Source organism: Procambarus clarkii, chromosome 5, assembly GCF_040958095.1.
Source record: "Procambarus clarkii isolate CNS0578487 chromosome 5, FALCON_Pclarkii_2.0, whole genome shotgun sequence".
Taxonomy (NCBI): Eukaryota; Metazoa; Arthropoda; class Malacostraca; order Decapoda; family Cambaridae; genus Procambarus; species Procambarus clarkii.
In genome coordinates, this window is record NC_091154.1 from 23,255,207 (window position 1) to 23,327,295 (window position 72,089).

Below are 72,089 nucleotides of genomic sequence, written 5' to 3' on the forward strand. Positions count from 1 at the left end.
CTTCACAGGACCCGGTACTTCAAAGGACCCGGTACTTCACAGGACCCGGTACTTCACAGGACCCGGTACTTCACAGGACCGGGTACTTAACAGGACCCGGTACTTCACAGGACCGGGTACTTCACAGGACCCGGTACTTCACAGGATCCGGTACATCACAGGACCCGGTACTTCACTTGACCCGGTACTTCACAGGCCCGGGTACTTCACAGGACCCAGTACTTCACAGGACCGGGTACTTCACAGGACCCGGTACTTCACAGGACCGGGTACTTTACAGGACCCGGTACTCCATAGGATCGGGTACTTCACAGGACCCAGTACTTCACAGGACCCGGTACTTCACAGGACTGGGTACATAACAGGACTCGGTACTTCACAGGACCCGGCACTTCACAGGACCGGGTACTTCACAGGACCGGGTACTTCACAGGACCCGGTACTTCACAGGACCGGGTACTTCACAAGACCCGGTACTCCATAGGACCCGGTACTTCACAGGACCGGGTACTCCACAGGACCCGGTACTACACAGGACCCGGTACTTCACAGGATCCGGTACTCCACAGGACCCGGTACTTCACAGGACCGGGTACATCACAGGACCCGGTACTTCACAAGACCGGGTACTTCACAGTACCCGGTACTCCACAGGACCCGGTACTTCACAGGACCGGGTACTTCACAGGACCCGGTACTTCACAGGACCCGGTACTTTACAGGACCGGGTACTTCACAGGACCGGGTACTTCACAGGACCCGGTACTTCACAGGACCGGGTACTTCACAGGACCCGGTACTTCACAGGACCGGGTACTTCACAGGACCGGGTACTTCACAGGACCCGGTACTTCACAGGACCGGGTACTTCACAGGACCAGGTACTTCACAGGACCCGGTACTTTACAGGACCGGGTACTTCACAGGACCGGGTACTTCACAGGACCCGGTACTTCACAGGACCGGGTACTTCACAGGACCCGGTACTTCACAGGACCGGGTACTTCACAGGACCGGGTACTTCACAGGACCCGGTACTTCACAGGACCGGGTACTTCACAAGACCCGGTACTTCACAGGACCAGGTACTTCACAGGACCCGGTACTTCACAGGACCCGGTACTCCACAGGACCCGGTACTTCACAGGACCCGGTACTTCACAGAGAGGTGTATTTTATAGAGGGAGAGACGCACGTAATAGGGAAGGTATTTGCTTAATTGGCGAGGGGGATCCCTTTAATGGCTCCCAGAAATTGTTTGCTGGAGTGAGGCTCGTATTGCTGACGATTAGCATTTCTGAACAGGTAAAGATCCGACCTGATGGAGGATTGTTCATTTAAATAGAAATGGTATCTATCTATCTATCTATCTATCTATCTATCTATCTATCTATCTATCTATCTATCTATCTATCTATCTATCTATCTATCTATCTATCTATCTATCTATCTATCTATCTATCTATCTATATATATATATATATATGTATATATATATATATATATATATATATATATATATATATATATATATATATATATATATATATATATATATATATATATATATATATATATATATATATATATATATATATATATATATATATTTTGGTAGCAGTCTTTCCTGTAGACATATATTATTAAATATGACCGAAAAAGTAAGATTAATAATTCTAACACGAATTTTCTCAATCTTTCGTACATTTCTTTTCACTGTTGGAGGTAATTCAAAAATCAATTCTCCAAAATTCATTTTTATTTCTAGTCTGACGCGACACTTGAGCGCGTTTCGTAAAACTTATTACATTTTCAAAGACTTTAGTTAACATATACACAACTGAATAGAACTTACTGAATAGAATAGAACATCTCCGATTTTGTTTATATCTACATTTGAGTGAGGTGGATGGGGTGAGGTGGTATTTAATAAGGTATTAATTTCATCAACACAAGCCAGAACATGAAACAATGGGTATTGAATAGAAGTGATTGTAGAAAGCCTATTGGTCCATATTTCTTGATGCTTCTATATTGGAGCGGAGTCTTGAGGTGGGTAGAATATATTTGTGCATTAATTGGCTGTTGATTGCTGGTGTTGACTTCTTGATGTGTAATGCCTCGCAAACGTCAAGCCGCCTGCTATCGCTGTATCTATCGATGATTTCTGTGTTGTTTACTAGGATTTCTCTGGCGATGGTTTGGTTGTGGGAAGAGATTATATGTTCCTTAATGGAGCCCTGTTGCTTATGCATCGTTAAACGCCTAGAAAGAGATGTTGTTGTCTTGCCTATATACTGGGTTTTTTGGAGCTTACAGTCCCCAAGAGGGTATTTGAAGGCATAGACGACGTTAGTCTCTTTTAAAGCGTTCTGTTTTGTGTCTGGAGAGTTTCTCATGAGTAGGCTGGCCGTTTTTCTGGTTTTATAGTAAATAGTCAGTTGTATCCTCTGATTTTTGTCTGTAGGGATAACGTTTCTATTAACAATATCTTTCAGGACCCTTTCCTCCGTTTTATGAGCTGTGGAAAAGAAGTTCCTGTAAAATAGTCTAATAGGGGGTATAGGTGTTGTGTTGGTTGTCTCTTCAGAGGTTGCATGGCGTTTCACTTTCCTTCTTATGATGTCTTCGACGAAACCATTGGAGAAGCCGTTGTTGACTAGGACCTGCCTTACCCTACAGAGTTCTTCGTCGACTTGCTTCCATTCTGAGCTGTGGCTGAGAGCACGGTCGACATATGCGTTAACAACACTCCTCTTGTACCTATCTGGGCAGTCGCTTTTGGCATTTAGGCACATTTCTAAGTTCGTTTCCTTAGTGTAGACTGCAGTGTGGAAACCTCCGCTCTTTTCCATGACTGTTACATCTAGAAAGGGCAGCTTCCCATCCTTTTCCATCTCGTAAGTGAAACGCAGCACTATATATATATATATATATATATATATATATATATATATATATATATATATATATATATATATATATATATATATATATATATATATATATATATATATATATATATATATATAAAACTGAAAACTCAACACCCCAGAAGTGACTCGACCTCAGACAGCCAAGAGCACTATGCAACTGGCGTACATGGTACCTTAACCACTTGACCAACCATGACCGTACAAAAAACGTTGGAAGCCGATGTTATATCTCCACCGTCCCGACGGCACTTGGTGGTAAACTTTGGCATAGTTATTTCATCGAATCACCTCGAATTTGAACAGTGTTCGAATTGAACACTGGTTCATTGCCTCATTTAATCACTAGTGAGTGTGATTATTGGGGTGTTCTTCACTATGTCTCGACGAGTCCGGATGGTGTTATCAGTGTGTGTTCGTGGCATGTCTAATACAGCATACATCTGGAGCGCTCAGTCTCCAGAACTGCACTTGTGTTGACACACTACATTAGTGCACCTCAGTGTGTCAGAGGAGGCGGCGATGGTGTTGTACTTAGGATGTTATTGTTATGGAAGTTGTACGAGAGTTCCAGAGTTGTTATAATAAATAATTGGACGAAGTCTTGCGTTTTCACTGTATTGTTTTCACTGTCAGTGATATCTTGAATCGCCTTTTCATCCTTCTTGTATCTCTCAGAAAATATATTTTTTATAATCCACTGTAATGTCTTTCGTTGGGGGCCATTTATCCTCCCCTAGGGGGGGGCCCGAATTATCTGCAGTCAAATGCGATTTAGCCAATAGCTGTATTCGTTATTCACAATAATTTGGCTAATTCGTTGAAGTTCGTGTACGTATTACACGATCTACATAAGCACTGACACGTGAGAAACACAAATGCGAACAAGCCTGAATGGTCCCCAGGCATACATGCAACTGAAAACTCACACCCCCCCAGAAGTGACTCGAACCCATACTGCCAGGAGTACTATGCAACTGGTGTACAGGGCACCTTATCCACTCGACCATCACGACTGGACAAAAGCTGATGGTAGCCGAGGCTATTTGCCCATCAGCCCGCCAGCACTGCGGGCTGATGTCCGGTCGTGATGGTCGAGTGTTACACCAGATGCATAGTGCTCCTGGCAGTATGGGTTCGAGTCACTTCTGGGGTGTGAGTTTTCAGTTGCATGTATGCCTGGGGACCATTCAGGCTTGTTCCCACATATATGAAAATCTGTCGAATTCAAGATGTGGATGGAGGTGGCTTTCACAACTTTATCTTTTAGTGCCTTCACCTTGTTGGCCACGTGTGCTGGGTCGAGTAGTTCCCGACACTCCTGGCGGGCCGCTTGGCTTTCCAGGTGACACCTGTGTCCTTGTATCCTAATTTCTCTTAGTTTGAAGCCTTAATCGCAGCTTCTATCCCTGTCCGCCTTAGCTGTTCCCTTCAGTATCTTGTGTGTTGTGATCATATCTCCTCTGTCTCTAGCGTTATGAGATTTAGTTCTATTAACCTATTCCTGTACTATAACCCTCTTAGCGCTGGCACCAGTCTTGTTACAAACCATTGAACATTTTAAATTTTGGTTTTTGCACTTCACAAGTGCAAAAATGACGAATTCCGACCTCCCACTGTTGCTATACCTTCCACTGTTGTTGTACCTCCCACTGTTGCTATACCTTCCACTGTTGTTGTACCTCCCACTGTTGCTATACCTTCTACTGTTGTTGTACCTCCCACTGTTGCTATACCTTCCACTGTTGTTGTACCTCCCACTGTTGCTATACCTTCCACTGTTGTTGTACCTCCCACTGTTGCTATACCTTCCACTGTTGTTGTACCTCCCACTGTTGCTATACCTTCCACTGTTGTTGTACCTCCCACTGTTGCTATACCTTCCACTGTTGTTGTACCTCCCACTGTTGCTATACCTTCTACTGTTCCTATACCTCCCACTGTTGCTACGCCTCCCACTGTTGTTATACCTCATACTGTTGCTTTGGCTCCCACTGTTGCTATACCTCCCACTGTTACAATACCTCCCACTGTTGTTATACCTCCCACTGTTATAATAGCCCCTACTGTTGCTATACCTCCCACTGTTGCTATACCTCCCACTGTTGCTATGGGTCCCACTGCTACTATACCTTCCTCTGTTGATATACCTCCCACTATTTTTATGGCTCCCACTGTTGCTGTAGCTCCCACTGTTGCTATACCTCCCACTGTTGCTGTAGCTCCCACTGTTGCTATACCTCCCACTGTTGCTATGGCTCCCACGGTTGTTATGGCTCCAACTGTTGCTATACCTCCCACTGTTGCTATACCTCCCACTGTTGCTATGGGTCCCACTGTTGCTATACCTCCCACTGTTGGTATACTTCCTACTGCTGCTATGGCTCATAGTGTTGCTATACCTCCAACTGTTGCTATACCTCCCACTGTATTTTATTACTTTTTCAATGGTAATGATGTTGTTTGTTGTGGTGGTGGTGGTTGTGATGGTGGTGGTGGTGGTTGTGTTGGTTGTGGTGGTGGTGGTGGTGGTGATTGCGATGGTGGTGGTGGTGGTTGTGTTGGTTGTGGTGGTGATTGTGTTGGTTGTGGTGGTTGTGGTGGTGGTGATTGCGATGGTGGTGGTGGTGGTTGTGTTGGTTGTGGTGGTGATTGTGTTGGTATTGGTGATGGTGGTGGTGGTGGTGATTGTGATGGTGGTGGTGGTTGTGGTGGTGGTGGTGGTGGTGGTGGTGTTGGTTGTGGTGGTGGTGGTGATTGTGATGGTGGTGGTGGTGGTGGTTGTGTTCGTTGTGTTGGTTGTGGTGGTGGTGGTGGTGGTGGTGATTGTGATGGTGGTGGTTGTGGTGGTGGTTGTGGTGGTAGTTGTGGTGGTGGTTGTGGTGGTAGTTGTGGTGGTAGTTGTGGTGGTGGTTGTGGTGGTAGTTGTGGTGGTTGTGGTGGTGGTGGTTGTGTTGGTGGTTGTGGTGGTGGTGGTTGTGGTGGTGGTTGTGGTGGTGGTTGTGGTGGTGGTGATTGTGATGGTGGTGGTTGTGGTGGTGGTTGTGGTGGTGGTGGTTGTGGTGGTGGTTGTGGTGGTGGTTGTGGTGGTGGTTGTGGTGGTGGTTGTGGTGGTTGTGGTGGTGGTGGTTGTGGTGGTGGTGGTGATTGTGATGGTGGTGGTGATTGTGATGGTGGTGGTGTTGGTGGTTGTGTTGGTGGTGGTGGTGGTGGTTGTTGTGTTAGTGGTTGTGGTGGTGGTTGTTGTGGTGGTGATTGTGATGGTGGTGGTTGTGGTGGTGGTTGTGGTGGTGGTGGTTGTGGTGGTGGTTGTGGTGGTGGTTGTGGTGGTGGTTGTGGTGGTGGTGGTGATTGTGATGGTGGTGGTGTTGGTGGTTGTGTTGGTGGTGGTGGTGGTGGTGGTTGTGGTGGTGGTTGTGGTGGTGGTTGTGGTGGTGGTTGTGGTGGTTGTGGTGGTGGTGGTTGTGGTGGTGGTGGTGGTGGTTGTGTTGGTGGTGGTGGTTGTGGTGGTGGTTGTTGTGGTGGTGGTGGTGGTTGTGTTGGTGGTTGTGGTGGTGGTGGTGGTGGTTGTGGTGGTGGTTGTGGTGGTGGTGGTGGTTGTGGTGGTTGTGGTGGTGGTTGTGGTGGTGGTGGTGGTGGTTGTGTTGGTGGTTGTGGTGGTGGTTGTTGTGGTGGTGGTTGTGGCGGTGGTTGTGGCGGTGGTTGTGGTGGTGGTTGTGGTGGTTGTGGTGGTGGTGGTGGTTGTGTTGGTGGTTGTGGTGGTTGTGGTGGTTGTGGTGGTGGTGGTGGTTGTGTTGGTGGTTGTGGTGGTTGTGGTGGTTGTGGTGGTTGTGGTTGTGGTGGAGGTGGTGCTGGTGCTGGTAATAGTAGTGGTGATGGTGGTGCTGGTGATGATAGTGGTGGTGTTAATGGTGGTAGATGTGGTGATTGTAGGGCGTTGATGGTGGTGGTGGTGGTGATAATGATGATGCTAATGAAGGTGATGGTGGTGTTCTGCAATGAAGAAATCATGAATTTAACGCAAGATGAACAAAACAGTGTATATCACAGTAGTAACAAACCAGGAAGAACACCCCATGATAAGTACCCCATGAAGAACACATAAGTACCCCATGAAGAACACATAAATACCCGATGAAGAACACATAAGTACCCCATGAAGAACACATAAATACCCGATGAAGAACACATAAGTACCCCATGAAGAACACATAAGTACCCCATGAAGAACACATAAGAACCCCATGAAGAACACGTAGAGAACCCCATGAAGAACACATAAGTACCTCATGAAGAACACATAAGTACCCCATGAAGAACACATAAATACCCGATGAAGAACACATAAGTACCCCATGAAGAACACATAAGTACCCCATGAAGAACACATAAGAACCCCATGAAGAACACGTAGAGAACCCCATGAAGAACACATAAGTACCCCATGAAGAACACATAAGAACCCCATGAAGAACATATAAGTACCCCATGAAGAACACATAAGTTCCCCATGTAGAACACATAAGTACCTCATGAAGAACACCTTAGTACCCCAGGAAGAACACATAAGTACCTCATGAAGAACACATAAGTACCTCATGAAGAACACATAAGTACCTCATGAAGAACACATAAGTACCTCATGAAGAACACATAAGTACCTCATGAAGAACACCTTAGTACCCCAGGAAGAACACCTTAGTACCCCAGGAAGAACACCTTAGTACCCCAGGAAGAACACCTTAGTACCCCAGGAAGAAAACCTTAGTACCCCATGAAGAACCTAACACGTCTCCCAGGAGAGAAGAAGCAGTACTAACTACACAAAGATACTCTAAGATACTCTAAGACACTCTAAGATACTCAAAGATACTCTAAGAAAGGCGGGCGAGAAACATCATGTACATTAAGGAAAGGAACGGGGCGCTGGAGTGAATTTAAGCAGTGTTCAGGCAAGCCAAAATAGCCCTGGGCGGGGCCTGGGGAACTCTTCCTTTGTCGAGCAGCGAGGATTGTTGGTGAGGGCGTGGAGCTGATGGAGGGAGGGAGAGGGAGAGGGAGAGGGAGAGAGAAAGGGAGAGGGAGAGGGAGAGGGAGAGGGAGAGAGAAAGGGAGAGGGAGAGGGAGAGGGAGAGGGAGAGAGAAAGGGAGAGGGAGAGGGAGAGGGAGAGGGAGAGAGAAAGGGAGAGGGAGAGGGAGAGGGAGAGGGAGAGGGAGAGGGAGAGAGTGTCAGAGACAGAGACAGAGAGCGTGAGGACGACAAACACTGAACAAACACACCATCCATGCAGAGACACTAAGACAAAGAAACAGAGACACACACACCATGAAGAGATCATCCACAAATATGGACCAAAGAGCCAGAGCTCAACCCCCCTACAAGCACAACTAGATGAATACACACACACACACACACACACACACATGGTTCCGTGGTTTAATAGGGAATGTATGAAAGCAAAGGAGCTGAACAAAAGGGCACGGAGGAACTTCCGTAATAACAGAACACCAGAAAGTAGAGAGAGATACCAGAGAACCAGGAACGAGTCCAATCGAAAACTTTGTTAATGTCTGTTTGTAGTTTTTTAATGTCTTCAGCAGAGGTAATTTTCATGCTGAATTTTGTATCATCTGCAAAGGATGACACGAAGCTGTGACTGGTATTTTTGTCTATATCAGATATGAGAATAAGGAACAGCAGTGGTGCAAGGACTGTACCTTGAGGTACAGAGCTTTTAACTGCGCTCGGAGTCTATTTTACTTGATTGACTGTTACTCTTTGTGTTCTGTTCGACAGGAAATTGAGTATCCAGAGTCCTACTTTACCAGTTATTCCCATTGACCTCATTTTGTGTGCAACCACTCCATGGTCACATTTGTCGAATGCCTATGCAAAGTCTGTATATACTACATCTGCATTCTGTTTTTCTTCTAATGCCTCAGTGATTTTGTCATAATGGTCAAGTAGCTGTAAGAGGCATGATCTTCCTGCTCTAAATCCATGTTGGCCTGGATTGTGGAGGTCATTGGTTTCCATGAATCTAGTGACCTGACTCTTGATCACTATCTTAAATACTTTTATGTGGGACGTTAATGCAACTGGTCAATAATTCTTTGCCAATGCTTGTATAGCCCCTCCCCTGTATAGAGGGGCTATGTCTGCTGCTTTAAGCACATCTGGTTTCTCCCCCGTGTCCAAGCTCTGCCTCCACACTATACTGAGTACCTGTGCTATTGGCACTTTGCATTTCTTTATAAATATTGAATTCGATGAGTCTGTACCCGGGGCTGAGTGCATGGGCATATTGTCAATTCCTCTTTCAAAATCTGCTTCGCTCGTCTTGATATCAATTATATTTACAGGTGTTTGGATATCACCCATAAAGAAATTGTCCGAATCTTCCTCTTTCATATCGGAGTGCTAAACATGTCCTCATACTGCATTTTTAGGATTTCACTAATTTCTTTGTCATCCTCAGTGTATGAATCTTCACTAATACGAATAGGTCCAATACTGGTAGTGGTTTTTGCTTTTGATTTAGCATATGTGAAGAAATATTTTGAGTTTTTCTTTATTTCTTGAATTGCTTTCTGTTCTAGTTGCCTTTCTTCAATCTGATAGGAATGTTTCAGTCTCTCTTCGATTTCTTCACTCTCCAAGTTTAAATTATTTCTTCTTTGTATGGAGAGTCGTGTCTGCTTCAGCATTTCCGTTAATTTCTTCCTTCTTTTATAATGTCGTCTGTGCTATCTTTCTACATTGGACCTCTTTCTGGCTTTCCTCAAAGGAACATGTTTCAGACAGACTTCATATGCTTAAGAAGTCAGTTTTTTCTATTCCTTGTGTAGGATTTTTATTTCTTAAACCATTTTCCCATTGAATGTTTGTAAGTTCCCTGTTTATTTTCTCCCAGTCTATCCTTTTATTATTAAAATTTAAGTCAGTAAATAACCCTTCTCGCTTGTTGTTTCTCTTGAGCCTACTACCATTATTAAGGTTAATTTGCACTTCAATGAGCTTGTGGTCCGAGTACATAGTGTCTGAGACAGGAATGTCTCTGATTAGTTCATCATTGATCGTGAATATCAGGTCCAGCGTATTTTCGTTCCTAGTCGGTTCTGTAATCTGCTGACTGAGTGAGAATTTGTCACAGAATCTCAGAAGTTCTCTGACCTGTGGTTGGTTATTTAGTAAGTAAGGCTACATTATTTAGTAAGAGGCTACAAGATGACCTAAACCAACTGAAGGAATGGTCCAACAAATGGCTACTAAAGTTCAACTCAAGTAAATGTAAGGTAATGAAACTAGGCAGAGGAAACAGGAGGCCAGACACAGGATTTAGAATGGGAGATGAAGTTCTTTCTGAAACGGACAGAGAGAAAGATCTAGAAGTTGATGTCACATCGTATGACGGACCTCGACGCCATCTATGAGCCAAGTGCCGGATCAACTATAGCAGTTGACCTTTGCATTAATCGTAGTTTCCAATCTTCTAGTCTGCTGTGCTGATTGGTGGCGAGTAACCAGGGACCGGCGATGGTAGTCAGTGAAGCTGGGGGAGTGGAAGAGTAGTAGGTTCCACCTGAAGGTACTAGCCAAGTGGGCTAGTTGAGCGCTGTGGACTTTACTATTGGAAGGTGCTAGCCAGTGGGGCTAGTTGAGCATTACTAACTTTGCTGATAGAGCGTACCAGTGAGTGCGCTACGGAGGGGGGAGCGCTTGTAGGCCTCTCCATGACAGCTGCTAGCGTGAGTGCTAGTGGCACGTTGAAGACCTCGTCTGAGGCGTATAGTGTCCGTCATCCGTCATGATGCTAGTGTGAGGGCTAGTGACACAGCTCTGGATGACCTCACATAGAAACTTGTACATATTAATGTTGAAGGGGTAATAATATCGGGTTATTTTGTGTTATTTTTTTTATTTACATTAAATATTACACTATATTTCCACCAAGCTTAGGGTCCTCTGAACTAGAGTAGGATCATAGAGTTTAAAGAGAACCCGGTTACGAAGCTTTCGTTACACACTAAACCTGTCTCCTGAAGCCCACATAATAAGAATAACATCTGCGGCGTATGCGAGGCTGACTAACATCAGAACTGCCTTCAGGAACCTGTGTAAGGAATCATTCAGAACCATGTATACCACATATGTGAGACCAATCCTGGAGTATGCGGCCCCAACATGGAGCCCGTACCTTGTCACGCACAAGACGAAGCTTGAAAAAGTTCAAAGGTATGCTACTAGACTAGTCCCAGAGTTAAGAGGCATGAGTTACGAGAAAAGGCTGCGGGGAATGCAACTTACGAAAGTAGAAGACAGGAGAGTAAGGGAGACATGATCAAAGAGACACACAACACAGCCCCACCAACCATGCACCCAGAGACACACAACACAGCCCCACCAACCATGCACCCAGAGACACTCAACACAGCCCCACCAACCATGCACCCAGAGACACACAACACAGCCCCACCAACCATGCACCCAGAGACACACAACACAGCCCCACCAACCATGCACCCAGAGACACACAACACAGCCCCACCAACCATGCACCCAGAGACACACAACACAGCCCCACCAACCATGCACACTGAGACACACAACACAGCCCCACCAACCATGCCCACTGAGACACACAACACAGCCCCACCAACCATGCACCCAGAGACACACAACACAGCCCCACCAACCATGCACACTGAGACACACAACACAGCCCCACCAACCATGCACCCAGAGACACTCAACACAGCCCCACCAACCATGCACCCAGAGACACTCAACACAGCCCCACCAACCATGCACACAGAGACACACAACACAGCCCCACCAACCATGCACCCAGAGACACACAACACAGCCCCACCAACCATGCACCCAGAGACACACAACACAGCCACACTAACCATGCACCCAGAGACACACAACACAGCCCCACCAACCATGCACCCAGAGACACACAACACAGCCCCACCAACCATGCACCCAGAGACACACAACACAGCCCCACCAACCATGCACACAGAGACACACAACACAGCCCCACCAACCATGCACACTGAGACACACAACACAGCCCCACCAACCATGCACACTGAGACACAACACAGCCCCACCAACCATGCACACAGAGACACACAACACAGCCCCACCAACCATGCACACAGAGACACACAACACAGCCCCACCAACCATGCACACAGAGACACACAACACAGCCCCACCAACCATGCACACAGAGACACACAACACAGCCCCACCAACCATGCACACTGAGACACAACACAGCCCCACCAACCATGCACACAGAGACACACAACACAGCCCCACCAACCATGCACACAGAGACACACAACACAGCCCCACCAACCATGCACACAGAGACACACAACACAGCCCCACCAACCATGCACACAGAGACACACAACACAGCCCCACCAACCATGCACACTGAGACACAACACAGCCCCACCAACCATGCACACAGAGACACACAACACAGCCCCACCAACCATGCACACAGAGACACACAACACAGCCCCACCAACCATGCACACAGAGACACACAACACAGCCCCACCAACCATGCACACCGAGACACACAACACAGCCCCACCAACCATGCACACAGAGACACACAACACAGCCCCACCAACCATGCACACAGAGACACACAACACAGCCCCACCAACCATGCACATAGAGACACACAACACAGCCCCACCAACCATGCACACAGAGACACACAACACAGCCCCACCAACCATGCACACAGAGACACACAACACAGCCACACTAACCATGCACACAGAGACACACAACACAGCCCCACCAACCATGCACACAGAGACACACAACACAGCCACACTAACCATGCACACAGAGACACACAACACAGCCCCACCAACCATGCACACAGAGACACTCAACACAGCCCCACCAACCATGCACACAGAGACACACAACACAGCCCCACCAACCATGCACACAGAGACACACAACACAGCCCCACCAACCATGCAGAACATGATGCTCCCAACTTTACCTATTATTACCCAACTTTGCCCCTCACAAGTGTAGAAGAGCCCGGGAAGATATCCCAGCAAACAACTTAGATACTTTTTTCACAAGTCCACCTCATTTGCCACAGAAAACGAGCTCCACATTCAATAACAAAAAACTAAAAAAAAACCATTGTTACTCCTGGCGAAGAAGTTCAGGATTAAATACAAAAATGGGTATATGCGAAGCTCGTATGTAAAGTATTAATCATACTGCTGCTATTGTTAGGATTTTGTTTGTATTCATTCATGTATTCCTTCGGATGCATGGGAGTGGTATAAATTCTAGAGGGTATAGTGTTCGCCCTCATACAGGAGTGTATATATATATATACACTTTGGGGTGTATCCTACTCCTCAGTGTATATTAAGTTTAGTCCTTTACAATGTTTTGAACTTAAGTATACTTACTGGTTGATCAGTAAGCTGCTGTGATGGTCTTAACAACCCTCCAGAATTGGTTGGTCAGTATACTGACCAGTATACTGGTCCATGGTCAGTATACTGGTCCATGATCAGTATACTGTTGGTTAGTATACTGACCATCCTGACTCCTGGTAGCAGGCGGAGAGCTTTACCTTCCCATAGCACATGGTAAACCTTACCCCACTAGTTTACCCTGGAGCACGACCCATCGTCCGGTTTACCACCAGGTCTGTGCTACAGTATCAGGAGGAGGGTGAGGTAGGAGGAGAGAACCTCCCGCGTAATGCTAAGTCACACAAGTATAAGTAATGTTGTTGAAGGCAGACATTGTGGACTATCTTAGGCACTGGTGATTATTATTATAATGGAATAGCAAGAGTAGTAGTAGTAATAGTAGTAGTAGTAGTAGTAGTAGTAGTAGTAGTAGTAGTTGTTGTAGTAGTTGTAGTAGCAGTTGCAGTAGTATTAGTAGTAGTAGTAGTACTAGTAATTGTAGCACCATACGTGGAAGTAGCCATAGAAGTAACATAACCTGCAGAAGTAGTACTAACAATCCCATAACAATCACCATACCATCACAATCACCATCAACACACTCCTCCACCATTAAACAATAATTAACAATACCTCCTCCCATTCGTCTAGCACTCCGGAGGATATCCCGCTCTCCGCATCATCCAAATAAGTTACACATTTTTATCTCGTTAAAACGACCCAGGTTTCCTGTTGGTTATTTAATTCAAGATTTTAGCATTTATATTACATGGAGAGAAGAGAGCAATTTATATAGAGAGCATTTAAATGTTTTCAGTTTTATCAGTGAAGGTTTTTTGGCATTTTCTTGCTGCGTTAAATGTTTTCTGGGGCAACTGCGAGATTTTGTGTGTTTGTTTGTATTGACTGTTTGTTTGTGTCTGAAGAATCTTGTTTTTTTTAGCTCTTGGGCCCCAGTCTTTCTAGCCGTCGGTTGTCGAATGTATTGATTCCCTGAACTATTTTGTACTATCATATCAACAACAGATATCACACACACACGCACACACACACACACACACACACACACACACACACACACACACACACACACACACACACACACACACACACACACACACACACACACACACACTACGGGAATTAAACCTCACTTCGCTGGAAGACAGAAGAGTTAGGGGGGACATGATCACCACATTCAAGATTCTGAAGGGGATTGATAGGGTAGATAAAGACAGTCTATTTAACACAAGGGGAATCACAACACCACCAATCACAGCCAAACACCACCACCAATCACAGCCAAACATCACCAATCACCACCAAACACCACCAATCACAGCCAAACACCACCAATCACCGCCAAACACCACCAATCACCGCCAAACACCACCAATCACCGCCAAACACTACCAATCACAGCCAAACACCACCAATCACCGCCAAACACCACCAATCACCGCCAAACACCACCAATCACCGCCAAATACCACCAATCACCGCCAAACACCACCAATCACCGCCAAACACCACCAAACACCTCCAAACACCACCAATCACCGCCAAACACCACCAATCACCGCCAAACACCACCAATCACCGCCAAATACCACCAATCACCGCCAAACACCACCAATCACCGCCAAACACCACCAATCACCCCCAAATACCACCAATCACCGCCAAACACCACCAATCCCGCCAAACACCACCAATCACCGCCAAACACCGCCAAACACCACCAATCACCGCCAAACACCGCCAAACACCACCAATCACCCCCAAATACCACCAAACACCGCCAAACACCACCAATCACCGCCAAACTCCACCAATCACCGCCAAACACCACCAATCACCGCCAAACACCACCAATCACCCCCAAATACCACCAATCACCGCCAAACACCACCAATCACCGCCAAACACCACCAATCCTCGCCAAACACCACCAATCACCGCCAAACACCACCAATCACCGCCAAACTCCACCAATCACCGCCAAACACCACCAATCACCGCCAAACACCACCAAACACCTCCAAACACCACCAATCACCGCCAAACACCACCAATCACCGCCAAACACCACCACACATCTAAGCTACTCCCCCAGAAACTTCCAAATAATTCAGTTTGGTCTCGTGGTAGACCCGGTTTGGCTTTGCGAAAATTTGCATACAATTTACATGCTCACAGCACCTCTCAGGTCGCTCTGAGAGGCTCCAACTTCTCTAAGTAAGATGCAAACATTTTTCGCTGTGTTTTGTTTATGCACAAACTTTGCATTCCATGTTGCTTGTGTGGTTATTTTGATAATAGTATGCAGTGAAAGATCATTTTAGTTTACCCTCTCGACGTTCTCTCTTTTGTTTGCTGAGTTTCCCGTTTTTTGTTGTCCTGGGTTTAGGGGTTTCTCTTTTGTAAGTGTTTAATGTGTTTTATTTCTATGTTTAGGTTTTTATTTGTGTGTTTTTATGGCTATGGTTTGTGTGTTATTTTAATATTGTTCTCTCAAGGGTCTAAGATCTTGTTTATATTGTTTAGCGGCTGTTTAAGGTAATGTTTATTATGTTATTGTTTGTGTCAGTATATATGATGTTCTGTGTTTCTGTCTCTCTCCTTCCCTCTATCATCTGTCTTTCCCTATACCTCCATTCCGTCCCATTTCCTCCTCTCTTCCCCCTCTCCATCTTCCTCTTATATCACCCCTCTCTCTCCTCTCTCATCTTGTCTCCCCTTCTCCTACTCCCTCTCTTCGGACATCAGGATACATCACGCTACTGTGATTTCCTTGTGTGTTTGGTGGAGTACACCATTACCGGTACCTTGAGGGTGATGTGTGTGAAGATTTGGTGGTCTGGCTACCTGTTCGCTGCCTCCAGACTCCTGGTGGACTCAGGCGGATCCCAGGTTCGACTACTTATTTGCATATCGTGGTTGCATTGGTTAAGGCGCGCGCGGGTGGGGGTGATCCACTAAGCTGCTGGTTCGATCCCCACCTTCTCCTGCCCTGTCTACTGACATCACCCCCTCTCTACTTCCTTCTATGACTGTCTCTCTCTGTATATCTGTCTCAGCGTGTTAATGTCTCCTTGCCCTAGTCCACCCCGTCTCTCTGCAGGTCTCTGTCCGAGTTGTCTCTTTCAATATCAGTGTGAATGTCAGTCTCTGTCTTTTTGGTGACTTATCTCTCTCTCTTGAATTAAAATTATATAATATTTCCCATTGGCGTGGGGATGGTCCACTGGTGAGAAGAGCCAGGCTGTGTGATATATTTAACAATATAATAGTTTCCCTTTGGCTTTAAAAATGGGTGAGTGTTGGGGGGGGGGGGCGGGTTTGAAAATGCCTTTGAAACAGTTGGAGGAGGAAGTTCAAGAGGAAACAGTGTGCTACGGTCATACACTAAGCCCAACGACTAAGTTTTGCACTGGCCACCAAATGTTCCTTGCTATATATTTTATATAGCAAGCCTAATGTTTTTTTTATAATAATAATATACAAAATTATTCACTGATCTCGGGAAATTAATCTCCGTCTCTCTTATCCTCCCACCTGCGGGAGAATTGTCTGTTTTACACTACAACAAGCAAAGTATCAGGATTAGAATTTTTGTATTAATTTCCCGAGATCAGTGAATAATTTTGTATATAATTATTATAAAAAAATTATTTTGAAATTCAAATATGTCAGATATATAGCAAGGTACATCTGGTGTCCAGCGCCAAAATTAGTGGTGGGGCTTAGTGTATGACCGGAGCACACTGTTTCCTCTTGAACTCTCACGACCCCGATCAACCTATGACCATACCGCTCATCAGACCATTCCCCCTGCAACATTTTTGAAGGCTATCTTCAGGCTTTTGGCTTTCAACCTTGGACAGAAGAATAGATATTGCCCCTTGTAGACAGTGATAGATGTAAACCTCATCCAATCGTTGTGGTTTATTTTGGCAAAATGTTACAGAAAATGCCCGAGTGTTTAAAGCCGGAGGGCAGATGCTTAGAGCTAGGCTCACCCAAATTGGCAGGGGGACTGGTCTGGGGAATGGGTCGGTAAAAGGATCAATTCATCCTTCTACCACCATATGATGTGGTTAGAATGATGTATTGATCCTTCTGGAGATGTATTGATAAATATGAAAGTACTTAAGGACATTTTTGTCTTCTTAATCTTTTCTTCCTGGTCTGATGTCTGATATTGTGATATTGTCATTCATATATATATATATATATATATATATATATATATATATATATATATATATATATATATATATATATATATATATATATATATATATATATATATATATATATATATTAGTATATTTTGGTAGCAGTCTTTCCTGTAGACATATATTATTAAATATGACCGAAAAAGTAAGATTAATAATTCTAACACGAATTTCCTCAATCTTTCGTACATTTCGTTTCACTGTTGGAGGTAAATCAAAAATCAATTCTCCAAAATTCATTTTTATTTCTAGTCTGACGCGACACGAGCGCGTTTCGTAAAACTTATTACATTTTCAAAGACTTTAGTTCACAAATACACAAGTGAATAGAACTTACGCATCTCCGATTTTATATCTACATTTGAGTGAGGTGGAAGGGGTGATGTGGCATTAACACAAGACAGAACAAGATGTGGTATTAATAGGGTATTAATTTCATCAACACAAGACAGAACAAGAGTATTAATAGGGTATTAATTTCATCAACACAAGACAGAACACGAAACAATGGATATTGAATAGAAGTGTTTGTAGAAAGCCTATTGGTCCATATTTCTTGATGCTTCTATATTGGAGCGGAGTCTTGAGGTGGGTAGAATATAGTTGTGCAATAATTGGCTGTTGATTGCTGGTGTTGACTTCTTGATGTGTAGTGCCTCGCAAACGTCAAGCCGCCAGCTATCGCTGTATCTATTGATGATTTCTGTGTTGTTTACTAGGATTTCTCTGGCGATGGTTTGGTTGTGGGAAGAGATCTCTTCCCACAACCAAACCTTTGGTCTCTTCCCACTGCAGGCAGGTATGACCAGGCAGTGCTTTACACACTGCCTGGTCATACTAGTGTGTGTGTGGTACACACTGCCTGGTCATACTAGTGTGTATTTTTGGTACACACTGCCTGGTCATACTAGTGTGTGTGTGTGGTACACACTGCCTGGTCATACTAGTCTGTGTGTGTGGTACACACTGCCTGGTCATACTTGTGTGTGTGTGGTACACACTGCCTGGTCATACTAGTGTGTATGTGTGGTACACACTGCCTGGTCATACTAGTGTGTGTGTGTGGTACACACTGCCTGGTCATACAAGTGTGTGTGTGTGGTACACACTGCCTGGTCATACTAGTGTGTGTGTGGTACACACTGCCTGGTCATATTAGTGTGTGTGTGGTACACACTGCCTGGTCATACTAGTGTGTATGTGTGGTACACACTGCCTGGTCATACTAGTGTGTGTGTGTGGTACACACTGCCTGGTCATACTAGTCTGTGTGTGTGGTACACATTGCCTGGTCATACTAGTGTGTGTGTGGTACACAATGCCTGGTCATACTAGTGTGTATGTGTGGTACACACTGCCTGGTCATACTAGTGTTTATGTGTGGTACACACTGCCTGGTCATACTAGTGTGTATGTGTGGTACACACTGCCTGGTCATACTAGTGTGTATGTGTGGTACACACTGCCTGGTCATACTAGTGTGTATGTGTGGTACACACTGCCTGGTCATACTAGTGTTTATGTGTGGTACACACTGCCTGGTCATACTAGTGTGTATGTGTGGTACACACTGCCTGGTCATACTAGTGTGTGTGTGTGGTACACACTTCCTGGTCATACTAGTGTGTGTGTGTGGTACACACTGCCAGGTCATACTAGTGTGTGTGTGCTACACACTGCCTGGTCATACTAGTGTGTGTGTGGTACACACTGCCTGGTCATACTAGTCTGTGTGTGTGTGGTACACACTGCCTGGTCATACTAGTGTGTGTGTGTGGTACACACTGCCTGGTCATACTAGTGTGTGTGTGTGGTACACACTGCCTGGTCATACTAGTGTGTGTGTGTGGTACACACTGCCTGGTCATACTAGTGTGTGTGTGGTACACACTGCCTGGTCATACTAGTGTTTATGTGTGGTACACACTGCCTGGTCATACTAGTGTGTGTGTGTTTGCATGCCAACAGTCCAGAAGCAAAATATATTTTTTTTGTCAGAGTCAAACATGAAAATGTGTGTGTGTCTGCGTGTTTTGTGTCCACGTCTGTGTGTGTGCGTGTGTTCTGTTTGTTCCCGGTATGAGTAGGTATTTCTTGTTCTGAACTGTGTACTAACCTAGTTGAGTTCCGGCTCTTTAGTCCCGCCTCTCTCATATCTACATTTGAAACCGAGTTTGGAGTCAGCCTCCACTACATCACTGCCTAATACATTCCATCTGTTAACTATCCTGACACTGACAAAGTTCTTCCTGACGTCCCTGTGGGTCATTTGGGTAGTAACTTTCCACCTGTGTCCCCTTGTTCGCGTACCACCCGTGTTAAATAAACTGTCTTTTTCTACGCTCTCATTTTATCTGAGAATCTTGTATGTGGTGGTCATTTCCACCTTAACTCTTCTGTCTTCCTGCGATGGGAGGTATAATTCCTGTAGTCTCTCCCCATGGCTCATTACCTTCATTTCGGCTATTATTCTGGTGGCAAACCTCTGAACCTTCTCCAATTTGGTCCTATGCTTGGTGAGATATGGACTGGAGCTGCATACTCCAGGATTGGTCTGACTTACGTTGTGTACAAGGTTCTGAATGATTCCTTACACAAGTTTATAAAGGCCGTTCTTATGTTGTCAAACCTAGCATATGCCGCTGATGGTATCCTCTTGATGTGAGCTTCAGGGGACAGGTCTGGCGTGATATCAACCCCCAGGTGTTTCTCTCTCTCTGATTCTTGAAGAATTTTATCTCCCAAATGATACCTTGTATCTGGCCTCCTGCTCCCTTCATCTATCTTCATTACATTACATTTGCTTGGGTTAAACTCTAACAGCCATTTGTTCGACCATTCCTGCAGCTTGTCCAGGTCTTATTGAAGCCTCAAACTGTCCTCCTCTGTCTTAATCCTTCTCATAATTTTGGCGTCGTCAGCAAACATTGAGAGAAATGAATCGAGACCCTCCGGGAGATCATTTACATATATCAGAAACAAGATAGGTCCGAGTACAGAGCCCTGTGGGACTCCACTGGTGACTTCACGCCAATCCGAGGTCTCACCCCTCACCGTAACTCTCTGCTTCCTATTGCTTAGGTACTCCCTTATCCACTGGAGCACCTTACCAGCTACACCTGCCTGTCTCTCCAGCTTATGTACCAGCCCCTTATGCGGTACTGTGTCAAAGGCTTTCCATGTGTGTGTGTGTGTGTGTGTGTGTGTGTGTGTGTGTGTGTGTGTGTGTGTGTGTGTGTGTGTGTGTGTGTACTCACCTAGTTGTACTCACCTAGTTGTGTTTGCGGGGGTTGAGCTCTGGCTCTTTGGTCCCGCCTCTCAACCGTCAATCAACAGGTGTACAGATTCATGAGCCTATCGGGCTCTGTCATATCTACACTTGAAACTGTGTATGGAGTTAGCCTCCACCACATCACTTCCTAATGCATTCCATTTGTCAACCACTCTGACACTAAAAAAGTTCTTTCTAATATCTCTGTGGCTCATTTGGGCACTCAGTTTCCACCTGTGTCCCCTTGTGCGTGTTCCCCTTGTGTTAAATAGACTGTCTTTATCTACCCTATCAATCCCCTTCAGAATCTTGAATGTGGTGATCATGTTCCCCCTAACTCTTCTGTCTTCCAGCGAAGTGAGGTTTAATTCCCGTAGTCTCCTCGTAGCTCATACCTCTCAGCTCGGGTACTAGTCTGGTGGCAAACCTTTGAACCTTTTCCAGTTTAGTCTTATCCTTGACTAGATATGGACTCCATGCTGGGGCTGCATACTCCAGGATTGGCCTGACATATGTGGTATACAAAGTTCTGAATGATTCTTTACACAAGTTTCTGAATGCCGTTCGTATGTTGGCCAGCCTGGCATATGCCGCTGATGTTATCCGCTTGATATGTGCTGCAGGAGACAGGTCTGGCGTGATATCAACCCCCAAGTCTTTTTCCTTCTCTGACTCCTGAAGAATTTCCTCTCCCAGATGATACCTTGTATCTGGCCTCCTGCTCCCTACACCTATCTTCATTACATTACATTTGGTTGGGTTAAACTCTAACAACCATTTGTTCGACCATTCCTTCAGCTTGTCTAGGTCTTCTTGAAGCCTCAAACAGTCCTCTTCTGTTTTAATCCTTCTCATAATTTTAGCATCGTCCGCAAACATTGAGAGAAATGAATCGATACCCTCCGGGAGATCATTTACATATATCAGAAACAAGATAGGACCGAGTACAGAGCCCTGTGGGACTCCACTGGTGACTTCACGCCAATCGGAGGTCTCACCCCTCACCGTAACTCTCTGCTTCCTATTGCTTAGATACTCCCTTATCCACTGGAGCACCTTACCAGCTACACCTGCCTGTCTCTCCAGCTTATGTACCAGCCTCTTATGCGGTACTGTGTCAAAGGCTTTCCGACAATCCAAGAAAATGCAGTCCGCCCAGCCCTCTCTTTCTTGCTTAATCTGTGTCACCTGATCGTAGAATTCTATCAAGCCTGTAAGGCAAGATTTACCCTCCCTGAATCCATGTTGGCGATTTGTCACGAAGTCCCTTCTCTCCAGATGTGTTACCAGGTTTTTTCTCACGATCTTCTCCATCACCTTGCATGGTATACAAGTCAAGGACACTGGCCTGTAGTTCAGTGCCTCTTGTCTGTCGCCCTTTTTGTATATTGGGACCACATTCGCCGTCTTCCATATTTCTGGTAGGTCTCCCGTCTCTAGTGACTTACTATACACTATGGAGAGTGGCAGGCAAAGTGCCTCTGCACACTCTTTCAGTACCCATGGTGAGATCCCATCTGGACCAACAGCCTTTCTAACATCCAGATCCAGCAGGTGTCTCTTGACCTCCTCTCTCGTAATTTCGAACTCCTCCAAGGCCGCCTGGTTTACCTCCCTTTCTCCTAGCACAGTGACCTCACCCTGTTCTATTGTGAAGACCTCCTGGAACCTCTTGTTGAGTTCCTCACACACCTCTCTGTCATTCTCTGTATACCTGTCCTCGCCTGTTCTAAGTTTCAATACCTGTTCTTTCACTGTTGTTTTCCTTCTGATGTGACTGTGGAGTAGCTTTGGTTCGGTCTTGGCTTTGTTTGCTATATCATTTTCAAAATTTTTCTCTGCTTCTCTTCTCACCCTGACGTACTCATTCCTGGTTCTTTGGTATCTCTCTCTGCTTTCTGGTGTTCTGTTATTCCGGAAGTTCCTCCACGCCTTTTTGTTCAGTTTCTTCGCTTCCATACATGCCCTATTATACCATGGATTCTTCTGTTGCTTCTCGGATTTTTCCCTTTGGGCCGGGATGAACCTGTTTACTGCCTCCTGACACTTTTGGGTAACATAGTCCATCATACCCTGTACAGACTTGTCTCTGAGGTCTGTGTCCCAAGGTATTTCACTTAGGAAACTTCTCATCTGTTCATAATTCCCCTTTCGGTATGCCAGCCTTTTGATTCCTAGTTCTTTTTGGGGGGAGATAAGTCCTAGCTCTACCAGGTACTCAAAGTTCAATACACTGTGGTCACTCATTCCCAAGGGCGCTTCCATCTTAACTTCCCTTATATCCCATTCATTTAGGGTAAATATCAAATCAAGCATTGCTGGTTCATCTTCTCCTCTCATTCTTGTTGGCTCTTTGGTGTGCTGGCTTAGAAAGTTTCTTGTTGCCACGTCCAGCAGCTTAGCTCTCCATGTTTCTGGTCCTCCATGCGGGTCTCTGTTCTTCCAATCTATCTTCCCATGGTTGAAGTCTCCCATAATTAGTAGTGTGTGTGTGTGAGTGTGTGTGTGTGTGTGTGTGTGTGTACTCACCTAATTGTACTCACCTAATTGTGCTTGCGGGGGTTGAGCTCTGGCTCTTTAGTCTCGCCTCTCAACCGTCAATCAACTGGTGTACAGATTCCTGAGCCTACTGGGCTCTATCATATCTACATTTGAAACTGTGTATGGAGTCAGCCTCCACCACATCACTTCCTAGTGCATTCCATTTACTAACTACTCTGACACTGAAAAAGTTCTTTCTAATGTCTCTGTGGCTCATTTGGGTACTCAGCTTCCACCTGTGTCCCCTTGTTCGCGTCCCTCCAGTGTTGAATAGTTCATCCTTGTTTACCCGGTCGATTCCCCTGAGGATTTTGTAGGTTGTGATCATGTCCCCCTTACTCTTCTGTCTTCCAGTGTCGTAAGGTGCATTTCCCGCAGCCTTTCCTCATAACTCATGCCTCTTAGTTCTGGGACTAGTCTAGTAGCATACCTTTGGACTTTTTCCAGCTTCGTCTTGTGCTTGACAAGGTACGGGCTCCATGCTGGGGCCGCATACTCCAGGATTGGTCTTACATATGTTGTGTACAAGATTCTGAATGATTCCTTACACAGGTTCCTGAACGCTGTTCTGATGTTAGCCAGCCTCGCATATGCCGCAGACGTTATTCTTTTTATGTGGGCTTCAGGAGACAGGTTTGGTGTGATATCAACTCCTAGATCTTTCTCTCTGTTCGTTTCATTAAGTACTTCATCTCCTATTCTGTATCCTGTATCTGGCCTCCTGTTTCCACTGCCTAGTTTCATTACTTTGTATTTACTCGGGTTGAACTTCAACAGCCATTTTTTGGACCATTCCCTCAGTCTATCTAGGTCATCTTGTAACCTCCTACTATCATCCTCTGTTTCAATCCTCCTCATAATTTTTGCATCGTCGGCAAACATTGAGAGGAACGAATCTATACCCTCTGGGAGATCATTTACATATACCAGAAACAGTATAGGTCCAAGGACTGACCCCTGCGGGACTCCACTTGTGACGTCTCGCCAATCTGAGACCTCACCCCTCACACAGACTCGTTGTCTCCTGTTGCTTAGGTACTCCTCTATCCACCGGAGTACCTTCCCTTTCACTCCAGCCTGCATCTCCAACTTTCGCACTAGCCTCTTGTGTGGCACTGTATCAAAGGCTTTCTGACAATCCAAAAATATGCATGTCTGCCCACCCTTCTCTTCCTTGCCTTATTTTTGTTGCCTGGTCGTAGAATTCAAGTAACCCTGTGAGGCAGGACCTGCTATCCCTGAACCCATGTTGATGCTGTGTTACAAAGTTCCTTCGCTCCAGATGCTCCACTAGTTTTTTTCGCACAATCTTCTCCATCAGCTTGCATGGTATTCAGGTTAGGGACACTGACCTGTAGTTCAGTGCCTCCTGTCTATCCCCTTTCTTGTATATCGGGACTAGGTTAGCTGCTTTCCAAATATCTGGCAGTTCCCCTGTTGCCAGTGATTTGTTATACACTATGGAGAGTGTTAGGCACAGTTCTCTTGCTCCTTCCTTTAGAACCCAAGGGGAGATTTCATCTGGGCCTATAGCCTTTGTCACATCCAACTCTAGTAAACTCTTCCTTACTTCCCCGCTGGTAATCTCAAACTCTTCCAGTGGTTCCTGGTTAGCTATTCCCTCTCTTTATCTCTGGGATTTCTCCTTGCTCTATGGTGAAGACCTCCTGGAATTTCTTATTCAGTTCCTTACACCCTTCCTTGTCATTTGTAGTGAATCCTTCTGCCCCTATCCTTAATTTCATAACCTGTTCCTGTACTGTTGTTTTTCTCCTGATGTGGCTATGCAACAATTTATGTTGAGTCTTTGCCTTGCTTGCGATGTCATTTTCGTATTGTCTTTCTGCCTCTCTTCTCATCCTGACATATTCATTCCTGGCATTCTGGTATCTTTCTCTGCTCTCCAGTGTCCTGTTATTCCTATAGTTTCTCCATGCCCTTTTACTTTGCTGCTTAGCTAGCCTACATCTCTGATTAAACCATGGGTTTCTCATCTTCATTTCTGTGTGTGTGTGTACTCACCTAATTGTGCTTGCGGGGGTTGAGCTCTGGCTCTTTGGTCCCGCCTCTCAACCGTCAATCAACTGGTGTACAGATTCCTGAGCCTATTGGGCTCTATCATATCTACATTTGAAACTGTGTATGGAGTCAGCCTCCACCACATCACTTCCTAATGCATTCCATTTACTAACTACTCTGACACTGAAAAAGTTCTTTCTAACGTCTCTGTGGCTCATTTGGGTACTCAGCTTCCACCTGTGTCCCCTTGTTCGCGTCCCACCAGTGTTGAATAGTTCATCCTTGTTTACCCGGTCGATTCCCCTGAGGATTTTGTAGGTTGTGATCATGTCCCCCCTTACTCTTCTGTCTTCCAGTGTCGTAAGGTGCATTTCCCGCAGCCTTTCCTCATAACTCATGCCTCTTAGTTCTGGGACTAGTCTAGTAGCATACCTTTGGACTTTTTCCAGCTTCGTCTTGTGCTTGACAAGGTACGGGCTCCATGCTGGGGCCGCATACTCCAGGATTGGTCTTACATATGTGGTGTACAAGATTCTGAATGATTCCTTACACAGGTTCCTGAACGCCGTTCTGATGTTAGCCAGCCTCGCATATGCCGCAGACGTTATTCTCTTTATGTGGGCTTCAGGAGACAGGTTTGGTGTGATATCAACTCCTAGATCTTTCTCTCTGTCTGTTTCATTAAGTACTTCATCTCCTATTCTGTATCCTGTGCCTGGCCTCCTGTTTCCACTGCCTAGTTTCATTACTTTGCATTTACTCGGGTTGAACTTCAACAGCCATTTGTTGGACCATTCACTCAGTCTATCCAGGTCATCTTGTAGCCTCCTACTATCATCCTCTGTTTCAATCCTCCTCATAATTTTTGCATCGTCGGCAAACATTGAGAGGAACGAATCTATACCCTCTGGGAGATCATTTACATATACCAGAAACAGTATAGGTCCAAGGACTGACCCCTGCGGGACTCCACTTGTGACGTCTCGCCAATCTGAGACCTCACCCCTCACACAGACTCGTTGTCTCCTGTTGCTTAGGTATTCCTCTATCCACCGGAGTACCTTCCCTCTCACTCCAGCCTGCATCTCCAGCTTTCGCACTAGCCTCTTGTGTGGCACTGTATCAAAGGCTTTCTGACAATCCAAAAATATGCAGTCTGCCCACCCTTCTCTTTCTTGCCTTATTTTTGTTGCCTGGTCGTAGAATTCAAGTAACCCTGTGAGGCAGGACCTGCCATCCCTGAACCCATGTTGATGCTGTGTTACAAAGTTCCTTCGCTCCAGATGCTCCACTAGTTTTTTTCGCACAATCTTCTCCATCAGATTGCATGGTATGCAGGTTAGGGACACTGGCCTGTAGTTCAGTGCCTCCTGTCTCTGCCTCCTGTCCCTGCCTCCTGTGTGTGTGTGTGTGTGTGTGTGTGTGTGTGTGTGTGTGTGTGTGTGTGTGTGTGTGTGTGTGTGTGTGTGTGTGTGTGTGTGTGTGTGTGTGTGTGTGTGTGAGTACTTACTTATTTGTGCCTGCAGTATCGAGCTCTAGCTGTTTGACCCCGCTTTTCTAGTTGTTGGTTATCTAATGCAATGACTCCTGGCCTATTTCTCTATCACACCTACTTTTAAAGTTATGAATGGAGTGTGTGTGTGGTGTGAGTAGTTATGAATAGACCTTCACAATCTACTCCTTTAGGTCATTCCATTTACTAACTACCCTTATGTTAACTACCCCTTACGTTAAAGGAAACCTTTCTATCATGTCTGTGGCACATCTGTCTCAAGCTTCCATCCGTGCCCCCATTATTCTGTTGATATTTATTGTAAACAATTCCTCTGTTTCCACCTTGTCTATCCAAGTATTTTATACGTCTGTATCATGTTCCCCTCTTTCCCTCCTCCTTTCTAACGTCTTCAGGTTTAGTTCCTTCAGTCTGTCTTCGTACCTCATCCCTCGCAGCTCTGGGACGAGTCTCATTGCAAACTTCTGCACCTTTCAGAGCTTCCTATGTGTTTTTTTAAGATGGGGCTCCAGGATGGGGCGGCATACTGTAAGACTGGCCTCACATAGGCGGTATAAAGTGATCTAACAGCCTCCTTATTCAAGTTTCTTAGCTTTGCATCATCTGCAAACATTGACAAAATAGACTCAACTCGTGCAGTCATTTACATAAATGAGTAATAGTATGGGACCCAGCAGTGATCCTTGAGGCACCCCGCTTGTTACTCTACGCCAGGCCAACTCCTCGCCTTCATTCTCACTCTGACACCTGTCTGTCAGGTAATTCCTTACCCATGGTAGAGCGTTTCCGTCTACTCCCGCCTGATTCTAAGTTAGTATAGTAACTTTCCGTGTGGTACTGTATCAAAGGCTTTATGGCAGTCCAGAAAAATGCAGTCTGCCCATCCTTCTCTTTCTTGCCTTATTTTCGTTACCTTATCATGAAACTCCAGGAGGTTCGTCAGGCATGATTTCCCTGGTCTGAAGCCATGTTGTTGTTTACTTACAAACTTAATTCTTTCCAGGTGTGCAACTAGTCTTAACCTTATTGTTCTTTCAAGTACTTTGCAAGGGATGCTTGTGAGAGACACTGGTCTGTAGTTAAGTGCCTCTTCTCTATCTTCTTTCTTGTAGATTGACACCGCATTGGATTGTGTGCGTACTCATCTACTTGTACTCACCTAATTAGTAGATGTAGAAATTAGTAGACCGAACCTAACCTAATGGTTAGGTTCGGTCATATATCTACGTTAATTTTAAGTCCAATAAAAAGAATTGACCTCATATATAATGAAATGGGTAGCTTTATCATTTCAAAAGAAAAAAATTATAGAAAATATATTAATTCATGAAAACTTGGCTTATTAGGCAAATTGGGCCTTGCATAGTAGGCTGGGAAGTGCGTTCTGGCTACTAGGTACGACATATATATATATATATATATATATATATATATATATATATATATATATATATATATATATATATATATATATATAACTCTAACATCCTGATCTAACAGCCTCCTTATTCAAGTGACTTATATATATATATATATATATATATATATATATATATATATATATATATATATATATATATATATATCCGAAAATGTAAGAGTAATAATTCTAACACGAATCTTCTCAATATTTCTTATGTTTTCTTCACTGTCGGTGGTAATAAAAATAAAATTTTTCCGAAATTAATTTTTTAATTGTCTGACGCCTGAACGCGTTTCGTAATTCGTATTACATTTTCAAAGACTTAATTTACACACAAATTCTTCGTATTTATACTCTATTGGATGAGGTGATATGGTACAAAAGTTTTGGGTGAGGTGACAAACACAAGACAGAACACGAAACAATGGGTATAAATTGAATAAGTGAACATATGAATGGAAGTAACTGCAGAAGGTCTATTGGCCCATACTTCCTCTTGCTGCTTCCATGTTAGTTTGGGGTCTTCAAGTAGGTAGAATATAGTTGTGCATTAATTGGTTGTTGATTGCTGATGTTGACTTTTTGATGTGTAGTGCCTCGCAGATGTCAAGCCGCTTGCTATCGCCGTACCTATCGATGATTTCTGTGTTGTTTGTTAAGATTTTTCTGGTGATGGTCTGGTTGTGAGACGATATTATATGTTCCTTAATGGAGCCCTGTTGCTTATGCATTGTTAATTGCCTGGAAAGAGATGTTGTTGTCTTGCCTATATACTGAGTTCTTTGGGGCTTACAGTCCCCAAGTGGGCATTTAAAGGCATAGACGACGTTGGTCTCCTTCTAAGCGTTCTGCTTGGTGTCTGGCGAGATTTTCATGAGTAGATTGGCCGTTTTTTTGGTTTTATAATAAAATATCAATTGTATTTTCTGATTTTTGTCTGTAGGGATAACGTTCCTATCAACAATATCATTCAGGACCCTTTCCTCCGTTTTATGAGCCGTCGAAAAGAAGTTCCTGTAAAATAGTCTAATTGGGGGTACAAGTGTTGTGTTGGTTGACTCTTCAGACGTTGCATGGCGTTTTACCTTTCTTTTTATGATGTCTTCAATGAAACCGTTAGAGAAGCCGTTGTTGGCTATGACCTGCCTTACCCTACAGAGTTCTTCATCGACTTCTTTCCATCCTGAGCTGTGGCTTAGAGCACGGTCGACGTAAGCATTGACAACACTCCTCTTATACCTGTCTGTGCAGTCACTATTGTCATTGAGGCACATTCCTATGTTTATTTCGTTGGTGTAGACTGCAGTGTGGAAACCTCCGCTCCTTTCTGTGACTGTTACATCCAGAAAGGGTAGCTTCCCATTGTTCTCCATCTCGTACGTGAAACTCAACACAGAATTCTGCTCAAAGGCCTCCTTCACCTACTGCAGACATCTGGCATCAGGTACCTGTGTAAAAATGTCGTCAACATACCTGCAGTATATGGCGGGTTTCAAGTCCATGTCAACTAAGACCCTCTGCTCGATGGTACCCATGTAGAAGTTCGCAAACAGGACACCTAGGGGAGAACCCATGGCGACTCCATCTACTTGCTAATACATGTGCCCATCTGGGCTCTCGAAGGGTGCCTCTTTAGTGTAGGCTTGGAGTAGTTTTCTTAGTATGCTTTCTGGCATGTCAAGAGGAGTGCAAGCCGGGTCACGATACACTGTCTGCTATCATCCCGATTGTCTCGTCCACAGGTTCGTTGGTATATAGTGACTCTACATCCAACGAAGCTCTTATTCCCGTGGCCCGTGCCCCTGCGCAGTAAGTCGACAAATTCCCTGGGAGACTTCAAGCTGAAAGCACAGGGTACATAAGAAGTCAGCAACCCATTGAGTCGCTTAGCCAGTCTGTATGTGGGTGTGGGTATCTGGCTGGAGCTTCAAGTCTCCCAAGGAATTTGTCGACTTACTGCGGAATATTGCCAGGAGCAATGCAACTGGTATGTACAGGACGCCTTAATCCGCTTGACCATCACGACCGGGCATAAATAAGTGATAGCCGAAGCTATATGAACCACTTCCCCGCCGGCACTCGGATGGGAATCTTGGGCATAGCATTTTATCAAATCACCTCATTCTTTGGGGCACACATGAGGAACACAAATGCGAACAAGCCTGAATGGTCCCCAGGACTATATGCAACTGAAAACTCAATGAAGTTTCAGTTGCATATATGAGGTGATGAGGGGATTTGATAAAATGCTATGCCCAAGATTCCCATCCGAGTGCCGGCGGGGAAGTGGTTATATTACAAGTATAATATATATATATATGTATATATGTATATATATATATATATATATATATATATATATATATATATATATATATATATATATATATATATATATATATATATATATATATTATACTTGTTTCTCTCTTTTCACCACACGTCATTGCAATTTTCATTCCCAGTCTTTACGAGCCACTGTTGTAGGCCGAACCCTGTACTTCCTCGAAAACAAAATCCCCAAGTAATGTTCTGGAGCGAGTTGCAAAGTATTGAGTACCTCTCTCTCTCTCCCTCCCTCCCTCCCTCCCTCCCTCCCTCCCTCCCTCCCACCCTCTCTCTCTCTCCCTCCCTCCCTCCCTCCCTCCCTCCCTCCCTCCCTCCCTCCCACCCTCTCTCTCTCTCTCTCTCTCTCTGTCTGTCTGTCTCTCTCTCTCTCTCTCTCTCTCTCTCTCTCTCTCTCTCTCTCTCTCTCTCTCTCTCGTTATTTACTATTATCTCCTCCTCCTTCCTATAGTGCCCCAATTACCATATATATTTGAGAGTGTTGCAATACAAGGTCAGAGCACCACCCAGAATGTTGGCTGGAAATTATTGACTGCTTCCATGAGTCTTGTTTAGCATCACAAGACCCGGAGATGACTCCAGACTTTGGTCATTTATATTCAGCTATAATTTGTAACCTAACCTAACCTAATCTAACCAAACCTAATCCACTCTAACCTAATCTAACTTAACCTAACTAAACCTAATCTACTCTAACCTAATCTAGCTTAACCTAACTAAACCTAACGTAATGTAACGTAACGTAATCTAACCTAACCTGACCTAGAGTAATGGAACATTACCTATCCTAACCAAATCCCTAGTATCCTAATCTCACCTAACCTCCCCTAACCAAACCTAGCATTACTTAACCTAATTTAACCTAACATAATCATCCCAAATAAAGTCTTTCCAACCCAAACTAACTTAACCTTACTGAACTTAACCTAACTAAAGCTAACCTAAGCCTACCTAATCTGACCTATCCTAACCTGAGCTAAATAACCGATTTTATCCTATCGTACTCTAATTAAAGCTTGCAAAACTTAATATAACCAAACTACTATAACTAAACCTAAGCTAAATTAACACAACTTAACCTAACCTAAATTAACACAACTTAACCTAACCTAAATTAACACAACTTAACCTAACGTAAACTAACATAATCTACCCTAACCTAACGTAACCTAACTTAACCAAGACTAATGTGACTTAACCTAACCAAACCTAACGTAGACTAACCTAACGTTATCTAGATCAACTTAGCCTTACCAAACCTGTAAGAGACACCAACTCTCAATCCATTTATATGTTAAATTCTCCGCTATGCAATACTTGGGTTATTTAATTAAATGTATCACATTTTGGCGGCGATGGAGTGTAGCCCTGGATTAGGTTAGCGTATTTTAGGTTAGGTTAGGGTAGGTTAGGTTAGGTTAGCATTGGTTAGGTTTGGTTTGGTGAAGTTAGGTTAGGTTAGGTTAGGGAAGGTTATGTTAGGTTAGGTTAGGGTAGGGTAGGGTAGGGTAGGATAGGGTAGGTTAAATTAGGGAAGGTTATGTTAGGTTAGGTTAGGGTAGGGTAGGTTAGGTTAGGTTATGAGGCACAACTTTTCTCTTGTAAATCCATGCTGCCATATTATTACAGTTTATCCTCTCCAGATGTTCAGTTTTCTCATCCTGATAACTTCTTCCAACATTTTTAAAGATAATTCTTGCCAGTGATACTCATCTGTACCTTAGTGCCTCCTGTCTGTCTGGGAGTACTGTTGCCTTTCTACAATATTCTGAGGTTTCCTGTTTCAGGTGCTTTATTGAAACTTTAGATAGAAGTTGTCTCTGCAGCTGAGAGACTATTGATTGTGCTGCATCTAATTCTCCAGATGCTTCTTAATCTCCTTCACTGTGACTACGAGGTCATCCCATATCACCTGACCTTTGACCCCTCACATCTGGTGTCCACACTGGTTCTTCTGCCAAGACCTCTTGAAATCACAAGCACAATTAAATCATTGGAATGCAATTCATCTATGAGTAGATTTTGGGCTGTCTAATGAGATCGAACCTGCGTCTTTGCTAATTAAAAATATTCAAGAGGCATTCTTCAATAAATATTCTTTACGAAGCACATTAGTCCCTCATGAGAAAGTCAGTGTGGAAAGAATAGGGCATTATAATAGGATTTCAAGGATGACTTGAACAGGTTGCATAGCTGGTCCAAGAAGTGGCTGCTAGAATTCCACACCAGCAAGTGTAAGGTGATGGACTCGTACTCGAATCATCACAAATTTAAAATACATTCATTAAATAAAAATAAAAAAAAACTATTCAATGCAATTAACACATAATGATCATTGTGTCAATAACGTTGACAGTTGTGGGAAGGTAGTTTGGAGTTAATTATAGTGGGGACGTGAACTGCCCCCGGAGCCGACTCCCGCCACAATGGCGAGTGGAGTAGCGACGACATTTGTCCGAAAGGTCTTTGTGGTACTAAATTGTGAGGGAGCGAGGCGGTTCGTACTAGGACAGGTATGCACACACACACATATACATATACACTAACACCAATGTATGCACATGTACTCACCTGTTTGTACTCACCTATTTGTGCATGCGGGGGGTTGAGCTTTGGCTCTTTGGTCCCGCCTCTCAACTGTCAATCAACAGGTGTACAGATTCCTGAGCCTACTGGGCTCTATCATATCTACACTTGAAACTGTGTATGGAGTCAGCCTCCACCACATCACTGCCTAGTGCATTCAATCTGTTAACTACTCTGACACTGAAAATGTTCTTTCTAACGTCCCTGTGGCTCATTTGGGTCCTCAGTTTCCACCTGTGTCCCCTTGTTCGCGTCCCACCCGTGTTGAATAGTTTATCCTTGTCTACCCTGTCCATTCCCCTGAGGAGTTTGAAGATAGTGATCATGTCTCATGATCACTACCCACGCACCAACCCTACCTAACCTAACCTAACCTATCTTTATAGGTTAGGTTAGGTAGCAGAAAAAGTTAGGTTAGGTTAGGTTAGGTAGGTTAGGTAGTCGAAAAACAGTTAATTCATGAAAAATTGGCTTATTAGGCAAATCGGGCCTTGCATAGTTGGCTGAGAAGTGCGTTCTGGCTACTAGGTACGACATGTATATATATATATATATATATATATATATATATATATATATATATATATATATATATATATATATATATATATATATATATATATATATATATATATATATATATATATATATATATATTTATATTTTGTGACGATAATCTCTTTCAAGAGAGATTGAGCGTGCTCTTCCCTACATCATTACGTCGTTAAGTACAAGATACTATATAGAAGATACGTCCACCAGTATCGCCAAACGTTTTGCCCAGGAAGCAAATCGTACCATGCACACCCCGACACCAGCCACAGCCGCCGTAACCAGCAAACTGCTCATCCTCCGCCTGCCTGTTGCTGATTGGCTGATGTCTCGCCGCACCTGCACTCACGCCACCACCAGAGTCGTTGTCTGGGCAGCAGTACGCCGTACTCGTTAGAATATCTTTGTGCTCCTTGGAATTGACATCTCTCGCTAGTAGACTAAGCCTTGGCTTTCGTGTACTAAGGGAGGTGGCAGCTTGAAGCCAGTATTCCAGCACCCATTATTTAATTTATATTGCTATCAATATTTTTGCATTCTGGTCTTAGAGTAACTTTTCATTGCCAGTAATTATTCATGTTATTTTGTTTGTTGACCAGTGTTGAATTTTATGAGATTGTCTTTATTCATGTCTTGTTTTCTAGAGTAATTAAAATTTCATTGTTTATATACTTGTGTTTTGTGTGTCTTCCCATTACCTTACCACAGACGAAAGGACAAACTTTCTCTTTTTTTGTGTGTGTGATGTGACGAGGCCCTGCCCCCAGCTTTTGAAACAGCCGAACACCAACGCTTTACCGTCACAATATACACACACATATATATATATATATATATATATATATATATATATATATATATATATATATATATATATATATATGTATATATATATATACATCCAGAGAGAAATGGTAAAGGGAGCCTGAGGTTTCGGGTGATTAGAGTGGTTGTCAAGACCAGAGTGACTGAGAGAAACAGAGGGAGGGTGGAGGCCAACACCTGGGACCTGACCACCCGTCCCCTGGGAAACATTACCCAGAAGCAGGTGCAGATTAGCTTACAACAGTCAGAAGGAACAAGCGGTCAGAGAATAAGTATCAAAGAATAAACAAAAGCCTCAATGAACAAACACATAATATTGGATTATAATATTGTATTGAGACATTGTAACCTTCCTATAAGAGTTTGTTCTTAAACTGTTGTGCAATATTGTAGCTTAGGAGTAGGTCAAGTTTGTACATACCAGTACTAACATTGAGAAGATTGGGACACTGACTGATTAGGGAAGACTCAATTAAATTCCGTTCCACAAAACCATTGAAATTTGTAATGCTTTTTGCTCCATCCCAATTCATTGTGTTATCACACAAACTCGTGTATAGATACAATGCACTAGACGTTTGGGCAGTTCTTATACTATAACCATGTTGGGACAAACGCAATTGTAAGGATTTTCTTGTTTGCCCAAGATACTCAGACTCACAATCATTGCAGGGAATCGAATACACACAACCTGCTGTATTAGAGGAGTTTTGTACTAAATTGGACTTGATCGTACTATTAGTGAACACCAAAACGATATTAAGGTTCTTAGAAATTGGTATTTTAAGGTACTGTAATTTTATTGTACCAGACCTGTAACTTCACTGTACCAGTCATGTACCTGTAACTTCACTGTACCAGTCATGTACCTGTAACTTCACTGTACCAGTCATGTACCTGTAACTTCACTGTACCAGTCATGTACCTGTAACTTCACTGTACCAGCCATATACCTGTAACTTCACTGCACCAGTCATGTACCTGTAACTTCACTGCACCAGTCATGTACCTGTAACTTCGCTGTACCAGCCATGCACCTGTAACTTCACTGTAACAATCATAATGTTCTTCACAATAAGTTAAAGTAGGGAGGGTAGTAGTAGGGATGACACCCTATGAGTGATTTTTTGTTTTTTTGGCAATCACTCATACAGTGTCAGGGGTTACAGGTAAGTTTGGTCAGTCACTGATTTGGAATTAAAGAATTCTTATGAGAAAAATAATTTCCGAGATCTTAGACGTTTGTTAAGAGTTCTTAGGGGGAAAATAATTTCCGAGATCATAGAAGTTTGTTAAGGTTTCTTAAGGGGAAAATAATTTCCAAGATCTTAGAAGTTTCTTAAGAGTTCTTATGGGAGAGATTCAAAAATTTTCAGAGTTCAGTTTTATGAAATATTTCAGAGTTCGTGTAATCATAGAAATTTATTTACGAATTTATGACCGAAATTTGGAAAAACGACCATTTTGAGAGAATATTGTCATAGAAGTTTTGTTAAGAAAAACAGACATCTAAACAGTAAGTTTTAGTTTTTATATGCATTTACGACTGTTTCACCTGTAAAACTGAAAATTAATCAGAGACCATTTGTGGACTGATTTTCTTCAGAGTCGTTTTAGGACCGAAAAATTAGTCAGAGACCAGTTTAAGCTCAAATTTCATCAGAGTCCAGTTTAGGCCCCAAAATTCATCAGAGTCCAGTTTATACCCAAAAATGATCAGAGTCCAATTAACGATAGAAAATTAGTCAGAGACCAGTTCATGCCGAAAATTCATCAGAGTCCAGGTGTAAACAGAAATTCGTCAGAGTCTAGTTTTAGCCTGAAAAATTAACAGTCCTGTGAAGACCCAAAATTAGTAAGAGTCCATTTTCAGACCAATTTTCATCAGAATCCAGTACACGCCGAAAATTCGTCAGAGTCCACTTTAAGACCAAATTTTAACAGAGTCCTTGACAATAAATTGAACAATAAAATATAAAAAAGAACAAACTCAATTAAAGAAAACAAGAACAGATATGTTTTGAACTGAACACGTCATAAGAGTGAACAAAAAGTTATATTTGTTCCTTAATAATTTGTTCAGTTCACTTTCAAGAAAGGAAACTCATTCATGAACAAAAACTGAGGGAAACTTTTGAGAAATGTGATCACGGTAAAATATCTTGCAGAGAGAACACTTGTAAATTGCAAAGAAATGCAGAGATGTCAGACTCAGACTTCCACGGTGCGGGGCCTGCAGGAGTGAGAGAGAGAGAGAGAGAGAGAGAGAGAGAGAGAGAGAGAGAGAGAGAGAGAGAGAGAGAGAGAGAGAGAGAGAGAGAGAGAGAGAGAGAGAGAGAGTGGGAAATACTCCATGTTGCAGGTATCTCTATTGTTCTAAACTTCCTAATGAAGTTTATATTGGGTATACTGTGTCAGTGGTTGATGGTGGGTGGTGTAACACACTAGTAGGTGGGTATACTGTGTCAGTGGTTGATGGTGGGTGGTGTAACACACTAGTAGGTGGGTGTACTGAGTCAGTGGTTGATGGTGGGTGGTGCAACACACTAGTAGGTGGGTATACTGTGTCAGTGGTTGATGGTGGGTGGTGTAACACACTAGTAGGTGGGTATACTGTGTCAGTGGTTGATGGTGGGTGGTGTAACACACTAGTAGGTGGGTATACTGTGTCAGTGGTTGATGGTGGGTGGTATAACACACTAGTAGGTGGGTGTACTGAGTCAGTGGTTGATGGTGGGTGGTGCAACACACTAGTAGGTGGGTATACTGTGTCAGTGGTTTATGGTGGGTGGTGTAACACACTAGTAGGTGGGTATACTGTGTCAGTGGTTGATGGTGGGTGGTGTAACACACTAGTAGGTGGGTATACTGTGTCAGTGGTTGATGGTGGGTGGTGTAACACACTAGTAGGTGGGTATACTGTGTCAGTGGTTGATGGTGGGTGTACTGTGTCAGTGGTTGATGGTGGGTGGTGCAACACACTAGTAGGTGGGTATACTGTGTCAGTGGTTGATGGTGGGTGGTGCAACACACTAGTAGGTGGGTATACTGTGTCAGTGGTTGATGGTGGGTGGTGCAACACACTAGTAGGTGGGTATTCTGTGTCAGTGGTTGATGGTGGGTGGTGCAACACACTAGTAGGTGGGTATACTGTATCAGTGGTTGATGGTGGATGGTGTAACACACTAGTAGGTGGGTATACTGTGTCAGTGGTTGATGGTGGGTGGTGTAACACACTAGTAGGTGGGTATACTGTATCAGTGGTTGATGGTGGGTGGTGTAACACACTAGTAGGTGGGTATACTGTATCAGTGGTTGATGGTGGGTGGTGCAACACACTAGTAGGTGGGTATACTGTATCAGTGGTTGATGGTGGGTGGTGCAACACACTAGTAGGTGGGTATACTGTGTCAGTGGTTGATGGTGGGTGGTGTAACACACTAGTAAGTGGGTATTCTGTGTCAGTGGTTGATAATGGGTGTACTGTGTCAGTGGTTGATGGTGGGTGTACTGTGTCAGTGGTTGATAGTGGGTGGTGTAACACACTAGTAGGTGGGTATACTGTGTCAGTGGTTGATGGTGGGTGGTGTAACACACTAGCAGGTGGGTATACTGTGTCAGTGGTTGATGGTGGGTGGTGCAACACACTAGTAGGTGGGTATTCTGTGTCAGTGGTTGATGGTGGGTGGTGCATCACACTAGTAGGTGGGTATACTGTATCAGTGGTTGATGGTGGATGGTGTAACACACTAGTAGGTGGGTATACTGTGTCAGTGGTTGATGGTGGGTGGTGTAACACACTAGTAGGTGGGTATTCTGTGTCAGTGGTTGATGGTGGGTGTACTGTGTCAGTGGTTGATGGTGGGATGAAATACCACATGATTAAGAGTAGGGAAGGTAGACCTGTACTCACCTAGTTGTGCTTGCAGGTATTGAGCTCTGGCTCTTTGGTCCCGCCTCTCAACCGTCAATCAACTGGTGTACAGGTTCCAGAGCCTACTGGGCTCAAATACTGGGACCTGTGATTGTACAGAAATATCAACAAAAAGGAGAGGAGGATTAATTGGCCGAATGATTATTTGGGTCACCTTGAGGTTTGATATGTTCGTTAACCACCCGGAATACAAAAACATGGGTTTGCTTGTCTCTGCCACAGCTGGTGGTGGTTTACCCCTCTCTGTCACAGCTGGTGGTGGTTTACTTCTCTCTGTCACAGCTGGCGGTGAGTTTACTCCTCTCTGTCACAGCTGGTGGTGGTTTACTCCTCACTGTCACAGCTGGTGGTGGTTTACTCCTCACTGTCACAGCTGGTGGTGGTTTACTCCTCACCGTCACAGCTGGTGGTGAGTTTACTCCTCACCGTCACAGCTGGTGGTGAGTTTACTCCTCACTGTCACAGCTGGTGATGGTTTACTCCTCACTATCACAGCTGGTGGTGGTTTACTCCTCACTGTCACAGCTGGTGGTGGTTTACTCCTCACTGGCACAGCTGGTGGAGGTTTACTCCTCACTGTCACAGCTGGTGGTGGTTTACTCCTCACAGGCACAGCTGGTGGTGGTTTACTCCTCACTGTCACAGCTGGTGGTGAGTTTACTCCTCACTGTCACAGCTGGTGATGGTTTACTCCTCACTGTCACAGCTGGTGGTGAGTTTACTCCTCACCGTCACAGCTGGAGGTGGTTTACTCCTCACTGTCACAGCTGGTGGTGGTTTACTCCTCACTGTCACAGCTGGTGGTGGTTTACTCATCACTGTCACAGCTGGTGGTGAGTTTACTCCTTACTGTCACAGCTGGTGGTGAGTTTACTCTTCACTGGCACAGCTGGTGGTGGTTTACTCCTCACTGTCAGAGCTGGTGGAGGTTTACTCCTCACTGTCACAGCTGGTGGTGGTTTACTCCTCACTGTCACAGCTGGTGAGTTTACTCCTCACTGTCACAGCTGGTGGTGAGTTTACTCCTCACTGACACAGCTGGTGGTGAGTTTACTCCTCACTGTCACAGCTGGTGATGGTTTTCTCCTCACCGTCAAAGCTGGTGGTGGTTTACTCCTCACTGTCACAGCTGGTGGAGGTTTACTCCTCACTGTCACAGCTGGTGGTGGTTTACTCCTCACTGTCACAGGTGGTGGTGGGTTTACTCCTCTTTGTCAAAGCTGGTGGTGAGTTTACTTCCCTCTGTCACAGCTGGTGGTGAGTTTACTCCTCACTGTCACAGCTGGTGGTGAGTTTACTCCTCACTGTCACAGCTGGTGGTGGTTTACTCCTCACTGTCACAGCTGGTGGAGGTTTACTCCTCACTGTCACAGCTGGTGGTGGTTTACTCCTCACTGTCACAGCTGGTGGAGGTTTACTCCTCACTGTCACAGCTGGTGGTGGTTTACTCCTCACTGTCACAGCTGGTGGTGGTTTACTCCTCTCTGTCACAGCTGGTGGTGGTTTACTCCTCACTGTCACAGCTGGTGGAGGTTTACTCCTCACTGTCACAGCTGGTGGAGGTTTACTCCTCACTGGCACAGCTGGTGGTGGTTTACTCCTCACTGTCACAGCTGGTGGAGGTTTACTCCTCACTGTCACAGCTGGTGGAGGTTTACTCCTCACTGGCACAGCTGGTGGTGGTTTAATCCTCACTGGCACAGCTGGTGGTGGTTTAATCCTCACTGTCACAGCTGGTGGTGGTTTACTCCTCACTGTCACAGCTGGTGGTGGTTTACTCCTCACTGTCACAGCTGGTGGTGGTTAACTCCTCACTGTCACAGCTGGTGGTGGTTTAATCCTCACTGTCACAGCTGGTGGTGGTTTACTCCTCACTGTCACAGCTGGTGGTGGTTTACTCCTCACTGGCACAGCTGGTGGTGGCCATGGTGAGAGTAATGTTTTACATATACGTGTCGTGTTAAGTGTTAAGTTTGTTTAATTGTGGTTATTTTCCTATTGAGGCTGTTTGTGTTGTTCAATATCAGTCATGATCTTGTTTCTTTTTCTCTCTCTCTCCCTTTATTTGACACTGGCCTTTCTATTCCTTTATTCCCCTTTTCATTGAAATCTATTCGGCTCCGTCTGTTTGACTTCCTTGGATTTTATTTGGTTTTACTGTGATTCAGAATCTTTTTGAATCTACAATTTTAGTGCCTTACATATTTCTTTATCATTTTCGTGTGCACTTGGCCCTCTCTATCTTCTATATGGTCAGGCCCCTTCTTTCGTACGTAATTAATTTACTTCTTGTGTATTATGGATAACCTAATCAATTTTGACAGCCTCTTCTAGAGGGGTTGTGATTTTCTTCTCTTTTTAACTCATTTTATTCTTTCTAAATCCCCTTTTGTCCAATTTTTATCCATCTATATCCCTTTTTTTTCATTTTTTATCGATTCTTAATCCCTTTCGTCCACTTTTCATCACATCTAAGTCCCACCTTTCTTCTAATTTTATGCTTTCTAAATTCTCCTTCTCCTCATATTATGCTTTCTAAGTCCTCTTTTTCTCCTTTTTTTAGGTTTTCTAAGTGTCCTTTCTGCTCTTTTTTGGCGAGTGAAGTTAGTGTGTAGTTGTGGTCGAGGCGACGTCAGCGTCAACCATCACCTCATGTCTTTGTTGTTTGTGGAGGTTATTATTGGTTATGTGCCTGGCAGTGTGTGTGTGTGTGTGTGTGTGTGTGTGTGTGTGTGTGTGTGTGTGTGTGTGTGTGTGTGTGTGTGTGTGTGTGTGTGTGTGTGTGTGTGTGTGTGTACTCACCTAATTGTGCTTGCGGGGGTTGAGCTCTGGCTCTTTGGTCCCGCCTCTCAACCGTCAATCAACTGGTGTACAGATTCCTGAGCCTATTGGGCTCTATCATATCTACATTTGAAACTGTGAATGGAGTCAGCCTCCACCACATCACTTCCTAATGCATTCCATTTGCTAGCTACTCTGACACTGAAAAAGTTCTTTCTAACGTCTCTGTGGCTCATTTGGGTACTCAGCTTCCACCTGTGTCCCCTTGTTCGCGTCCCACCAGTGTTGAAAAGTTCGTCCTTGTTCGTCCTTGTGTGTGTGTGTGTGTGTGTGTGTGTGTGTGTGTGTGTGTGTGTGTGTGTGTGTGTGTGTGTGTGTGTGTGTGTGTGTGTACTCACCTAGTTGTACTCACCTAGTTGTGTTTGCGGGGGTTGAGCTCTGGCTCTTTGGTCCCGCCTCTCAACCGTCAATCAACAGGTGTACAGATTCATGAGCCTATCGGGCTCTGTCATATCTACACTTGAAACTGTGTATGGAGTCAGCCTCCACCACATCACTTCCTAATGCATTCCATTTGTCAACCACTCTGACACTAAAAAAGTTCTTTCTAATATCTCTGTGGCTCATTTGGGCACTCAGTTTCCACCTGTGTCCCCTTGTGCGTGTTCCCCTTGTGTTAAATAGACTGTCTTTATCTACCCTATCAATCCCCTTCAGAATCTTGAATGTGGTGATCATGTCCCCCCTAACTCTTCTGTCTTCCAGCGAAGTGAGGTTCAATTCCCGTAGTCTCTCCTCGTAGCTCATACCTCTCAGCTCGGGTACTAGTCTGGTGGCAAACCTTTGAACCTTTTCCAGTTTAGTCTTATCCTTGACTAGATATGGACTCCATGCTGGGGCTGCATACTCCAGGATTGGCCTGACATATGTGGTATACAAAGTTCTGAATGATTCTTTACACAAATTTCTGAATGCCGTTCGTATGTTGGCCAGCCTGGCATATGCCGCTGATGTTATCCGCTTGATATGTGCTGCAGGAGACAGGTCTGGCGTCATATCAACCCCCAAGTCTTTTTCCTTCTCTGACTCCTGAAGAATTTCCTCTCCCAGATGATACCTTGTATCTGGCCTCCTGCTCCCTACACCTATCTTCATTACATTACATTTGGTTGGGTTAAACTCTAACAACCATTTGTTCGACCATTCCTTCAGCTTGTCTAGGTCTTCTTGAAGCCTCAAACAGTCCTCTTCTGTTTTAATCCTTCTCATAATTTTAGCATCGTCCGCAAACATTGAGAGAAATGAATCGATACCCACCGGGAGATCATTTACATATATCAGAAACAAGATAGGACCGAGTACAGAGCCCTGTGGGACTCCACTAGTGACTTCACGCCAATCGGAGGTCTCACCCCTCACCGTAACTCTCTGCTTCCTATTGCTTAGATACTCCCTTATCCACTGGAGCACCTTACCAGCTACACCTGCCTGTCTCTCCAGCTTATGTATTAGCCTCTTATGCGGTACTGTGTCAAAGGCTTTCCGACAATCCAAGAAAATGCAGTCCGCCCAGCCCTCTCTTTCTTGCTTAATCTGTGTGTGTGTGTGTGTGTGTGTGTGTGTGTGTGTGTGTGTGTGTGTGTGTGTGTGTGTGTGTGTGTGTACTCACCTAGTTGTACTCACCTAGTTGTGTTTGCGGGGGTTGAGCTCTGGCTCTTTGGTCCCGCCTCTCAACCGTCAATCAACAGGTGTACAGATTCATGAGCCTATCGGGCTCTGTCATATCTACACTTGAAACTGTGTATGGAGTCAGCCTCCACCACATCACTTCCTAATGCATTCCATTTGTCAACCACTCTGACACTAAAAAAGTTCTTTCTAATATCTCTGTGGCTCATTTGGGCACTCAGTTTCCACCTGTGTCCCCTTGTGCGTGTTCCCCTTGTGTTAAATAGACTGTCTTTATCTACCCTATCAATCCCCTTCAGAATCTTGAATGTGGTGATCATGTCCCCCCTAACTCTTCTGTCTTCCAGCGAAGTGAGGTTCAATTCCCGTAGTCTCTCCTCGTAGCTCATACCTCTCAGCTCGGGTACTAGTCTGGTGGCAAACCTTTGAACCTTTTCCAGTTTAGTCTTATCCTTGACTAGATATGGACTCCATGCTGGGGCTGCATACTCCAGGATTGGCCTGACATATGTGGTATACAAAGTTCTGAATGATTCTTTACACAAGTTTCTGAATGCCGTTCGTATGTTGGCCAGCCTGGCATATGCCGCTGATGTTATCCGCTTGATATGTGCTGCAGGAGACAGGTCTGGCGTCATATCAACCCCCAAGTCTTTTTCCTTCTCTGACTCCTGAAGAATTTCCTCTCCCAGATGATACCTTGTATCTGGCCTCCTGCTCCCTACACCTATCTTCATTACATTACATTTGGTTGGGTTAAACTCTAACAACCATTTGTTCGACCATTCCTTCAGCTTGTCTAGGTCTTCTTGAAGCCTCAAACAGTCCTCTTCTGTTTTAATCCTTCTCATAATTTTAGCATCGTCCGCAAACATTGAGAGAAATGAATCGATACCCACCGGGAGATCATTTACATATATCAGAAACAAGATAGGACCGAGTACAGAGCCCTGTGGGACTCCACTAGTGACTTCACGCCAATCGGAGGTCTCACCCCTCACCGTAACTCTCTGCTTCCTATTGCTTAGATACTCCCTTATCCACTGGAGCACCTTACCAGCTACACCTGCCTGTCTCTCCAGCTTATGTATTAGCCTCTTATGCGGTACTGTGTCAAAGGCTTTCCGACAATCCAAGAAAATGCAGTCCGCCCAGCCCTCTCTTTCTTGCTTAATCTGTGTGTGTGTGTGTGTGTGTGTGTGTGTGTGTGTGTGTGTGTGTGTGTGTGTGTGTGTACTCACCTAGTTGTACTCACTTAGTTGTGTGTGCAGGATCGAGCATTGACTCTTGGATCCCGCCTTTCGAGCATCGGTTGTTCACAGCAATGACTCATGTCCCATTCCCTATCATACCTGGTTTTAAAATTATGAATAGTATTTGCTTCCACAACCTGTTCCTAAAGTGCATTCCATTTTCCCACTACTCTCACGCTAAAAGAAAACTTCCTAACATCCATGTGACTCATCTGAGTTTCCTGCTTCCACCCATGTCCCCTCGTTCTGTTACTATTCCGTGTGAATATTTCGTCTATGTCCACTCTGTCAATCCCTCTGAGTATTTTATACGTTCCTATCATGTCTCCTCTCTCCCTTCTTCTTTCTAGTGTCGTAAGGCACAGTTCCCGTAGGCGCTCCTCATAACCCATCCCTCGTAGCTCTGGGACGAGTCTCGTTGCAAACCTCTGAACCTTTTCCAGTTTCTTTATATGCTTCTTCAGATGGGGACTCCATGATGAGGCGGCATACTCTAAGACTGGCCTCACGTAGGCAGTGTAAAGTGCCCTAAATGCCTCCTTACTTAGGTTTCTGAATGATGTTCTAACTTTTGCCAGTGTAGAGTACGCTGCTGTCGTTATCCTATTTATATGTGCCTCAGGAGATAGATTAGGTGTTACGTCCACACCCAGGTCTCTTTCGCGCGTCGTCACAGGTAGACTGTTCCCCTTCATTGTGTACTGTCCCTTTGGTCTCCTATCTCCTAGTCCCATTTCCATAAATTTACATTTGCTCGTGTTGAATTCCAGTAGCCATTTCTCTGACCATCTCTGCAACCTGTCCAGGTCCTCTTGTAGGATCCTGCAATCCTCATCTGTCACAACTCTTCTCATCAACTTTGTGTCATCCGCAAACATCGACATGTAGGACTCAACGCCTGTAAACATGTCGTTAACATATTCTAGAAATAGAATTGGTCCCAGCACCGATCCTTGTGGTACTCCACTTGTTACTGTTCGCCAGTCCGACTTCTCGCCCCTTACCGTAACTCTTTGGCTCCTTCCTGTTAGGTAGTTCCTTATCCATGCTAGGACCTTTCCCTCCACCCCCGCCTGCCTCTCGAGCTTGAACAGCAGTCTCATGTGCGGTACTGTATCAAAGGCTTTTTGGCAGTCCAGAAATAAGCAGTCTGCCCAGCCTTCTCTGTCCTGTCTTATTCTCATTATTTTATCATAGAATTCCAGTAGGTTTGTTAGGCAAGATTGTTAGGCAAGAACCCATGTTGATGTTTGTTCACAAACCTAATGTTCTCCAGGTGTGCAACCAGTCGTAGCCTAATTATTCTTTCCAGTATTTTACAGGGGATGCTTGTCAGTGATACAGGTCTATAGTTAAGTGCCTCCTCCCTATCGCCTTTCTTGAAGATCGGCACGACATTTGCCTTCTTCCAGCAACTGGGCAATTCTCCCGACATAAGTGACTCATTAAAGATCATTGCCAGAGGCACGCTGAGAGCCTGTGCTGCTTCTTTTAGTATCCACGGTGATACTTTGTCTGGTCCAACTGCTTTAGTTGCATATAGAGTTGTCAACTGTTTCATTAGCTCCTCTGCTGTCACCTCTATATCTGATAGTCTTTCATCTAGGGTAACCCCTTCCAACAATGGGAGCTGCTCAGGCACGGTAGTGAACACTCCATGGAAACTGGCATTCAGTGCCTCGCAGATTTCCTTGTCACTTTCAGTATATGCCCCCCTCTGTCTTCCTTAGTCTTGTCACTTGATCGTTCACTGACATTTTTCTTCTTATATGACTGTGTAGTAACTTAGGTTGTTTTTTCGCTTTGATCGCAATATCGTTCTCATAGTCCCTTTCCGATGTTCGTCTTATGTTAATGCAATCGTTCCTAGCTCTGTTGTATCTGCTTCTGTTGTCCTCTGTCCTTTGTCTTCTGTACTTCCTCCACTCCCGCCTGCTGGCCATTTTTGCTTCCTGACAATGTCTATTAAACCATGGGTTATTATATTCCTTCATATTTTTTCCATTTACTGTTGGTATAAATCTCTCTTCGGCCTCCTGGCATTTCTGTATGACTAGGTCCATCATATCTTGGACTGTTTTTCCTCTAATTTCTTCCTCCCACTGCACTTCACCCAGATAGTCCCTTATCCTCTTATAGTCCCCTTTCCTGTAGTCAACTCTCCTTTCCCAGATCTCTTGTCCCATGGTCATAAGTTTGAATTCCATCATGTAGTCAAAGACTAGGACGCAATGGTCACTTGCCCCTAGAGGTATTTCATGCTCAAAATTCTCGATATCTTCTACGTTCTGGGTGAAAATCAGGTCTAATAGGCTCGGTGCATCTCCTCCTCTTTCCATTGTGTCTTCCTTCACATGTTGTGTTAGGAAATTCCTATCTATAACATCTAAAAATTTTGCTCCCCACGTTTCGTCCCCTCAATGGGGATTCCTTGATTCCCAATTTATCTCTCCATGATTTAGGTCCCCCATGATCAGCAGCTTCGCTCTTATTCTGTGGGCTAGTGTTGCTGCCTTCTGCAGTTCATCTATACATGCCTTGTTGTTGTCATCATACTCCTGCCTGGGTCTTCTACTGTTTGGTGGGGGATTGTAGATTACCAGGATCACAATCTTCCTCCCATCTACTGTCAGAGTTCCATGTATGAAGCTTGTGCACTCATTAGTAACTCGATTTCCCAGGTCTTCAAACTTCCATTTCCGCTTTATTAGGAGTGCTACTCCCCCTCCCTGTCTCTGTGTCCTGTGTGTGTGTGTGTGTGTGTGTGTGTGTGTGTGTGTGTGTGTGTGTGTGTGTGTGTGTGTGTGTGTGTGTGTGTGTGTGTGTGTGTGTGTGTATGTGTGTGTGTGTGTGTGTGTGTGTGTGTGTGTCCTTTGTCCAAGTTCCTGAAGGATACACGGATGTTGACCAGTATGCCATATGCAGCTGTTGTTATTCTGGAAGTGTGGGCTTCTGGCATCAGATTTGTGGTCATGTCCACTCCCAGGTCTTTCTCCTTCTCTGATTGAAGAATTTGTCTTCCCTTCATCCTATACTGCTGTATAGGTCCTCACACTCCTCTTCCAATCCTCATAACTTTGCATTTGGCTTGGTTAAAATCTAGTAGCCATTTTTCTGATCATTTCTTGAGTGTGTTCAATGCATCACAATCTTACCCTAACCTGACTCTTCTTATAAATTTTGCATCATCTGCAAACATTGATATGTGGAAGCCAATTTCCTCCGTCTGGTCATTGATATAATAGAAACAGGATGGGGCCCCTAGAGCCGACACTTGTGGTACTCCACTTGAAACCTCTCTCCATTTAATGTCTCTCCTCTCACTGTTACCCTTAGCTTTCTTCCTGGGAGGTACTCTCTGACCCACCTTGGGACTCTTCCAGATATGTCAGCCTGCTTTCCTCAGTTTGAGTAGGAGTCTGTCATGCGGGACTGTATCAAATGCGTTCTGATAGTCAAGGAATCTGCAGTCTGCCAATTCCTCTTTCTCTTGTTTGATATCTGTTATCTTATTGTAGAACTCCAGCAAGTTTGTCGTGCAAGATTCTCTTTACTAAAACCGTGCTGGTGCCTTGAGACAACGTTGATCTGTTTATAATGTTCTGCCAGCCTGCCTCGGGTCAATCTCTGACACAACCTGCAGGGGATAGTTGTTAGTGTTAGGAACCTGCCGGCTGAGTGGATAGCGCTCGGGATTCGCAGTCCAAAGGTTCCGGGACCGATCCTCGGCGGAGACGAAAACAAATTGACAGAGCTACCTGGGGCTCTGGTGTTCCTTCAATGATGCTGGCAGGTATGGAGTCTGTGATGATGCTGGCAGGTGTGGAGTCTGTGATGACGCCTGCAGGTGTGGACCCTGTGATGACGCTGGCAGGTGTGTAGTGTGTGATGATGCTGGCAGGTGTGGAGTCTGTGATGACGCTGACAGGTGTGGACCCTGTGATGACGCTGGCAGGTGTGTAGTCTGTGATGACGCTGGCAGGTGTGGACCCTGTGATGACACTGACAGGTGTGGACCCTGTGATGACACTGACAGGTGTGGACCCTGTGATGACACTGACAGGTGTGGACCCTGTGATGACACAGTGACTATTAACAGAGCTCACATCAATTAAGGAGAAGCCTATTAGAGACTCTTACACCTTCAGAGGGTTGAGCTCTAGCTCCTTAACCCCCCCCCGTCTACTAACCTGGTTGTGCCTGTGGTAGCGAAAATGTAGTATTGTCCCCAGTTCTCTGTCGAATCTTCCTTGAATGTTGAGGGGGCTGGAGGTGGCTTCCGGTAGCTCTGCTTTCAATAAAATAGTCATTCCTTGTCCACCTTATTTATTTCTCTCAGTATTTTGTATGTTGTGATCATATCACATTTGTTTAAGTCATCTGTTGTTGAGGGCGGCTGAGAATAGATTAGTAATTGGATTTCAACCTCAAACCTTAATACTACAGTGTTTAAATAAAGAGAATGTGCTGGTAATTTTGTTTAAGTATCCGGGGTTCAATTTTGGGGTTCGGTTCCCGTTTTCAACCAGTTCATTAGGTATGTGAGGGTTGGAATCCCCTCAGTAATCCCTTGAGTTTAATTAATTCTCGCAGCTCAAGTGAGAAAGTTTGGAAAAACAAAGTTTAAATTATGTAGTTTCAAGTACGAGTGTGTGAGTTTGTATGTGTGTGTGTGTGTGTGTGTGTGTGTGTGTGTGTGTGTGTGTGTGTGTGTGTGTGTGTGTGTGTTTATTCACCTAGTTGTGTTTGCGGGGGTTGAGCTTTGCTCTTTCGGCCCGCCTCTCAACTGTCAATCAACTGTTTTACTAACTACTTTTTTCCCCCACACCACACACACACACACACACCAAGAAGCAGCCCGTGACAGCTGAATAACTCCCAGGTACCTATTTACTGCTAGGTAACGGGGGCATTCAGGGTGAAAGAAACTTTGCCTATTTGTTTCTGGCAGGTACGGGAATCGAACCCGCTCCACAGAATTACGAGTCCTGCGCGCTACCCCACCAGGCTACCAGGGCCCAGTGTGTGTGTGTGTGTGTGTGTATTTACTAGTTGTAGTTGTATTTTTGCGGGGGTTGAGCTTTGCTCTTTCGGCCCGCCTCTCAACTGTCAATCAACTGTTTACTAACTACTTTTTTTTTTTTTCCACACCACACACACACACACACACACCAGGAAGCAGCCCGTGACAGCTGACTAACTCCCAGGTACCTATTTACTGCTAGGTAACAGGGGCACTTAGGGTGAAAGAAACTTTTGCCCATTTGTTTCTGCCTCGTGCGGGAATCGAACCCGCGCCACAGAATTACGAATCCTGCGCGCTATCCACCAGGCTACGAGGCCCCTACAGGGCCTCGTAGGGCCCACACAGGGCCCCCTGTGTGTGTGTGTGTGTGTGTGTGTGTGTGTGTGTGTGTGTGTGGTGTGTGTGTGTGTGTGTGTGTGTGTGTGTGTGTGTGTGTGGTGTGTGTGCTCACCTATTTGTGCTTGCGGGGGTTGAACTTTGGCTCTTTGGTCCCGCCTCTCAACTGTCAATCAACAGGTGTACAGGTTCCTAAGCCTATTGGGCTCTATCATATCTACGTTTGAAACTGTGTATGGAGTCAGCCTCCACTACATCACTTCCTAATGCATTCCATTTGTCAACCACTCTGACACTAAAAATGTTCTTTCTAATATCTCTGTGGCTCATTTGGGCACTCAGTTTCCACCTGTGTCCCCTAGTGCGTGTGCCCCTTGTGTTAAATAGCCTGTCTTTATCTACCCTATCAATTCCCTTGAGAATCTTGAATGTGGTGATCATGTCCCCCCCTAACTCTTCTGTCTTCCAACGAAGTGAGGTTTAATTCCCGTAGTCTCTCCTCGTAGCTCATACCTCTCAACTCGGGTACTAGTCTGGTGGCAAACCTTTGAACCTTTTTCCAATTTAGTCTTATCCTTGACTAGATATGGACTCCATGCTGGGGCTGCATACTCCAGGATTGGCCTGACATATGTGGTATACAAAGTTCTGAATGATTCTTTACACAACTTTCTGAATTCCGTTCGTGTGTTGACCAGCCTGGCACATGCCGCTGATGTTATCCTCTTGATATGAGCTGCAGGAGACAAGTCTGGCGTGATATCAACTCCCAAGTCTTTTTATTTCTCTGACTCCTGAAGAATTTCCTTTCCCAGATGATACCTTGTATCTGGCCTCCTGCTCCCTACACCTATCTTCATTACATTACATTTGGTTGGGTTAAACTCTAACAACCATTTGTTCGACCATTCCTTCAGTTTGTCTAGGTCTTCTTGAAGCCTCAAACAGTCCTCTTATTTCTTAATCCTACTCATAATTTTGGCATCGTCCGCAAACATTGAGAGAAATGATTCTATACACTCCGGGAGATCATTTACATATACCAGAAACAAGATAGGACCGAGTACAGAGCCCTGTGGGACTCCACTGGTGACTTCACGCCAATCGGAGGTCTCACCCCTCACCGTAACTCTCTGCTTCCTATTGCTTAGGTACTCCCTTATCCACTGGAGCACCTTACCAGCTACACCTTTCTGTCTCTCCAGCTTATGTACCAGCCTCTTATGCGGTACTGTGTCAAAAGCTTTCCGACAATCCAAGAAAATGCAGTCCACCCAGCCCTCTCTTTCTTGCTTAATCTTTGTCACCTGGTCGTATAAGCCAGTCAGGCATGATTTACCCTCCCTGAACCCATGTTGCCGATTTGTCACGAAGTCCCTTCTCTCCAGATGTGCTACCAGGTTTTTTCTCACGATCTTCTCCATCACCCTTGCATGGTATACAAGTCAAGGACATTGGCCTGTAGTTCAGTGCCTCTTGCCTATCGCCCTTTTGTATATTGGGACCACATTCGCCGTCTTCCCATATTTCTGGTAAGTCTCCCGTCTCCAGTGATCTACTATTACACTATGGAGAGTGGCAAGCAAAGTGCCTCTGCACACTCTTTCAGTACCCATGGCGAGATCCCGTCTGGACCAACAGCCTTTCTAACATCCAGATCCAGCAGGTGTTTCTTGACCTCCTCTCTCGTAATTTCTAACTCTTCCAAGGCCGCCTGGTTTACTTCCCTTTCTCCTAGCAGTGACCTCACCTTGTTCTGTTGTGAAGACCTCTTGGAACCTCTTGTTGAGTTCATCACACACCTCTTTGTCATTCTCTGTACACCTGTCGTCGCCTGTTCTAAGTTTCACTACCTGTTCTTTCACTGTTGTTTTCATTCTGATGTGACTGTGGAGTAGCTTTGGTTCGGTCTTGGCTATGTTTGCTATATCATTTTCATAACTTTTCTCTGCTTCTCTTCTCACCCTGACATACTCATTCCTGTTTCTCTGGTATCTCTCTCTGCTTTCTGGTGTTCTGTTATTCCGGAAGTTCCTCCACGCCCTTTTGTTCAGTACCTTTGCTTCCATACATGCACTATTATACCATGGATTCTTCTTTTGCTTCTCGGATTTTTCCTTTTGGGCTGGGATGAATCTGCTTACTGCCTCTTGACACTTTTGGGTGACATAGTCCATCATATCTTGTACAGACTTAGCTCTGAGGTCTGTGTCCCATGGTAAGGAATAAGGGAGTACCTAAGCAATAGGAAGCAGAGAGTTACGGTGAGGGGTGAGACCTCTGATTGGCTTGAAGTCACCAATGGAGTCCCACAGGGCTCCGTACTCGGTCCTATCTTCCCCTTAGGAAGCTTCTCATCTCCTCATAATTTCCCTGTCGGTATGCCAGCCTTTTGTTTCCTAGTTCTTTTCCGGGGAGGGGGGGGATAATTCCTAGCTCTACCAGGTACTCAAAGTTCAATACACTGTGGTCAGTCATTCCCAAGTGTGCTTCCATCTTGACTTCCCTTATATCCACTCATTTAGGGTAAATATTATAATAGGGTAAAGATCAAGCATTGCTGGTTCATCTTCTCCTCTCATCCTTGTTGGATCCTTGATGTCCAGGCTTAGAAAGTTTTCTTGTTGCCACGTCCAGCAGCTTAGCTCTCCATGTTTCTGGTCCTCCATGCGGGTCTCTGTTCTCTGTAGTAGGTCTCTGTAGTCACTTGAACCTTCACATCCCTGAACAACCATCTCCTCAAAATCCAGCCTTTTTCTTATCAGCAGGGCTACACCACCACCACCTCTTCCTTCTCTCTCTTTCCTCATAACATAATAGTCCTGTGGGAACACTGCGTTTCTATGGTTTTCGTCAGCTTTGTTTCTGTGAGTTGCTATTATGTCTGGGTTTTCCTCTAGTACTCATTCTCCAAGTTCATTTGCTTTATTTGTAACTCCATCTATGTTAGTGTACATTGCCTTGAGGCTCATTTTCTTCTGTCCCTTCTCAAATCTCCTCCTTGGTGAGTGTTCTGCTGGTGGAGGAAGCTGTGCCATGGGTGTGAGGATTTGTGAGGTGGTATACCAGGGTTGCAGAGGATACTGGGATGAGGGGCGGGGGGTCAAGTGAAGGGGAGGGACAGGGAGGGTTTGGGGTGATAGGGGCGGGAGGACAGGGAAAGAAAGGGGGGTTTCTATGCAGAGGAGGAGGGTGGTGGGGTTGACCTCCCCGCTGGTGTTACTGGATAGCTGGTTGTGGGGTTCCCCCCTCGCCTCTGGGGGTGATGTGTTGGGAGCTGTGGTTTCCTGTTTTTCCCCTCTCGCCCTGCGCTTCTTCCTTGCTTCTGCCGCCATGGCCCTCTCCTCCCTCATCATGTCCCTCTTCAGGAATACTTTTTTTAATTCTCCCACATGTTGCAGGTGGCTTTTCTTTGTTAGAATCGTGTCCTTTGTGTTCTCTTTTGCAAACACTATCTTTAACACACGGTCTCGGTCTTTTTTGTACCAGCCTAACCTGAAAACCTTCTCAGTGCCTATGCCTGAGCCCCTTCCATGTCTAGTGCCTTCAGTATTTCATTCACTTATCATTCGCTTTGTCCTTATCATTCCACTCTTTCCTATTAGAGCCTTCCTGCTCTTTAATACCCACAGCTACCACTGATCTTTTATTTTCCAGCAGTTGGCTAGTGGAGCGTGCCCGCTTCCTGTGAGGTGGCTGCTCCATCACTGCACTTTTTTACACTTCAGTGTTGTTGTTTTTAGCATTTCTGCAAATATTGCTTTTAATGTGGCATTCTCTTCCAAAATACTATTACCACCTTCTCCCTGGGTGGTTATCTGAGTCTCAGCATCGATACTGTTCTCTTTGAGGGCTCTAATCTCCTACTTTGCTGCTGTCAGCTCTCTTTTTGGGTTGCTTATTTCATTCTTCATTTCCTGAATCTCACTCTTGATGTCCTCCAGAAACTGGGCGAACATTTCTTTCATTTGTGTGTGTGTGTGTGTGTGTGTGTGTGTGTGTGTGTGTGTGTGTGTGTGTGTGTGTGTGTGTGTGTGTGTGTGTGTGTGTGTGTGTGTGGGTACTCACCTATTTGAACTCGCCTATTTGTTTCTGCAAGATCGAGCATTGACTCTTGGATCCCGCCTTCCGAGCCATCGGTTGTTTACAGCAATGACTCGGGTCGTATTTCCCTATCATACCTAATTTTAAAATTATGAATAGAAGGAGGTGCCTCTAATGGGCCAGTAGGAGCTGCCTATAATGGGCTAGTAGGAGCTGCCTCTAATGGGCCAGTAGGAACTGCCTCTAATGGGCCAGTAAGAACTGCCTATAATGGGCCAGTAAAAGCTGCCTCTAATGGACCAGTAGGAGCTGCCTCTAATAGGCCAGTAGGAGCTGCCTCTAATTGGCCAGTAGGAGCTGCCTCTAATAGGCCAACTGGAGCTGCCTCTAATGGGCTAGTAGCTGCCTTTAATGGGCTAGTAGGAGCTACCACTAATGGCCCAGTAGGATCAGCATATAATGGGCCAGGAGCTGTCTCTAATGGGCCAGGAGCTGCCTCTAATGAGCCAGTGGGAGCTGCCTCTAATAGGCCAGTAGGAGGTGCCTCTAATGGGCCAGGAGCTGCCTCTAATGGGCCAGTAGGAACTGCCTTTAATGGGCCAGTGGGAGCTGCCTCTAATGGGGCCAGGAGCTGCCTCTAATGGGCCAGGAGGTGCCTCTAATGGGCCAGTAGGAGGTTCCTCTAATGGGCCAGTAGGAGGTGCCTCTAATGGGCCAGTAGGAACTGCCTCTAATGGGCCAGGAGCTGCCTCTAATGGGCCAGTAGGAGGTGCCTCTAATGGGCCAGTAGGAGGTGCCTCTAATGGGCCAGTAGGAGGTGCCTCTAATGTGTCAGTAGGAGGTGCCTCTAATGGGCCAGTAGGAGGTGCCTCTAATGGGCCAGTAGGAGGTGCCTCTAATGGGCCAGTAGGAGGTGCCTCTAATGTGTCAGTAGGAGGTGCCTCTAATGGGCCAGTAGGAGCTGCCTCTAATGGGCCAGTAGGAGCTGCCTCTAATAGGCCAACTGGAGCTGCCTTTAACGGGTTAACATCCCTTTTGCAGTTTTCTTTAATAATTTTTTAATATATACAAAGCATTGCAAATATTGCAGTTCCCAGCCGTGCAAAGCTGCCCGATTGACATTCTTGGCTTAATGACTCGTTGCTCATGTTTTGTTCAATCTTTTTTGTTTAGTTGACCCATTCACTATTTGAATCAATTTTCAGTTTCATTATTCACACTTGGAAAAAATTTAGCTGCGTTATTCACACTTGGAACAAATTTAAGCTACATTTTCACACTTGGAACAAATTTAGCTGCATTTTTCACACTTGGAACAAATTTAGCTGCATTTTTCATACTTGGAACAAGTTTACCTGCGTTTCTCATACTTGGAACAAGTTTAGCTGCATTTTTTACACTTAGAACAAGTTAAGCTGCGTTTCTCATACTTGGAACAGCTTTAGCTGCGTGTGTCACACTTGGAACAAGTTTAGCTGCATTATTCATTATGTTGAACCTATTTCAACTGTTTCACTCATATATCGACCCAGTTTTAGCGGCGTTATTCACTTTTCCAAACAATTTCGGACGGTTTCTAAAATTTTGAACTTATTTTAGCCGTGTTGTTCAACTCACTAAACCTGTAACTCGCAATATATCAAACAGACCCATGAGGCAATTTTATTTTCCAGCCAAAATCGTCGTTTTTGACTACTTTTGTATTTTTTGAATTTTCAAATTCCAATATTTTCCTCGCCTGGCCGTAGAGTCTAGTACAATAATATTATTTTTTTAAATACCTCGCTGTTTTTGCTTTTTCCACTCTACCATTCTGAAAGGAAAAATAATATATATATAGAAAAAAATTGTTCTATTATTTTAAAACTGTATAGGGAGAAATTTATTGGTTTAAAAATATTGCGAATTTGAGTTTTGTGTTTGGTAACTCGGCTTGAGATGAGTTGCATAGTAGGCCAAGTAATGGTTGTGGGTATTACGTACAACATATATATATATATATATATATATATATATATATATATATATATATATATATATATATATATATATATATATATATATATATATACATATATATATATATATATATATATAGTATGTTGCCAGCTAGACACATGTCTAGCTGGCAACATACCAGAGACCATACGGCCTCTCTTTTTTGGCGCTACCCTCTGTGCCCTGAGGAAAAAAGATGGAGGAATCAGACCGATAGCTGTGGGCAATTCACTCCGGCGTCTCGTCGCTAAGGCTGCTGCTAGAGCAGTTAGTCAGGCAGCAGCCGACATGCTGAAGCCAAAACAGCTTGGGTTTGGCATTCCACAAGGGTGTGAGGCAGCGGCTCATGCAGCTAGAGCCTACATTGCCAACATTACGAATGAAAAAACCCTGATAAAGCTGGACTTCAAAAATGCTTTCAATCTGGTTAGAAGGGATGCAGTACTCAGTGCGGTTCATCGCCTTTTTCCTTCCCTCTACCCGTTTGTAAACACATGCTACAGCAAGAATCTAACTCTGTTTTTTGGGGAACATGAAATTGAATCACAAGAAGGTGTCCAACAGGGTGACCCCCTTGCTCCATTTCTTTTCTGCCTAGTTATCAAGGAAGTCACCGATAACCTGTCCAGTGAGCTCAACATTTGTTTTTTGGACGATGGTACTCTAGTCGGCTCCCCAGCCTCACTCTTGGACGACATAAGAATAATTCAGGAGCAAGGAGCAAGCCTAGGCCTCACCCTGAACCCTTCCAAGTGCGATATAACCTCCACCAACCAGCACATAATAGAGCAAATAAAGGTTGTTTTGCCTGACATTCATACAACCAACCCTGAGGACAGCACACTTCTAGGTGCTCCTCTTGGAAGGAATGCCATCAACGGGGTCCTTGGTAAGAAGATCACTGACCTGAAGAGGATGATCGAGAGGATTGAAGACATCGATGCTCACGATGCACTTTACCTCATCACCAGATGCTTGTCCCTCCCCAGGTTGACCTACTTTCTAAGATGTTCGTCATCTTTCAACAATATTAAATTAGAAGAGTACGACAGCTTGCTGAAATCAACACTAGAAAAAGCCCTCAATCTTTCCCTCAGCGACTTACAGTGGAAACAGGCCTCCCTTCCTGTCAGACTCGGGGGCCTTGGCGTGCGCACAGCAACACAAATTGCTGTACCAGCGTTCCTGTCCTCTTCAGTGGGGTCTGACAACTTGGTGAAGGAAATCCTACCTGAGCACCTAGTTCAACAGGCAGGGGTACATGATCCCAGCTTCACAGACTGCACAACCAAATGGGTCTCTCTCGCAGGACCAGCACCCCAACCACCGCCTTCTGAAGCCCATAAGCAATCCAGCTGGGATCGCCCCATTGCCGACCAAGAAGCTGCGACTTTGCTAGAAGCTGCAACAACACCACATGACACTGCCCGACTTAGAGCTGTAGCAGCTCCCCATGCAGGTGATTTCCTATTAGCAACTCCAATGTCAGCAACCGGCACCCGTCTCACACCGCAGGCCCTCCGAATTGCCGTGGCTCTCCGGCTCGCTGCCCCAATCCACACCGAATACAGGTGTATTTGCGGCGAGGCAGAGGCCGACAGATACGGACGGCATGGCCTTCTCTGCCAAAGGACAGGAGGATGGCATGCAAGACACGGCGAGGTCCAATGACATTATTAAGAGAAGCCTTACCACAGGCGGTTGTCCAGCAGAGAGAGAGCCCCGTTACCTAATGTCCCGCAACTCTGATGAGCCTGTCGGTCGCCCAGACGGAATCACGGTGAACCCCTGGAAGAATGGTAGACAGTTGGTGTGGGACTACACTTGCGTTTCAACTTTAGCCAAAACATTGGCTAAAATAAACCAATAGGAAACAATTTATTGAAAATAAAGAAAATCACTCAGCCTATTAGGTAAATCGGGCCTTGCATAGTAGGCCGAGAAGTGCATTCTGGCTACTAGGTACGACATATATATATATATGTCATATATATATATGACATATATATGTATATATATATATATATATATATATATATATATATATATATATATATATATATATATATATATATATATATATCGTACCTAGTAGCCAGAACGCACTTCTCAGCCTACTATGCAAGGCCCGATTTGCCTAATAAGCCAAGTTTTCCTGAATTAATATATTTTCTCTAATTTTTTTCTTATGAAATGATAAAGCTACCCATTTCATTATGTATGAGGTCAATTTTTTTTTATTGGAGTTAAAATTAGCGTAGATATATGACCGAACCTAACCAACCCTACCTAACCTAATCTAACGTATCTTTATAGGTTAGGTTAGGTTAGGTAGCCGAAAAAGGTAGGTTAGGTTAGGTTAGGTAGGTTAGGTAGTCGAAAAAACAATTAATTCATGAAAACTTGGCTTATTAGGCAAATCGGGCCTTGCATAGTAGGCTGAGAAGTGCGTTCTGGCTACTAGGTACGACATATATATATATATAAATATATATATATATATATATATATATATATATATATATATATATATATATATATATATATATATAAATGGAAATGTTCGTTTGTTCAAAATCGCTAATCTTCGAAAGTTCTTCACTGATTGCTTTGAAATTTTCACACATCGTTGCATTCTCATCGGAGCAGGTTTTTATATACATATTACATAGATATCACGTCTGTTACTGTAAAAAGTATGCTTTTTCTGAAAAAAAACGTGTTTTTTCATGTGAACTAAATCTTGGAAACCTCTTTATCAGATTGCTTTGAAATTTTGACACAACGTTGCATTCGAATAGGCGCGTCTTTTTATATACATACTATATAGATGCCACCCCTGTGACAGGTAAAAACATGCGTTTATGAAAATCAGTGCCATCTGTTGCACATAATGGCAACATGCACGCTATACTAAATATGTCACGAATTCCATTTCAATGTTTCCGATTGCATTGAAAAAAAAAATCATAGATTTCGATTTATTTTCTTTTTTAGTGAATTATTTTGTGTAACATTGTGTTGGAAATGATCTGTGTTGTTTACCATACCGTTCATTTCATAATTATAAGTATAGATGCCACACCTGTGACAGGTAAAACTATGCTTGTCTTGAAAAACAGCGCCATCTGTTGCATGTAAGAGCAACACACACACGCTATAGTAGATATGTTACAATTCCATGTCAATGTTTTTGATTGCATTGATAAATTGAATTTTCATAGATTTTGAATTATTTTCATTTTGATTTAATTATTTTGTGTGAATTGCGTTTTAATTGAGCTGTGTTGTTTACCATACCGTTCATTTCGTGAGTATAGTTTATCTTTTTATTTTTTCAATATTTTCATTTCATTTCCTAACTGTTTTTGTTTATATTTCAATTATGGGAACATCAGGTCACTTAATGTTCCCAATTTTCTGATGGGAATACCAGACCATTTCTGAAGGCATCGGACGAGGGAGTGGGGAATGGTGGGGATGATGAGGGGACGGGGAAGTTTGATATGGTGGGAAGAAAGAGGGGATGGTAGAGTGGGGAATTTTTGGGAGGCCGAGGAGACGGGTAAAGGGGAAATGGTGGGGAAGGACTGGGGGACAGGAGAGGTGGCTGTGGCTCAGCAATGCACACGCGTTGCTGAGCCACAGCAACGCGTGGCCGGGTACTGCTAGTATATATATATATATAAATGGAAATGTTCGTTTGTTTAAAACCGCTAATCTCCGAACGTTCTTAATAAACCGATAGCTTTGAAATTTTCACACAATATTCCATTCTCATTTGAGCAGGTTTTTATATACATACAAATTAGATGTCACGTCTGTGACGGTAAAAAAAAAAAACATGCTTTTTCTGAAAAAACTGTGTTTTTCATGTGCGGGAAATCTTCGAAACCTCTTTATCGATTGCTTTGAAATTTTGATATAACCTTACATTCGTATAGGCGCGTCTTTTTTATATATCTCCTATATAGATGCCACCCCTGTGACTGGTAAACACATGTTTTTTTGAAAAACAGCGCCATCTGTTGCACATAAGAACAACATATGCTATACTAAATATGTTACGATTCCATTTCAATGTTTCCGATTTCATTGATAAATTGAATTTTCATAAATTTCGATTTATTTTAATTTTGATTTAATTATTTTGTGTGACATTGCCTTAGAACTGAGCTGTGTTGTTTACCATATCGTTCATTTCGTGAGTATAGTTATTTTTTATTTTTTTCATAATTTTTCATTTCGTTTATTGAACTGTTTTTCTTATATTTCAGTGATGGGAACAGCTGGGGCCAGATTCACGAAGCTGTTACGCAAGTAATTACGAACGTGTGCATTGTTCCTCAATCCTTGATGGCTTTGGTTACATTTATTAAACAGTTTACAAGCATGAAAACTTCCCTATCAACTGTTGTTATTGTTATAAACAGCCGCCTGGTGCTTCGAAGCTCATTAACTGTTTAATAATTGTAAACAAAGTTGCCAAAGATTGAGAAAAGATGTACAGGTTCGTAAGTGTTTGCGTAACTTCTTCGTGAATCTAGCCCCAAATCATTGGATGTTCCCAATTTTCTGATGAGAACATCAGATCATTTGATCATCAGACGAGGGAGTGGGGAATGGTGGGAAGGCCGAAGGGACGGGAGTTGGAGGATGGTTGGGACGACGAAGGGACAGGGGAGTGGGGGATAGTGTGGAGGACGAGGGGATGGCTGAGGGGGGAACGGTAGGGAGGACAAGGGGATGGGGGAGTGGGAGATCGTGGGAAAGACGAGGGAATGGTTAGGAGGACGAGGGGATGCTGGAGTGGAGGATGAATGGGGGGGAAAGGGTCGTGGGAGTGATAAATGGTTGGGGGGACGAGAGGACGGGGGAGGGGGGGGGGGGGGAATGGTAGTGGTGGGAGACAGGGAAGGTTGCTGAGCCACAGCAACGCGTGGCCGGGTACAGCTAGTATATATATATAAATGGAACGTCCGTTTGTTCAAAATCGCTAATCTCCGAAACTTCTTCACTGATTGCTTTGAAAATTTCACACAATGTTCCATTCGCATCTGGCCAGATTTTTATATACATACTATATACATGTCACGTCTGTGACGGTAAAAAAAAAACATGTTTTTTCTGAAAAAATGTTTTTCATGTGAGGGAAATCTTCGAAACCTCTTTACCGATTGCTTTGAAATTTTGACACAACGTTGCATTCGAATAGCCGCGTCTTTTATTATATCTACTATATACATGCCTCACTTGTGACAGGAAAAAACATGTTTTTTTTTAAAACAGCGCCATCTGTTGGACGTGAGAGCAACACACACGCTGTAATCTCCAAAAATTCTTCACTGATTGATTTGAAATTTTGACACAACGTTGCATTCGAATAGGCAAGTCTTTTTATATACCTACTATATAGATGCCACCCCTGTGACAGGTAAAAACATGCATTTTTCAAAAAAGGCGTCATCTGTTGCACATAATAGCAACATGCACGCTATACTAAATATGTCACGAATTCCATATCAATGTTTCCGATTGCATTGATAAATTTTATTTTCATAGATTTTGATTTATTTTATTATTTGTAGAATTATTTTGTGTGACATTGTGTTGGAATTGAGCTGTGTTGTTTACCATACCGTTCATTTCGTAAGTATATGTATTGATGCCTCACCTGTGACATGTAAAACTATGGATTTCTTGAAAAACAGCGCCATTTGTTCTATGTAAGAGCAACTCACATATTACAATTCCATTTCAATGTTTATGATTCCATTCATAAATGGAATTTTCATAGATTTCGATTTATTTTCATTTTGATTTAATTATTTTGTGTGAATTGCGTTTTAATTGAGCTGTGTTGTTTACCATACCGTTCATTTCGTGAGTATGTTTATTTTTGTATTTTTTTCATATTTTCATTTAATTTTTTAACTGTTTTTCTTATATTTCAGTGATGGGAACATCAGACCATTTGGGAAGGCACTGGACGAGGGAGGGGGGAAAGGTGGAGATGACGAGGGGACGGGGGAGTTTGGGATAGTTGGGACGAGGCGATGGGGGAATGGAGAATGGTGGGGAGGACAAAGGGAAAGGGGAGTGGGGCATGGTTTGGAAGGAAGAGGGGATGCTGGAGTGGAGAATGGTTGGGAGGCCGAGGAGGCGAGTGAGGGGGGGAACAGTGGGGAGGACTGGGGGACAGGGAAGGTTGCTGTGGCTCAGGAACGCGCATGCGTTGCTGAGCTACAGCAACGCATGGCCGGGTACTGCTAGTATATATATGTTTATTGAGGACAAAAGGACAAAATGTGTCCCTCGGAAATTTGCGAGGACAAAATTTTGCCCAGGGATGAAGCCACAGCCCAAGGACTGAGAAGAAAAAACACTCCCTTAGGGCCGTAGGTGGACCTTCCCTGCAGGTCAGGGTCCTCCCTAACCAGGAACCTCTCGTCCTCCGGGAGTCAGAGGTTTATAAAGCTATCGCTTCATTTCCCCCGGTCTCCTCAGGAGGCTACACAGGGGTCAGACCTCAACATGTGAAGGAAATGGTGATCCCTGTTCTTGGCCCAGCTGCAGAAGCGCTCCTGACAGAAATCACAACGTTTGTCAACAACTGCCTCGCCGGGTTAATCCCTGATGAAATCAAACACATTCTTAAGATGGTGGCATCCCTATGTGCCCTGAAAAAGAAGGGGGGAGGGCTCAGACCCATTGCCGGTGGTAATACCCTTTCGCCGCCTAGTTGCAAGGGCTGCTGTCAGAAGTATCCGAACGGAAGCAGCCACCATGCTGCAACCCAACCAGCTGGGGTTTGGAGTCCCCCAAGGCTGTGAAGCAGCGGCTCATGCTGCACGAGCCTACATTAGCTCTCTTACTGAAGACCAGGCAGTAGTAAAATTTGATTTTAAAAACGCTTTCAACTCGGTCGAAAAGGAAGTAGTTCTCACTGCAGTCCAGGAACATTGCCCAAGCATTCTCCCGTTTGTGTCAGCAGGCTACAGCAAAGACTCAACCCTCCTGTTTGGCAAACACGAAGTCACCTCAGCAGAGGGAATTCAACAGGGAGACCCACTTGCACCCTTCCTCTTTTGCATAGCGGTTCGAGAAATTACAACCAGACTGTCCAGTGATCTCAACATCTGGTTCCTGGATGATGGCACTCTGGCAGGCACACAAGACTCCCTGCTGGAAGACCTGCAGCTGGTGAAGACACGGGGAAGACCATGGGTCTCGTTCTTAACCCCTCCAAGTGCGAAATTATTGCATCCAGTGAAGTAATTATTAGAGCAGTTTTACTAGAAACCTCAGTCATTAAACCCACCGACAGCACACTACTTGGAACACCTCTGGGCCACAATGCCATTGCTGCAGTCCTTGACGAAAAGTTTGACGACCTAAAGAGGATGGAAGAAAACATGGGGGACTTGGACTCCCATGAAGTCCTCTACCTTCTCACAAAGTGCCTTACCTTGCCCAGGCTAACATACTTCTTAAGGTGTGCACCAACTTTTGGCAACCTACTTCTAAATCAATATGATGAGCTCCTCAGGTCAATATTCAGGAAGGCGCTCAACCTAGATTTAGATGACAGTCAGTGGGACCAAGCAACACTACCAGTGAGATTTGGGGGGATAGGCATACGAAAGGCAACTGAGGTAGCACTTCCAGCATTCTTATCCTCATGTACAGCAGCCAACGAATTGGTAAGACAGATCCTACCAGAGCGTATGAGAGAGACAGCGGGAACTCATGATCAAACGTTCATCGAAGCAGCCAGACAATGGGACACCATTACACACTCTCACCCCAACCACAAGTCCCAAAAGACCACAAGCAGGCCCACTGGGATAGTCCCATAATAGAAAAGACTGCCACAAGCAATGATTGACAACGCTGATGCTGAAAACAAAGCCGCCTCCTAGCGGTAACAGCACCCACGCCGGGGATTTTTTATTTGCTGTGCCCAATGCAGCCCTGGGAACTCGCCTCAGTCATGACGCTCTCCGCATTGGAGTTGCCCTTCGCCTTGCCGCCCCCATCCTCACCGAACATAGGTGCATCTGCGGAACTGCGATGGCAGACCAATATGGTCGTCATGGTCTGGTATGTCGTAAATCACAGGGTAAGATTGCAAGACATGAAGAAGTCAACGACATCATCAAGAGGAGCCTCGCCACAGCTCGCTGTCCGGCACAAAGAGAACAACACTTATTCAGAACTAACGACCCTCAGAAGCGCCAAATGGATCACCTTGCTACCTTGGAAGGATGGTAAGCAAGTGGTGTGGGACTACACGTGCACTGCCACACTGGCCAGTACCTACCTCCACTACAGCACACGTGAAGGGGGTGGCGCTGCTTCTTTCAGGGAATCGCAAAAATTATTAAATACAGAGGTCTAGCACACTGCTACAGCTTTGTTCCGATCGGCTCGGAGACCCTCGGTTCGTGGGGAAAATGTGCATTGAAGTTCCTGAAGAAATTGGGGGAGAAATTGAGCAGCGCTACAAAAGACCAGAGAGCAAAAAGTTTCTTGTTCCAGCGCCTCAGTGTTGCGATTCAGAGGGGAAATGCCTGTTGCGTCTTGGGCACTAGTCCAACTTCAGAGGAATTCGAAGAAGTGTTTGACTTGCAACAATGATCGAAACACGTCTGTGACATTCATCAATGTTTCCCATTGTCGTGTTTTTCAAGAGATCCATAACCTTTAAGCACTTTGTATCAACCCATGCATATCTTGTATCAACCCATGTATATCTTGTATCAACCCATGCATATCTTGTATCAACCCATGCATATCTTGTATCAACCCATGTATATCTTGTATCAACCCATGCATATCTTGTATCAACCCATGCATATCTTGTATCAACCCATGCATATCTTGTATCAACCCATGTATATCTTGTATCAACCCATGCATATCTTGTATCAACCCATGTATATCTTGTATCAACCCATGCATATCTTGTATCAACCCATGCATATCTTGTATCAACCCATGCATATCTTGTATCAACCCATTGTATATCTTGTATCAACCCATGCATATCTTGTATCAACCCATGTACATCTTGTGACCATTAAATACATAATAAAGCACAAAAAACAAACAAAAGGAAGGGGGTGGTATGGGGAAAGCACACAGAAACTGAATTGGAGGAGACCTAAACATTCCCTCTAATGCGTTATGTGTGGTTTCCTCCGAGGCTAAGGGTCCCCCTTCTTCCAGCCATTCTGGCTACCTAGTAGCCAGAATGCAGTACTCGGCCTACTATGCAAGGCCTGATTTGCCTAATAGCAAAGATTTCAGGAATATATATATTTTTCTATTTTCTTTCTTATGAAATGATAAAAGTATCCATTCATTATGTATGAGTTAATTTTTTTTATAATTTGAGTTAAAAATAACGTAGATATATGACCGAACCTAACCAACCCTACCTAACCTAACCTAACCAAACCTAACCTAACCTAACCTAACCTAACCTAACCTTACCTAACCTTACCTAAACTAACATAACTATGTCACTATTTGTTCCTAATATAATATAATAATATTATTTCGAATGAACTAATTTGATTAATTTTTTTTTGAAAATAAAGAAATCACTTGACCTATTAGGCAAATCGGGCCTTGCATAGTGGGCCGAGAAGTGCGTTCTGGCTACTAGGTACGACACACACACACACACACACACACACACACACACACACACACACACACACACACACACACACACACACACACACACTGCATTTGGGCGCCCACACACTGGGCGGACTGCATTTTCTTGGATTGTCGGAAAGCCTTTGACACAGTACCGCATAAGAGGCTGGTACATAAGCTGGAGAGACAGGCAGGTGTAGCTGGTAAGGTGCTCCAATGGATAAGGGAGTATCTAAGCAATAGGAAGCAGAGAGTTACGGTGAGGGATGAGACCTCCGATTGGCATGAAGTCACCAGTGGAGTCCCACAGGGCTCTGTACTCGGTCCTATCTTGTTTCTGATATATGTAAATGATCTCCCGGAAGGTATCGATTCATTTCTCTCAATGTTTGCGGACGATGCTAAAATTATGAGAAGGATTAAAACAGAAGAGGACTGTTTGAGGCTTCAAGAAGACCTAGACAAGCTGAAGGAATGGTCGAACAAATGGTTGTTAGAGTTTAACCCAACCAAATGTAATGTAATGAAGATAGGTGTAGGGAGCAGGAGGCCAGATACAAGGTATCATCTGGGAGAAGAAATTCTTCAGGAGTCAGAGAAGGAAAAAGACTTGGGGGTTGATATCACGCCAGACCTGTCTCCTGCAGCACATATCAAGCGGATAACATCAGCGGCATATGCCAGGCTGGCCAACATACGAACGGCATTCAGAAACTTGTGTAAAGAATCATTCAGAACTTTGTATACCACATATGTCAGGCCAATCCTGGAGTATGCAGCCCCAGCATGGAGTCCATATCTAGTCAAGGATAAGACTAAACTGGAAAAGGTTCAAAGGTTTGCCACCAGACTAGTACCCGAGCTGAGAGGTATGAGCTACGAGGAGAGACTACGGGAATTAAACCTCACTTCGCTGGTAGACAGAAGAGTTAGGGGGGACATGATCACCACATTCAAGATTCTGAAGGGGATTGATAGGGTAGATAAAGACAGTCTATTTAACACAAGGGGAACACGCACAAGGGGACACAGGTGGAAACTGAGTGCCCAAATGAGCCACAAAGATATTAGAAAGAACTTTTTTAGTGTCAGAGTGGTTGACAAATGGAATGCATTAGGAAGTGATGTGGTGGAGGCTGACTCCATACACAGTTTCAAGTGTAAATATGACAGAGCCCGATAGGCTCATGAATCTGTACACCTGTTGATTGACGGTTGAGAGGCGGGACCAAAGAGCCAGAGCTCAACCCCCGCAAACACAACTAGGTGAGTACAACTAGGAGAGTACACACACACACACACACACACATCCCCTCCTCATCCCAGTATCCTCTGAGACCCTGTTATCCACCTCACAGGTCCTCACACCCATGGAACAGCCTCCTCACCAGCAGAACACTCACCAAGGAGGCGATTTGAGAAGGGACAGAAGAAAGTGAGCCTCAAAGCGATGTACACTAACATAGATGGAATTACAAATAAAGCAAATGAGCTTGGAGAACTGGTACTAGAGGAAAACCCAGACATAATAGCCCTCACAGAAACAAAGATCACGAAAACGATAACAAATGCAGTGTTCCCACAGGACTATTATGTTATGAGGAAAGAGAGGGAAGGAAGAGGTGGGGGTGGTGTAGCTCTGCTGGTAAGAAAAGGCTGGGATTTTGAGGAGATGGATATTCAGGGCTGTGAAGGCTTCAGTGACTACATAGCAGGTACTGTAACAAATGGAGGGGAAAAAATTATAGTCGTAGTCATATATAATCCACCCACCAATGACAGAAGACCTAGACAGGAATATGATAGAAACAACATGGCCACCATTAACATAATAGAAAGAGCAGCTTCTGTTGCTAGCAGGAATGGATCTGGACTACTAATTATGGGAGACTTCAACCATGGGAAGATAGATTGGAAGAACAGAGACCCGCATGGAGGACCAGAAACATTGAGAGCTAAGCTGTTGGACGTGGCAACAAGAAACTTTCTAAGCCAGCACACCAAAGAACCAACAAGAATGAGAGGAGAAGATGAACCAGCAATGCTTGATTTGATATTTACCCTAAATGAATGGGATATAAGGGAAGTTAAGATGGAAGCGCCCTTGGGAATGAGTGACCACAGTGTATTGAACTTTGAGTACCTGGTAGAGCTAGGACTTATCTCCCCCCAAAAAGAACTAGGAATCAAAAGGCTGGCATACCGAAAGGGGAATTATGAACAGATGAGAAGTTTCCTAAGTGAAATACCTTGGGACACAGACCTCAGAGACAAGTCTGTACAGGGTATGATGGACTATGTTACCCAAAGTGTCAGGAGGCAGAAAACAAGTTCATCCCGGCCCAAAGGGAAAAATCCGAGAAGCAACAGAAGGAATCCATGGTATAATAGGGCATGTATGGAGGCGAAGAAACTGAACAAAAAGGCGTGGAGGAACTTCCGGAATAACAGAACACCAGAAAGCAGAGAGAGATACCAGAGAACCAGGAATGAGTACGTCAGGGTGAGAAGAGAAGCAGAGAAAAATTTTGAAAATGATATAGCAAACAAAGCCAAGACCGAACCAAAGCTACTCCACAGTCACATCAGAAGGAAAACAACAGTGAAAGCACAGGTATTGAAACTTCGAACAGGCGAGGACAGGTATACAGAGAATGACAGAGAGGTGTGTGATGAACTCAACAAGAGGTTCCAGGAGGTCTTCACAATAGAACAGGGTGAGGTCACTGTGCTAGGAGAAAGGGAGGTAAACCAGGCGGCCTTGGAGGAGTTCGAAATTACGAGAGAGGAGGTCAAGAGACACCTGCTGGATCTGGATGTTAGAAAGGCTGTTGGTCCAGATGGGATCTCACCATGGGTACTTAAAGAGTGTGCAGAGGCACTTGCTTGCCACTCTCCATAGTGTATAGTAAGTCACTAGAGACGGGAGACCTACCAGAAATATGGAAGACGGCGAATGTGGTCCCAATATACAAAAAAGGCGACAGACAAGAGGCACTGAACTACAGGCCAGTTTCTTTGACTTGTATACCATGCAAGGTGATGGAGAAGATCGTGAGAAAAAACCTGGTAACACATCTGGAGAGAAGGGACTTCGTGACAAATCGCCAACATGGGTTCAGGGAGGGTAAATCTTGCCTTACAGGCTTGATAGAATTCTACGATCAGGTGACACAGATTAAGCAAGAAAGAGAGGGCTGGGCGGACTGCATTTTCTTGGATTGTCGGAAAGCCTTTGACACAGTACCGCATAAGAGGCTGGTACATAAGCTGGAGAGACAGCAGGTGTAGCTGGTAAGGTGCTCCAGTGGATAAGGGAGTATCTAAGCAATAGGAAGCAGAGAGGTACGGTGAGGGGTGAGACCTCCGATTGGCGTGAGGTCACCAGTGGAGACCCACAGGGCTCTGTACTCGGTCCTATCTTGTTTCTGATATATGTAAATGATCTCCCGGAGGGTATCGATTCATTTCTCTCAATGTTTGCAGACGATGCTAAAATTATGAGAAGGATTAAAACAGAAGAGGACTGTTTGAGGCTTCAAGAAGACCTTGACAAGCTGAAGGAATGGTCGAACAAATGGTTGTTAGAGTTTAACCCAACCAAATGTAATGTAATGAAGATAGGTGTAGGGAGCAGGAGGCCAGATACAAGGTATCATCTGGGAGAGGAAATTCTTCAGGGGTCAGAGAAGGAAAAAACTTGGGGTTTGATATCACGCCAGACCTGTCTCCTGCAGCACATATCAAACGGATAACATCAGCGGCATATGCCAGGCTGGCCAACATACGAACGGCATTCAGAAACTTGTGTAAAGAATCATTCAGAACTTTGTATACCACATATGTCAGGCCAATCCTGGAGTATGCAGCCCCAGCATGGAGTCCATATCTAGTCAAGGATAAGACTAAACTGGAAAAGGTTCAAAGGTTTGCCACCAGACTAGTACCCGAGCTGAGAGGTATGAGCTACGAGGAGAGATTACGGGAATTAAACCTCACTTCGCTGTAAGACAGAAGAGTTAGGGGGACATGATCACTACATTCAAGATTCTGAAGGGAATTGATAGGGTAGATAAAGACAGTCTATTTAACACAAGGGGAACACGCACAAGGGGACACAGGTGGAAACTGAGTGCCCAAATGAGCCACAGAGATATTAGAAAGAACTTTTTTAGTGTCAGAGTGGTTGACAAATGGAATGCATTAGGGGGTGATGTGGTGGAGGCTGACTCCATACACAGTTTCAAATGTAGATATGACAGAGCCCGATAGGCTCAGGAATCTGTACACCTGTTGATTGACGGTTGAGAGGCGGGTCCAAAGAGCCAGAGCTCAACCCCCGCAAACACAACTGGGTGAGTACAACTAGGTGAGTAACACACACACACACACACACACACCACACACACACACACACACACACACACACACACACACACACACACACACACACACACACACACACACACACACACAAATATATATATATATATATATATATATATATATATATATATATATATATATATATATATATATATATATATATATATATATATATATTAATATATATATATATATATATATATATATATATATATATATATATATATATATATATATAACTAACTGAAAACTCACACCCCAGAAGTGACTCGAACCCATACTCCTAGGAGCAACGCAACTGGTATGTACAAGACGCCTTAATCCACTTGACCATCACGACCGGACATAATGGTCAAGTGGATTAAGGCGTCCTGTACATACGCATATATATATATATATATATATATATATATATATATATATAATATATATATATATATATATATATATAGTATATATATATATATATATATATATATATATATATATATATATATATATATACATATACATATGTCGTACCTAGTAGCCAGAACGCACTTCTCTGCCTAATATGCAAGGCCCGATTTGCCTAATAAGGCAAGTTTTTCATGAATTAATTGTTTTTCAACTACCTAACCTACCTAACCCTAACCTAACCTACCTTTTCCGGCTACCTAACCCAACCTAACCTATAAAGATAGGTTAGGTTAGGTTAGGTAGGGTTGGTTAGGTTCGGTCATATATCTACGTTAATTTTAACTCCAATAAAAAAAATTGACCTCATACATAATGAAATGGGTAGCTTTATCATTTCATAAGAAAAAAATTAGAGAAAATATATTAATTCAGAAAAACTTGGCTTATTAGGCAAATCGGTCCTTGCATAGTAGGCTGAGAAGTGCGTTCTGGCTACTAGGTACGACATATATATATATATATATATATATATATATATATATATATATATATATATATATATATATATATATATATATATATATATATATATATACACTAGCAGTACCCGGCCACGCGTTGCTGTGGCTGTGAGCCTTTCCTGTCCCTTTGTTCCTCCCCACCAATCTCCATTCCCCCATCCTTTCGTCCCCCACCATCCCAAACTTCCCCGTCCCCTCGCCCTTCCCCACCATTACCCCCTCCCTTGTCCCTTCGTCCTCCCCACCATCTCTGACTTCCGTCCTCTCATCATCCCCACCATTCCCCACTCCCTCGTCTGATGCCTTCCCAAATGGTCTGATATTCCCATCAGAAAATTGGGAACATCAAGTGATCTGATGTTCCCATCACTGAAATATAAGAAAAACAGTTAAAAATTAAATGAAAATATGAAAAAATACAAAAATAAACTATACTCACGAAATGAACGGTATGGTAAACAACACAGCTCAACTAAAACACAATTCACACAAAATAATTAAATCAAAATTCAAATAAATCTAAATCTATGAAAATTTAATATATGAATGCAATCAGAAACCTTGAAATGGAATTGTAACATATTTAGTATTGCATATGTGTTCTTACATGCAACAGATGGCGCTGTTTTTCAAGAAAAGCATAGTTTTACCTGTCACAGGTGTGGCATCTATACTTATACTTACGAAATGAACGGGCATGGTAAACAACACAGCTGAATTCCAACACAATGTCACGCAAAATAATTCAATAAAATATGAAATAAATCGAAATCTATGAAAATAAATTTATCAATCTAATCGGACACATTGAAATGGAATTGGTGACATATTTAGTATAGCGTTGGTGTTGCTATTATGTGCAACAGATGCGCTGTTTTCAAAAAACGCATGTTTTTATTTATTTATTGATTGATTTATTTATTTATTTATTTATAAACAAAAGGTACATTGGGTTTATGAGAAGACACAAGCGTTCACAATCCAGCGGATCGAGGAATCAACTTAATCAAACCTAGCTCAACCTAACCTAACCCAAACTAACCTAATCTAATACTAGTCAAAACCAGATAAGCTAAACTAGCCCACTAGAGCCTAACCAAGCCTAGTACAGTTTAACATAACAATATATACGGTTTTAACCAACAGAAAACGAGCTTCGACGAATTGTCATGTGTCCAAAACGACCAAACGACGGTGGATGTACTTTGATTTTACATGAGAGCCACTTATACTAGTTGCCGCGACGAGGATAGGAAGCTGGCGGCTTGTCAAAGGTTACCCCATTAGCCCTGTTGATCTTTTCCAACTGTATTTT

At 44.1% G+C, this 72,089-nt stretch overlaps 2 protein-coding genes across 2 annotated transcripts; one reads left to right on the top strand and one right to left on the bottom strand.

Moving 5' to 3' along the window:
* Positions 1-3,128: 3,128 nt before the first annotated feature.
* LOC138351316 (hepatitis A virus cellular receptor 1-like) lies at positions 3,129-36,150 on the top strand. Its single transcript, XM_069302987.1, has 3 exons — positions 3,129-3,191; positions 4,522-5,383; positions 36,140-36,150. Exons 1-3 carry the CDS (start codon positions 3,129-3,131, stop codon positions 36,148-36,150), a joined length of 936 nt encoding a protein of 311 aa, XP_069159088.1.
* An 18,100-nt stretch (positions 36,151-54,250) lies between these two features.
* On the bottom strand, positions 54,251-55,289 carry LOC138351318 (tetra-peptide repeat homeobox protein 1-like). The gene is made up of 2 exons (XM_069302991.1): positions 55,232-55,289; positions 54,251-54,846 (listed from the first exon to the last, which is right to left on the bottom strand). Exons 1-2 carry the CDS (start codon positions 55,287-55,289, stop codon positions 54,251-54,253), a joined length of 654 nt encoding a protein of 217 aa, XP_069159092.1.
* Positions 55,290-72,089: the final 16,800 nt, after the last annotated feature.

Bases quoted from the DNA above. Each gene is read 5' to 3' on its own strand.
- LOC138351316 (XM_069302987.1), top strand. From the start codon at position 3,129: ATGACCGTACAAAAAACGTTGGAAGCCGATGTTATATCTCCACCGTCC. The intron at 3,192-4,521 runs GTAAACTTTGGC...GCACTTCACAAG, and splicing joins CGTCCCGACGGCACTTGGTG to TGCAAAAATGACGAATTCCG.
- LOC138351318 (XM_069302991.1), bottom strand. From the start codon at position 55,289: ATGAATAATGCAGCTAAACTTGTTCCAAGTGTGACACACGCAGCTAAA. The intron at 54,847-55,231 runs GTATGAGAAACG...AAATTATTAAAG, and splicing joins CGCAGCTAAAGCTGTTCCAA to AAAACTGCAAAAGGGATGTT.